This window comes from Lissotriton helveticus, chromosome 7 (assembly GCF_964261635.1).
Source record: "Lissotriton helveticus chromosome 7, aLisHel1.1, whole genome shotgun sequence".
In the NCBI taxonomy this organism is placed as follows: domain Eukaryota; kingdom Metazoa; phylum Chordata; class Amphibia; order Caudata; family Salamandridae; genus Lissotriton; species Lissotriton helveticus.
The window spans coordinates 1813405303-1813477391 of record NC_136068.1 but is presented as its reverse complement, the minus strand read 5'-3'; positions in this window follow the sequence as shown (position 1 = coordinate 1813477391).

Below are 72089 nucleotides of genomic sequence, written 5' to 3'. Positions count from 1 at the left end.
AGACCAACTAAGGACTGGGAGACGCTCCACTTATACTTAACTGAGATATCGATGACGTCACCAGAAGACTCGTCTATCGTTTTGCTCTACCATTCGTCAAGGGTCCAAATCAGGGCGATAGCCAGGGCAGCAGTCCTTCGTAGCCGTCGGGAAGCGGGGAACCTTGCAGCAAAGACTTTCGGACCACGTCGACATGCAGGGGTCGATGAAGTGGCGGCCTTCCTCCAGAATTTTCACACGAAGGTCCTCACGAACCTCTGGCTTGGACCGGTACCGTTGGTATCGCCCCACGTTGGGCGCCAGCTGAGGTACTGGGTTTTTCGGAACCCAGTGGTGTCAGGGTACACCCTAAGACCTTGAGTACTTTCCTGATTCAGACACAGAAACTCAGAGTCTTCTAGGTGAAGTCAAAGAACGAATTTATTGGCTGCAACCAAGTAACAGGCGTCCTAGAAGTACAACGTATGTATATTCTCAGGAGACTGCTCAATCTTACAAAGCCAGTCTTCTCTTTTTATACAAAATATTATGCTTCAGGCAAACATTCTTAGATTTACAGTAGACCATTCACATATTTCCACTACAAAGAAAAAGCAGAGTCATGATGACAAACCCACATTTCAGTTTGTCCAGCCCACAACAAATTACCCGGCAAGGCCCAACATTTTCATCAGATATCGGTGGACCCCCAATAAAAACGGGCACCTCCTCCTCGTAAAGCAAGTCGTAGAGAAAGAAACAGGGACAGGTGTGAGCAAGATTAGGCAGGGTGTGTGTGCGATGAAAAGGTTTATGGCATGTTGTGCCTTGATGCTATCTCGTTCGGCCACTGGGAGAGGAACTGGCCGGGCAGGTTTGGCCTGGGGCAATGGTTCCAGCTTGCCCAGGTCGCAGAGAAGTCAACCAAGGTGTACGTGTCCTTTGGAATCATGTTTGGCTTTAATCATTGGCCTATGTGAGGGCAACTCACAAAATGGCTGCCGTACACAAAATGGAAGCCGAGGGTTCAGGACGCAAATTACGATTTCGAGGTGAAATCGTCACTCAAATATGACGAAAATGCTTGTACATAGTGTACTAGCCATTCTCGGTCTTTTGATACCAAAATCGTCATACTACGACAAAGTTTATTACACAAGTCCAGAATTTTCAGAACCCCAAAGTTCACAGGCCTCCCATTATGAGGGTAACCCTAAGGTAGATGACAAAGGTCTCCCATCGACTGCCACCTCAACTGCCACCTCAGTGTCTTCCAATTGCGCTGGAGAAAACCCAGACCGGTCATCTGAAACAGGTGTCTAGCTCCGGCCCTGATTATCATCCTCCTGGAGTGCTTCTCGAGCTGTTTAGCCTCCCCCGCCGTCCTGAATACTGAAAAAGTCAGCGATAGCTGGCTGTGGTGGGACAAGAGGTGGGATAAGACTGTCTTTGCTGGGCTCTGAAACGACCTCTTCTGAGACCTGCGTCGCCCCCAGTTGTTTGTCCACAGCTTCAGTGCAACCTGGCAGTATCCTTCTCCTCCCTGCACCCATACTCTCCTGCAGGATTTTTCCAGCACACGATTCACTTTGATTACCTGCGCTCTCCTCATTGTGAACAGGGGAGACTCTTGCCGTGATCCTTGCACCTGCTCAACTAGCCGTGAGGACGCCTCCTTATGTAGTTTAGCAACCTTGGGAGCCATAATACAGAGGGTCAAAGAAGTTAATCCCAAGAGAAAGCTTGGCGCTGTCTTCAGGGCTAATCCGGCATTCCTGTGACCCACCCACCCACTCAAGACGCAGTCCAGTGATTGGGTAAGCCTCCCTGCCAGAGCTGTCAGCACTCTGACAGGCCTCCTCCCATCCTCCGTCGCGCTAGACTCAGCCAGCAGGCTGTGGTGAAGCTGTAGTATACAGTGTGGTAAGTAGCTTCTGGCAGCCACTAAGCATGACAACCCTGATTCCTCAGGTATCGTGGAAATAATACGGAATGTTTTGCTCAATCACTCATGCTTACTTTTCTCAAAATACATAGAATGACGATTGGAACAGTTTCAATAATTATTTATTGGTCAAGCGTCAGTCTAGTATGGAACATGTTAGCTGAAACAATCAAAAGACAGAAGCAGACAAATGTAATCGCTAGTACCGATATTGTAAACTGGTAGATACATTTCTACCATAGTGCTAATAAGATGAATAAAAGCATATTACATAAACAAATATCATTGGCGTACGCTTACTAAGCGTTGCCTACCTAACCATGCCAAGCCTAGAGTTGTAGGTAAAGCCTGAATGTGTAAGTGTTAGGATTTGTCCTAATGGAACCTAATAGAGCCTAATGGCGCCAAGAATTCCCTGGGGAAGTGCTAACCATTCGTCTCATGGTTCTGAATGAAGGACCCTGTCTCTGGTTGAGGATGGCACACCACAAAGGATGTCAGATCTCTGCTTGTCAAAGGATCAGCCGGCAGAGTCTTGTTTCAGCTTGGAAGGAATTCTCCTCTATCTAGTAAGGGGGAGTATGAGTATTTTATACTAAAGTGATTATTATTTTTTTTTTCAAGAATCAATATGTTTTGAAAACATTTGCTAATCTCCTGCTAATCCTTTTCCAAACAAACATGATCATGCACAGCTGGCTGCTGGCCATGAATGGAAAAAGTGGTGACCCTTGTACAGAATAAATCTACTGTGCCTGGGGACATGTTTGTGTATGTCAGGTACAGGGATTAAGATATGGTACCAAAAGCCTGATGTTGGACAAATAGAAGTAAGCTACTAGGTAAAAGGCCACCTATGTAAGAATGTTATGTGGTGTGGAGGGTACACAATGTACATGATGGGACTAACCTAAAGGACACCCACTCCTCATAAAAAGGTCAACAAGGTCAGCTAGCTAAATGATAAAAAATGCAAAAATGTCATAAAAAATCTTTTAGATTAAAAGCATACTAAAAAGCACTCCGTTATCAAAAGCAAGATCTATAGTGAAGGCAATCTTCCCGAAAAGTGGTCCTAAAAGGTCCTCTATATTTTGAATATAATGTCAATGTTTTTCTGAGCACCTTGAAAGCCACTATGTTCAGATAGAGCAGAGAAGAAAAACAAATTGTGTCGACTTTCAATTTGTGCATGTTTAAAAATTGCCCAAACGGTGCCCAGCACAGGAAAGGCCAGATTGTTTAAGTATCCTGTGCTGAAGACTCAACATCACTGTACATGGCATCCACAGGAAGCAGTTCCTCCAGTACTTCCAGTATGATATCAAGTGAGCAGAGGTGGTCATCGCGTTTCCCCCGGCATCCTTCAGGGAAGAAGTAGATGCCTTTTTGCTTAAGACTGATGCTTGCATTTGCGTTGCAGAGCTGCTCTCCGGACCAACAGGAGCTGAAGCGTCCTGTGGAGGCTCTAGGAACGCCATCATCAACATGGGAATACGCTCTGAACAACTATGCACATGGGCCCATAACGGGCCCAGTAGCATGTCTATGTCTGGCGTTGCAACCGATGGAAGTGTGAGACAGATGTCCGACACGTGTCCGAATCCACAAAAGAGGCAGTGAAACACTGGCAGAACGCAGTCAAGCCAGGCCCTCTGAAAGACAGGAACCAATGCTCAATCAGCTCTTGGAGCCGAGGTAGCCACGTTAAGAACACCAATTGCTCACAACAACGTCGCTCCCGCAGTGCTCTCTCCATGTCTTGAGTAATGCTGACATCCATTGCGAAACAATAGGGGTAAACTCAGGAAACCACTACCGAAAGCAGGAACAAAGGAAGCCGTTGAAAAACAAGTACGGAGTGTATGAATAATAGAATCACTCCCATAATTGTCTGAAAGGTGGTTAACAGACCTGATCCAATGCTCTTAAATTAGTGTACAATACCACTCGAATCAGACATGTTAAAGATATGATGGACCATTTCCCCGAAATGGAGAGGGAAATTCATACGGACCAATGCCTATATCCCTGCAGAACACCTTGCCACTTGGAGATCAAAAGTCTCTTGAGCTGAAGTTAAGGCCACATTATGCTGAAACAATACGGCTTTTTGTCTGCTCAGAGAAACAAACCCTATGTTGGATACATTCATCTGGGGGAAACGATACTTACTTACAACAAACAATCCTGGAGTTGATGGTCACTAGATAAGCAATGCCTGGTGTCATACCACAGCAGCCTTGGTCATTTAGCATCAAGGAACTCATATTTGAAAGTTACTCAAAGACCAGATGAATTAAAGCAGCTGGGGAACCCTTAAGGTAGCAGACAAGTTTGCTATTGATGCATTACATGCTCTGTGCAGCAGTATTTCTTTACACACTAAAGACCCACTTGAGGCCTTTTCGCAGTTTGAATCACTCGAAAAAACATCATTGTCTTTGTTTCTGAACCTATATGTGTATGGTAACTCCCAGGTTTCTTGTATGTACCATTCGCCCAACACTTCATACCCACCTACTGAGTAATATTTTAGGCAGCATTGGAACTGGAATGTTGTCATTGGCAGTGTGATATAGCCATGTATTAAGTAACCCCATGCGGAGACCTCCTCTCTGCCCACGGAATGTGCAGAGATTTGCCTCCCACGTTTTCCGCGGAGAACGCGGAGTAGGCAAATCCCCACACACTCTGCAGCAGAGCTGAGTTGACTTGCCCCCGCCTCTGCCCGCCTAATAACAATTGATTAAAACTTAAATAAAAAGAGTTTAAAGTAAAGAAAAACCACTTAACTTGGCTGCAGCATCCTCTTCATCGCCGTCTCTTGGAAAACTGTGCATGCGCGCGTGCCCGCGCATGTCTATTTCTCAAGAGTGGGAGGTGGGTGGCGTAGCGGAGCTCCACAGAGTTTGATATCGACTCTGTGGCCCTCGGCTTAGACCTGCTACGCCAACTAAACCCGGGGTTAGGATTAATTATTCCATAGACGGTGACTCTGCTACAGTGAAAGGTAACTTCTTTATTTTTTTAATCAGCAGCATGGTGTACTTCACATCTTTGCGAACCATGGTCAATTGTTTGTTGGTCAGATTGTATACCGAAAACAGATTAGTGTTTTTAATGTGGCCAGAACGCAATGATTGAAGCGTCCATATTAGAAGCATAATAGCGTGTAACTGTGATTGCCCATGTTTCAAAATAGACAAATCTTATTCCATTATATTGATTGCTGAGGACACGATGTTGCCCAGTGAATAAATGTGAGACAAGAGTGCGGTCATGCCATTGTCTACCACAACTAAGGCCTTTTCTATGTTAATTGTATCGATTTCACAAAATCTTTCAGCAGCTTCCTGTTGGGAAATTTTCCACAGTTAATTGTAGATGATGTACAAGACACGTTTTCTACATGGTTTTGTATTTGTGTCTACTGGCCAAACCAACTAACCCTTCCATTTGGGAGATGACAAATTGTATGTACCATGTTTTCTTTCACTTGTTGGTGTATTATTGGAAATACCTAGGTATGAGTGAAGGGATGCCCGGTGTTTTCAGGTCTTTAATTATTGCAAATCCATAACAGGTAGTCTCTTGCACTGTTCTGTTCAGGAAAATCATCTGTAATGGTATTTGGCAAGCTCTAAATAATATCTCAGTTCTCTGAGTCTGCCACTCTTTTGTCCCCCAGATGGATTTTGTACTATGGTGTCTCTCCAGTAGTCAAAACACTGTATAGACAGTTGGGAGATAAAATGTGCTGATTATATCAGCTTTGTGTTTGTCAGCATTATTTTCTTTGGAGTTGCATTAGTCTGTGCAAGTTTATAGTAAAATGATCCTGGGTCTGATGTATTGAACCCTGAAAAGTTTGCAAACTTCTGTGGGAATGTAGCAGAACTACCTTTTGGTGGTGTTTGCAATGCTCCCATTGATGGTACACATTAGCAGTGCATGGTACGTTTGCTTTATGCTAAAACATATGACCATAATGCTGGTATCAAAACATGGTATCATAGTCAGTTGTATCTTCATACAATTCCTTGTATGAAAATGCAGCAGATTGTTCTAAATCAGTAAGAATGGTATTTACAGTCTCAATGTCCCAATCATCAGATAGCGTACTGGGGGTAATGACACCATTTAAAGAGATTTTACACAAACTTGAGATTTTCATATGTTCAGTGGGGCCATATACATCATATGATACTTTATCCCAAAATATAACATCAGGTTTTGGATTTGCTGTAATGTTCACCAGGGACTACTCTCGTTGTTCACGGTGTGATGACATATGTGGTTTCAGGACCGAGTTCACAGATTTCACTCCAGCACGTTTTGGGAGATAATGTCTGTTTAGAAGCAGAAAAAAGACTGTCACTGTGCCTATCCAAATTAACTGATATACTACCCCTATTGCAACCCAAATGGGCAACCAAGGTGACACTAAGTAAGTCTTTTTGAGCAAAAGATAGAATTGCCAAATCTTTCTCTCTTTAAAATGGGTGGCGTTTGATCAGGTTCACTTGGATCTGAAGAGAAATCCTCGAAGTTGATGAAGTAGCCAGATGCAGTTAGATCTATCTTTGGTAGCTCAGCAGGTTTTTTAGAACTGACAGATGTGCCGCTAAGGGCACATTAATGTAGAAATCATTGTTGGGCAGAATTGCAACTTGCATTGTCGTTTCTTCTTGATGTTTTTCTATTTCAACTTGTATGATTAATATTCCATTATTCGTTGCTCCATAACTCTGTGTTGTGGAGGCTTGAAAAGTTATCAGTCTTTCCATCTGAACTTCCTGCATAGTAGCAAGAGGAGATCTGCTGCTACTGAGGACCTATAGCAGCCTACTGTTGAAAATGATGCAGTATATTCAGATCAATGGAGACAAATCTTTTTTCTTTTTTACTGGCAAGAGGCTGAAGAAGTACTGTTCTTGTTCCCACTACCGCTAGGACAGGTCCCGCTTTTCTCTAAGATGGCCCAAATTCTCTTCTGTCAAAGATCTTTTCCCTGACCAGGTCCACAATCTGGGGGACCCAGGCAGGTCTTGCCGGAACTGGTTTCACTTGCCCAGTAGCCATGCGCTTGACTTGCACGTTGCTTTGTAACACTCTGTATTCATAGAGTTCATGTAAAACAGACAAACGGTCAATCAGTTCAAATGGTTTTGCATCTGCCACTGTGCTGGCACAATCAAGATCAGGTACCCACATTCTTGTCCCAAACAGGATTTCATATGGGGTACAGCCTCCCAAGGACTTTCTTGGCATGCTGTTTAGTGCCCACTGGACTCCATATAGAAGATTGACCCATGAACCGCCTGCACCTAATACCCTTGCTGTTAAGGATTGCTTTGGACTAATGGTGTCTGTTGCAGCCTGTGAATTATTGGAAACCTTCATCTACTGGCAAATATCGCACTTCAGGACATAGTCCTTTGTTTGTGTTCTCAAACCCACCATCTGTAACACTGCTCCAATAATGAAATTGTCACAGTGACTCTTGTGTGTGCTGAGCCCAGACCCTCATGTGCAGCTAGTATTAAACCTAATTTGCGATCTTTGTTTGGTATTACTCTATCCCCCTCTCCTGGAATTTGAGCATGTGGTATATTATGCACATTTAACTTGTAGGAGTACTTGAGTGGAAAGCCTTTTGGCAGGAAGGTTCAGCTGTTCTTCGAGGCATTGCTAGCTACTATTATACTGAATGTATGTATACTACCTCAACCACCCAAAGTGTAATACTGTATATTGTGAAGCACTCTGATTCCCTTGTGGATCATTCTTTGTTGACTAGTAGTCACCGATGCTATCCGTATAATATTATCTACCTCTTTTGTACTGAATGATGAATACCGAATGTGCATATACTACCCCAACCATCTAATGTTTAATAACTGTATATTGTAAAGCGTTCTGATACCTTTATGGGTCATGTTCGTGAAATATAACAGTTTATAAATAAAACTCTCTCAATTCTTGTGTGTGAATGAGTGATTGTGGCAATGGCGGCAGTTTGCACTGTCGCCTTGGCGGCTATATCAGCGAGTGAACTGAATTCCCTTCAACTTGTATGCCAACACTCCGATGATGGTGAATAACGTGAGCCTGTAGCAGGCATGCTTTCAGCTTTGCCACTTGTTGACCTGTCCCAGGACACCCCTTACGCCGCACGGCTCCCCTGCTGTAGCGCGTCTCTGCCCCAGCGCCTCTGGCTCGCCCCTGACCTCAGCACCCTCACTGCTGCTCGTTCTCTTGTCTCGCTGTTGCCCTCCTTGTGATTCCTGCCCTTCTTGTGATTCCTGCCCGCCTTGTGTTTTTCCTGCACTTCGCTGCTGCCCTTTCTGCGATTCCTGCCCTCCGTGTGTGTTCCTGCCGTCCTGTGATTTCCCACCGCTCATCGTGACTCCGCTGCCCTCTTTTCTTTGAATTCTCGCTGTACCTCCTGGTCTGATATCAGTCCTTTGCCCGCTGGTATTGTACCCCCTGCTGCGCCCCCCGCTTCCCGCCGCTACTCCCTCGCTGCCCCGCCCCCCTTTTTTCTGTAAATCCACATTGGCCACCACGCTCCCGCCTCCCAGCTGCTCCTCCCTCCCACTTGGCCTCATATGGAGCCCGCGCGGCGCAGGTGAGTGTGACCTGTCCCATGACACCCCCTACGCCGCACGGCTCCCCTGCTGTAGAGCGTCTCTGCCCCAGCGCCTCTGGCTCGCCCCTGACCTCGGCGCCTTCTCTGCTGCTCGTTCTCTTGTCTCGCTGTTGCCCTCCTTGTGATTCCCGCCCTTTATGTGATTCCTGCCCACCTTGTGTTTTTCCTGCACTTCGCTGCTGCCCTTCCTGCGATTCCTGCCCTCCGTATGTATTCCTGCCCTCCTGTGATTTCCCGCCGCTCTTCGTGACTCCGCTGCCCTCTTTTCTTTGAATTCTCGCAGTACCTCCTGGTCTGGTATCAGTCCTTTGCCCGCTGGTATTGTACCCCCTGCTGCACCCCCCGCTTCCCGCCGCCGCTCCCTCGCTGCCCCGCCCCCCCCTTTTCTGTAAATACCCATTGGCCACCCCGCTCCAGCCTCCCAGCTGCTCCTCCCTCCCACTTCGCCTCATATGGAGCCCGGCGTACGTGCAGCGGTCACGCGCAGGGGGGCGCGCCAATTGTTCACTGAAGGAGCGCCAAAGGTAAGCCCGTCTGCGCCCATCCGTGCCTTGACCGCGCCCAGCGCCAGGACCCCTTGCCCTCAACGATGCCAGACCATACGACGGACCTACGAAGCCGCCACCCTCAACGCACTCAACGCCGGCCGAAACCCCGCCTGCTAGTGAGCCACCCCGAAACGCACCCACAGACCCTTCAGCTGCCAAGCCTGCAAGCTCACCTGCCTCCGGACCTGCACCGCACCCAAAAGACCGGGCACCAGCAACAACCACCTCAAGTGCATCCTGCTCAACACCCGCTCCGTCCACAGACACGCCGTTGAACTCTGGAACCTGCTCGACACAACAGCACCAGACGTAGCCTTCCCCACGGAAACCTGGATGAACGCCTCCTCAGCGCCCGACATTGCCATAGCCATCCCGGACAGATACAATATCACCCGAAGGGACCGCGTCAACCAGACCGGAGGAGGTATCGCCATCGTCACAGGAACACCATCCGCATCACGACCAACTCCGACGACACCTTCACCGCCACCGAGCACCTCCACTTCCAGATACACACCGACCCCAAGACCACCTTCAGAGGCACCCTCATCTACAGGGACCACGCACACAATTCAGCGAAGACATTGCAGACTTCATCCGCCGGCGAGCCCTCCCGTCCGCTGACTACATCCTCCTAGGGGACCTCACCTTCCACCTGAAGAACCACAAGGACTGCAACACCACCGCCCTGCTGGATAACCTCGCCAACTTCGGACTCAAGCAACTGGTGGACACAACCACCCACTCTGCGGGCCACACGCTTGACCCCGTCTTCTCCTCCAGCAAGCACATCTCCTTCAGCCACTCCACCGGTCTAAATTGGACAGATCACAGCTGCGTCCACTTCAGCTTCAGAAGAACCACGACCCACCACCACCCGCAACAGGTTCCTCGCAGGAGCTGGAGCAAGATCGCCGCCGACCAGCTCACTACCTCCCTCAGCCAGAACATTCCAGCCAGCGCAATGGACCCCAACGAAGCAGCCCGCACCTTCACACAGTGGCTCACCAACTGCGCTGATGACCTCGCACCACTGAAGAACCCTCCCAGCAGACCCGGCAGCAAGAAAGCCTCCTGGTTCAACGACGAACTCAAAACATCCAAGAAAAACTGCTGCACCCTTGAAAAAGCCTGGCGCCATGACCAAACCACAGAAAACATGACTGCCCTCAAGAACGCCACCCGCAAACACCACCAGCTGATCCGCACCACCAAAAGGACAACATTCAAGGAACGACTGGACAACAACACCCACAACAGCAAGGAACTCTTCTGCATCGTCAAGGAGTTCTCCAAACCCAACGCCGGAAACAACAATATCACACCCTCCCAAGACCTCTGCGACTCACACGCCACCTTCTTCCACCGCAAGATCGCCGTCATACACAACAGCTGTGGCACACAGACCACACACCCAACCACTGAACCAACGCCCCCCACCACCACCCTCTGCAACTGGACCCCGGTCAGCACCGAAGACACCACCCGCACAATGAACACCATCCACTCCGGATCGCCAACCGACTCCTGCCCCCACCACATCTTCAACAAGGCCGACTCCATCATCGCACCCCAAATCCGGGACATCATCAACATCTCCTTCAACACCGCCACCTTCCCGGAGAGCTGGAAGCACGCCGAGCTCAGCGCCCTCCTGAAGAAACCAACAGCGGACTCCACCGACCTCAAGAACTTCCGCCCCATCTCGCTCCTCCCTTTCCCTGCCAATGTCATCGAGAAGACCGTCAACACACAGCTCACCGCCTTCCTCGAGACAAACGGATCCCTCGACCCTTCGCAGTCCGGCTTCCGAGCCAACCACAGCACCGAGACCGCCCTCATCGCAGCCACCAACGACATCAGATCCCTGCTCGACAACGGGGAAACAGCGGCCCTCATCCTCCTGGACCTCTCCGCTGCATACGACACTGTCTGCCACCGCACACTAGTACAATGCCTCAGCAACACCGGAATCCAAGAGAAGGCACTGGAGTGGATCATATCGTTACTCACCGGAAGAACCCAGAGAGTCCGCCTCCCCCCGTTCAGATCCGAGGCCACCGAAGTCATCTGCAGCATACCACAAGGATCCTCACTCGGCCCCACCCTCTTCAACGTCTATATTAGCCCCCTCACAGCCATCGCACGCCAACACAACCTCAACATCATCTACTACGCTGACGACACCCAGCTGATCCTCTCCCTCACCAACGACCCCGCAACCACCAGAGCCAGCCTACACGAAGGGATGAAAGACGTCACCGAGTGGATGAAGTAGAAGCCGCCTAAAACTGAACTCACAAAAAACACAGTTGATGGACAGAATGTAGAACAATGTCATACATGCACCCCAGTACAAGGATCTGGGCCTAAATCCATCATTTTTTTGCACTCCACACCACCCTGGGTTAGAAGCTGGCTATATGCAAATCAGCTCTGACCCTGTGCCTCATGGGAACAGTCCAGTCCGAACTACCAAGCCATGTCTTTCCCAGACAGGAATCAAGCATCCAAGGACCGGTTTCGGGCTATCAGCCTTCATCAGCCTGGATAGCTTGACTCCAGTGGTGTGGAGAGCCTGGGACTCACGTCTGAGCATCCCCAGCACACTCGGGGTGAAAATTGCAAAAAACACAGTTGATGGACAGAATGTAGAACAATGTCATACATTCACCCCAGTACAAGGATCTGGGCCTAAATCCATCGTTTTTTTGCACACCACACCACCCTGGGTTAGACACTGGCTATATGCAAATCAGCTCTGACCTTGTGCCTCATGGGAACAGTCCAGTTCGAACTACCAAGCCATGTCTTCCCCAGACCGGAATCAAGCATCCAAGGACCGGTTTCTGGCTATCATCCTTCATCAGCCTGGATAGCTTGACTCCTGTGGTGTGGAGAGCCTGGGACTCACGTCTGAGCATCCCCAGCACACTCGGGGTGAAAATTGCAAAAAACACAGTTGATGGACAGAATGTAGAACAATGTCATACATTCACCTCAGTATAATGATCTGGGCCTAAATCCATCGTTTTTTTGCACACCACACCACCCTGGGTTAGACACTGGCTATATGCAAATCAGCTCTGACCCTGTGCCTCATGGGAACAGTCCAGTCAGAAACTACCAAGCCATGTCTTTCGCAGACCGTAATCAATCATCCAAGGACCGGTTTCTGGTTATCAGTCTTCATCAGCCTGGATAGCTTGACTGCAGTGGTGTGGAGAGCCTGGGACTCACGTCTGAGCATCCCCAGCACACTCGGGGTGAAAATTGCAAAAAACACAGTTGATGGACAGAATGTAGAACAATGTCATACATTCACCCCAGTACAAGGATCTGGGCCTAAATCCATCGTTTTTTTGCACACCACACCACCCTGGGTTAGACACTGGCTATATGCAAATCAGCTCTGACCTTGTGCCTCATGGGAACAGTCCAGTTCGAACTACCAAGCCATGTCTTCCCCAGACCGGAATCAAGCATCCAAGGACCGGTTTCTGGCTATCATCCTTCATCAGCCTGGATAGCTTGACTCCTGTGGTGTGGAGAGCCTGGGACTCACGTCTGAGCATCCCCAGCACACTCGGGGTGAAAATTGCAAAAAACACAGTTGATGGACAGAATGTAGAACAATGTCATACATTCACCTCAGTATAATGATCTGGGCCTAAATCCATCGTTTTTTTGCACTCCACACCACCCTGGGTTAGACACTGGCTATATGCAAATCAGCTCTGACCCTGTGCCTCATGGGAACAGTCCAGTCAGAAACTACCAAGCCATGTCTTTCGCAGACCGTAATCAATCATCCAAGGACCGGTTTCTGGTTATCAGTCTTCATCAGCCTGGATTGCTTGACTGCAGTGGTGTGGAGAGCCTGGGACTCACGTCTGAGCATCCCCAGCACACTCAGGGTGAAAATTGCAGAAAACACAGCTGATGGACAGAATGTAGAACAATGTCATACATTCACCCCAGTACAAGGATCTGGGCCTAAATCCATCATTTTTTGCACTCCACACCACCCTGGGTTAGACACTGGCTATATGCAAATCAGCTCTGACCCTGTGCCTCATGGGAACAGTCCAGTCCAAACTACCAAGCCATGTCTTTCCCAGACCGGAATCAAGCATCCAAGGACCGGTTTCGGGCTATCAGCCTTCATCAGCCTGGATAGCTTGACTCCAGTGGTGTGGAGAGCCTGGGACTCACGTCTGAGCATCCCCAGCACACTTGGGGTGAAAATTGCAAAAAACACAGTTGATGGACAGAATGTAGAACAATGTCATACATTCACCCCAGTACAAGGATCTGGGCCTAAATCCATCGTTTTTTTGCACACCACACCACCCTGGGTTAGACACTGGCTATATGCAAATCAGCTCTGACCCTGTGCCTCATGGGAACAGTCCAGTTTGAACTACAAAGCCATGTCTTTCCCAGACCGGAATCAAGCATCCAAGGACCGGTTTCGGGCTATCAGCCTTCATCAGCCTGGATAGCTTGACTCCAGTGGTGTGGAGAGCCTGGGACTCACGTCTGAGCATTCCCAGCACACTTGGGGTGAAAATTGCAAAAAACACAGTTGATGAACAGAATGTAGAACAATGTCATACATTCACCCCAGTACAAGGATCTGGGCCTAAATCCATCGTTTTTTTGCACTCCACACCACCCTGGGTTAGACACTGGCTATATGCAAATCAGCTCTGACCCTGTGCCTCATGGGAACAGTCCAGTACGAACTACCAAGCCATGTCTTTCCCAGACAGGAATCAAGCATCCAAGGACCGGTTTCTGGCTATCAGCTTTCATCAACCTGGATAGCTTGACTCCAGTGGTGTGGAGAGCCTTGGACTCACGTCTGAGCATCCCCAGCACACTCGGGGTGAAAATTGCAAAAAACACAGTTGATGGACAGAATGTAGAACAATGTCATACATTCACCCCAGTACAAGGATCTGGGCCTAAATCCATCGTTTGTTTGCACTCCACACCACCCTGGGTTAGACACTGGCTATATGCAAATCAGCTCTGACCCTGTGCCTCATGGGAACAGTCCAGTCCGAACTACCAAGCCATGTCTTTCCCAGACCGGAATCAAGCATCCAAGGACCGGCTTCTGGCTATCAGCCTTCATCAGCCTGGATAGCTTGACTCCAGTGGTGTGGAGAGCCTGGGACTCATGTCTGAGCATCCCCAGCACACTCGGGGTGAAAATTGCAAAAAACACAGTTGATGGACAGAATGTAGAACAATGTCATACATTCACCCCAGTACAAGGATCTGGGCCTAAATCCATCGTATTGTGCACTCCACACCACCCTGGGTTAGACACTGGCTATATGCAAATCAGCTCTGACCGTGTGCCTTATGGGAACAGTCCAGTCCGAACTACCAAGCCATGTCTTACCCAGACCGGAATCAAGCATCCAAGGACCGGTTTCTGGCTATCAGTCTTCATCAGCCTGGATAGCTTGACTGCAGTGGTGTGGAGAGCCTGGGACTCACGTCTGAGCATCCTCAGCACACTCGGGGTGAAAATTGCAAAAAACACAGTTGATGGACAGAATGTAGAACAATGTCATACATTCACCCCAGTACAAGGATCTGGGCCTAAATCCATCGTTTTTTTGCACTCCACACCACCCTGGGTTAGACACTGTCTATATGCAAATCAGCTCTGACCCTGTGCCTATTGGGAACAGTCCAGTCCAAACTACCAAGCCATGTCTTTCCCAGACCGGAATCAAGCTTCCAAGTACCGGTTTCTGTCTATCAGCTTTCATCAGCCTGGATAGCTTGACTCCAGTGGTGTGGAGAGCCTGGGACTCACGTCTGAGCATCCCCAGCACACTCGGGGTGAAAATTGCAAAAAACACAGTTGATGGACAGAATGTAGAACAATGTCATACATTCACCTCAGTACAATGATCTGGGCTGAAATCCATCATTTTTTTGCACTCCACATCACCCTGGGTTAGACACTGGCTATATGCAAATCAGCTCTTACCCTGTGCCTCATGGGAACAGTCCAGTCCGAACTACCAAGCCATGTCTTTCCCAGACCGGAATCAAGCATCCAAGGACCAGTTTCGGGCTATCAGCCTTCATCAGCCTGGATAGCTTGACTCCAGTGGTGTGGAGAGCCTGGGACTCACGTCTGAGCATCCCCAGCACACTTGGGGTGAAAATTGCAAAAAACACCGTTGATGGACAGAATGTAGAACAATGTCATACATTCACCCCAGTACAAGGATCTGGGCCTAAATCCATCGTTTTTTTTGCACTCCACACCACCCTGGGTTAGACACTGGCTATATGCAAATCAGCTCTGACCCTGTGCCTCATGGGAACAGTCCAGTCCGAACTACCAAGCCATGTCTTTCCCAGACCGGAATCAAGCAATTCAATTCAAAAGTGCTTTATTCGAGTATTACTCATAAAAGCAGACATACAAACACATAAATTAAAAAACAATTAAATTTACAAAGGTCATATATGACGTAAGCACGTTTATACAATAAAAAAGAAACAATTATATTTCATCAAGATTCATAAACACAGCTGTAAAGTTCATATAGTAAGGATCAAGTTAAAAATAAATCCAATATCAATATTAAAAATCATTAAAATTTTTCATCCGAAAAGACACGTTACGTGGGGCAATACAGAGAATAGATTATCCAGCAATCTCTGACCAACTAGGCAGAGGGTAGTTACCCTACTAGCAATCTCTGCCTAATTACCCACGCCCACCCCAGGTACTTTGCAGTCGCAATTATGATCCAGGTCAAGGAGGTAGATTTGACAATGCGCAAAGCTACCATACTACTTTTAGTACCCAGGTTTCTGCACATAGGTGCCAACCAAACACGTCTTGGAGCAGAATATACATGGCAGGAGAACAAAAAATAACCAAGCGTTTCCTTTCCTTCCCCACATGCCGGGCAAGTAGTTGGTCCTCCGTCTCTCCACTTTGATGTTAAGTTGCGGAGAGGGAGAGAACCGGCCCTTAATTGGAAAAACAGCTACCTATCCATGGGTTTCGATATATAATCCCAATACAATTCATACATAGGAAACAGTTTAACCTCAAGGAAGGTGGTAGTCATGGACCCGTTATTAATGCTGAGCAAACACCTATTTTCAACCCGTTCCCAGAATAAGTTTTTTAGGGTTGACTTAGAGGGGAAAGATGACCCAGCTGGATCGGACCATAATGCATTTAGTCCTAATTCACATAATGCTAATTTTAGTGATTTGAACCATCTAATTTTGTTAAATCGGTCCGCTTTAATAACATCAGCAAACCCTTCTGCGTAATGGGAGAGCTCAGGCGTAGTCCAAATCCTACGCCAATACAATATCGGTCGTAGTTTACCCATTTCCGAGATTTCTTTCCTGCCAAGCTCATATCTCAGAGGCAGAAGCGGACTGCTCTGTGGGGTGCCTGTGAGTTTCCTTAGGAAATTATTCTCCGATGTTTGTAACTCCTGCAGGTTTTCTTGCCCCCACAACTCAGCCCCGTACAGTGCTGACCCTATTGCCTTAGCCTCGTATATGATCAAGGGTGGTTTGATCGGCTTGGTCAATGATTTCCTATGTTCCCTAACGATGGTGGCAGCCAATTGCTTATGTCTTAGTACTGCAATATTTATGTGTTGGTTCCATCTATTGTCATTAGAGATAAGAATCCCCAGGTAAGTAAAATAATTTACTAGTTCAAGGTAGCGCCCACTCATGGATATTTTGGATTTAAAATTTTTATGAGGATTAAAAGCCATGAGTTTTGTTTTAGAAGCATTCACCTCCAGGCCGTGATCACCACAAAACTTGGCAAAAATTACCAGTGCTTTTTGCAGACCACTAGGGGATTTAGATAAAATTAAGGTGTCATCGGCAAACATTAAAATAGGAACTTTTACACCTGCGAGAAAGGGAGCATCCACAGCCTGAGATTGCATACGGGGAACAATGCCATTAATAAAAAGGGTAAACAATGTTGGTGCCATTGAGCATCCTTTTCGGACCCCACGCTCAACAGGAAATTCGACAGTCTCATTTCCATATCCACCCCATTGGATTTTAGCGTAAGTGCCTTCGTGCAGTCTCATGATCATGGTCAGCAGGATCCCTGGAACCCCCAGAGCCGCCAGCACGTCCCACAATTTTGCCCTTGGTACCAGGTCGAATGCAGCCCGCAGGTCAACAAATGCTGCGTACAGACTACCTCCACCCAGTACCACAGTCCTCCACTGAATTAATTGAAAACGGAAGACCTGGTCCACAGTGCTTGTTGCTCTGCGGAACCCAGCCTGAAAAGGGGATAATATGTTGTGGTCCTCCGCCCAGTCAAGCAAATTGTTAATAATTACTCGCCCCACAACCTTTTGAACAGTGTCAATTAAGCTGATTGGGCGGTAATTACAAGGTTCGGCACGGTCTCCCTTTTTATATACAGGGATAATTACCGCACCCCGCCATGATACCGGGCTTTCAGCACCTTTGGCAATATAATTTACTAGTAAATAAATATATTTGCTCCACCTGTCGATGTCATTTAAAAAAACATCCGCAGGGACCCCATCAATGCCTGGAGCTCGGCCACTGTGTACGGATTTTAGGGCAGACAGTACTTCGCTCTGAGCAAAGATGTTGTCATCTGCAAACAAGTAAATTGGGCTAATACTATTTACAAGCTGATCCCTGGTAGAATATTGTTCACTGAAAAATTTGACCCATGCATCATGGGGGACATTGTTATTAATAGCTTCTGCAGACCTTTCATGACCCCATTTGACAATATGCCAAAATAGTCGTGAATGTTTGCGATCACTTGCACATTTCAACTTCTGCCAGTGGGCTTCGTCCCATTCTCTTTTAGCCTTAGCGATACAATTTTTATAATGCTTCCTAGCTGATCGAGTCTCACCCACGTTGTTGCTCTTGATAGCGACTCCTAGATTGGATCTTGCCACCTTACAATCGTGATTATACCACTTTGCAGCTCTATATGCACATACCCTCTTTTTATTTACCGGTTTTAAAAAGTAACCTTTGATTTCGTTAAAGAGAGTCACATGTGCTTTGGTTATGTCGTCATGGCCCAAAGGGGTCCCTGCGACGCACTCCAGGGCCGCAATAGCCTTGTCTGTTGCTACTCCTATTTTTTCAAGGACCTGCTGGTCTGTCCTGACACCTGACCACCTTAACCTGCGCATATCATTAGTTGGTACAATTAACGGAGGCAAAGGTTGATCACAGGGGGTCGGTACAATGTCTTCAGACGGTATACACCTGTTACAACGCAATTTTTACTCCGCACTACCACTACAACGCGACCATTACTCCGCATACCATTACAACGCATTGCGCTGGGGGGCGCTCTAGGATAGGGAATAAGTTTAATTTTCTATCCAACACCTTCCCTAGTGTCCACGGGGACTGGAGTTGGAATAGAAAATTATACTTACCACTATCCAGCACCTCTAAGCGCTATGCGTTGTAACGGTATTCGTTGTAAATACCGCGTTGTAATGGTATGCGGAGTAAAAGTATGCGTTGTAACGTCATACATCCCTTCAGACAGCCACCATTTGTGAGAAACGCATAAAGGGTCATGATCGCTTTCTGGCCTTACTGTTATCACCATGTTGCTAACAGATGGCCATAAAGATATGCTACAGATGACATAATCAATGCGGCTTTTGTTTCGCCCATTATTAAAAGTCATGGCTGGAACTCGATCTGACTTGGTTCGACCGTTCAAGGCTCTCAGCCCATACTGCAGGCACATTGCATTTAGGCCTAATATATCTGCCGTCCATCGAGTTATCGGAGAAGTATCTAATGTGGGAATACCCCATAGCTTGTCTTCCTCTTCCCCCAGTGAGGCCTCACCAATAATGAGAGGTTCAAATGTGCGATTTAGATCGCCTGCAATTAGTATATTTTTCCTTGCCGAATGTATCTCAAGGGAATTAAACAGGCTAGAGAGAACCTCGGATTTACCTTTGTTTCCACCTCTAGCATAGATGTTATAAATGTCAATGGAGATCGGTAAATCACTAGAGAGTCTGATGAGCTGGATATCTCTTTGTTGAAGCTCCACGCATTTTACTACAATCTTTAAAGACTGCATGACCCATATGGTAAGGCCCCCCATCGGATGCCCTTTGGGGCCCTTGGTAGCAGGAACTTGAAAATGTATGTACCCCAATGCAAAAACAGGGTCACAGGCCCAAGTCTCTTGAAAGATGCAAAGATCGTACTTATTTATAAATCCAAACCAGTCTGCACAATCCAACTTGGAACACAGCCCAGCCACATTCCAAGACAAAAGATTCCCCATATTAGTTTCCGTAACAGAACTGGGGCTTACAACAATCTCATTCATCACTTTGTCAGCAATATCATTACAATTAGCATTTTCATTGATTGAACCAGCTAGAGCCTCAGTGGGCGATCCCTTAGTTCTATCTTTAGTTACATGACTGGTCTCCCCAATAATGCTTACATCGCAGACAAGTTGCAGCATAGAGTTGTAATTAGATGGTTGTCATTCACAACTATCCAGGTTTGAAAAAAGCAGAGAATCTATTTTCCAGCCCCAGACCCCACACTGTAGAATCAGTATCCTTCCTCCCTCTCTTGGTTACAATATTCCATTTTGTTCTTAGGATACTTGAGTTCGGACCACTTCCCGTCCTAGGATAGAAAAAATCCAAAGTCAATGGAACAATTGAAGTTGATCTACGCTGTGGTGGTAAGATGTTGGGCAAGATATTAGGCAAAACCCCAGGGTCTGAAAAGTGAAGGACAACACACTCCCCCTTAAACTTTTTGACCCTGTCCCCAATCCACTGGACCCTTCTCGCATTTACAAGCTCTTCCGAGAGTTGCTGCTTTCCCCAGGGTGAAATTACCATGTTGTTGGTCAGCCATGATAAAGATTTATTTATTAAGGAGGATGTTGATTCATGTTCGCCTTGAGCCAAAGGAGGGACATTGGCAAGGACAAGAACCAATGGGGAGGCTTCAACTACAAGCTCAAAAGTCCCTTTCCCAGCGTTAGAATCAACAGCGACGGGAGCTGGTATGGTAGCATCCAAAACACCACCTGGGAAATTAATCTGAGCTGCCATCGGTGGATTTAATGCAGGGATAGGGATAGATCCACTATTTACTACCGTGACTTGTTTGCTCAAAGTGGGCTCGATCCTTGATAGAACAGCTTCCGGGAGTTTGCCTACTTCCCCCAGAGTTTTTTCTAGTAAACCTTCTAATCGACTAACCTCAGAGGTTAGCTTGTCTATTTTACTGACCAGAGGTTTAACTATACCCTTAATTTTTGTATCCATCATGATCAGTAATTTATTGAATTGAGCATTTGAAAGACTAACGTAGGCCTCGCTAGTCAAATCATCCTCCTCCATCTCTATTAAGTTCATCGGTGGGGTTACGACTTTATTCTTAGCTGACCTTAAACCCTCCCGTTTTGACTTAACCTTTTGGTTAACCCCTGTAATCCTCGGGGCTAGGATGGGTGCTACAGGGGGGATTGGGGACTCTTTACTAGTGGATATATCTATCAGAGCTTCATTAACACTAATATCTTCAATACCAGCGACAATACCACTAGGCTGGATGATGTTAGTATCATGGAGAGAATCGTGTATTTCACCAGATAAACTACTATTTTGCTGATGCGCAAAGGGATCGTCTGGCTCAATATCAACGAAGGGAGATTGGATAGGTGAATCTAGTCCCAATGAGGATCTCCTATCACTGTTAATTCTTTCCACAACATGTACAAGATAGTTATCGAGAGTGTTATTAGGAGTAGTTTGCTTTTTCGCAGGCATGATTCAATGGGCAATTTACTCAAAGCACTCAAAGCAAGATATTTTCCCACCAGGCACTTCAGTTGAAATGTGAACACTGGATAATAATATCCAAAATGAACAATGTACTGCAGCTAAATATATACAAAATCAAACAAAGTCCCAGGCCCAACCCAACCTTGTCCAACCTCAGACGGCCCGCCCTTTGCCCGGGCTTCGTCCGGGCGCTCCCGCGCGCGACTCGTGGGGCGAGAGGCGTTCCTCTCTTTTCAGGCGCCTCCGGGCGCAGAGGTGGCGTCAGGGATGCGACTCAGCCGCCGGGGCACCTGGGAGGTGTAGTCCTGACCCCCGGTGGCTGCAGGCACAGTGACGGTGCAAGCGCGACGGCCGTTCCCCTCACGGCGTCTCACTCGCGCTGGGCAGCAGAGATGAAGGCGAGGGCAGAAGAAGCAACAGCGGCCGTTCCCCTCACGGCAGGTAGGAATAGTTTATGGCGTCCCACAGAGCGCTCGGCGCTCCTCTCTTTTCAGGCGCCTCCGGGCGCAGAGGTGGCGTCAGGGACGCGACTCAGCCGCTGGGGCACCTGGGAGGTGTAGTCCTGACCCCCGGTGGCTGCAGGCACAGTGACGGTGCAAGCGCGTCGGCCGTTCCCCTCACGGCGTCTCACTCGCGCTGGGCAGCAGAGATGAAGGCGAGGGCAGAAGAAGCAACAGCGGCCATTCCCCTCACGGCAGGTAGGAATAGTTTATGGCGTCCCGTAGGAATAGTTTATGGCGTCTACCAAGCCATGTCTTTCCCAGACCGGAATCAAGCATCCAAGGACCGGTTTCTGGCTATCAGCCTTCATCAGCCTGGATAGCTTGACTCCAGTGGTGTGGAGAACCTGGGACTCATGTCTGAGCATCCCCAGCACACTCGGGGTGAAAATTGCAAAAAACACAGTTGATGGACAGAATGTAGAACAATGTCATACATTCACCTCAGTACAAGGATCTGGGCCTAAATCCATTGTTTTATTGCACTCCACACCACCCTGGGTTAGACACTGGCTATATGCAAATCAGCTCTGACCCTGTGCCTCATGGGAACAGTCCAGTCCGAACTACCAAGCCATGTCTTACCCAGACCGGAATCAAGCATCCAAGGACCGGTTTCTGGCTATCAGTCTTCATCAGCCTGGATAGCTTGACTGCAGTGGTGTGGAGAACCTGGGACTCATGTCTGAGCATCCCCAGCACACTCGGGGTGAAAATTGCAAAAAACACAGTTGATGGACAGAATGTAGAACAATGTCATACATTCACCCCAGTACAAGGATCTGGGCCTAAATCTATCGTTTTTTTGCACACCACACCACCCTGGGTTAGACACTGGCTATATGCAAATCAGCTCTGACCCTGTGCCTCATGGGAACAGTCCAGTCCGAACTACCAAGCCATGTCTTTCCCAGACCGGAATCAAGCATCCAAGGACCGGTTTCTGGCTATCAGCCTTCATCAGCCTGGATAGCTTGACTCCAGTGGTGTGGAGAGCCTGGGACTCACGTCTGAGCATCCCCAGCACACTCGGGGTGAAAATTGTAAAAAACACAGTTGATGGACAGAATGTAGAACAATGTCATACATTCACCTCAGTACAAGGATCTGGGCCTCAATCCATCGTTTTTTTGCACTCCACACCACCCTGGGTTAGACACTGGCTATATGCAAATCAGCTCTGACCCTGTGCCTCATGGGAACAGTCCAGTCCGAACTACCAAGCCATGTCTTTCCCAGACCGGAATCAAGCATCCAAGGACCGGTTTCTGGCTATCAGACTTCATCAGCCTGGATAGCTTGACTCCAGTGGTGTGGAGAGCCTGGGACTCACGTCTGAGCATCCGCAGCACACTCGGGGTGAAAATTGCAAAAAACACAGTTGATGGAGAGAATGTAGAACAATGTCATACATTCACCCCAGTACAAGGATCTGGGCCTAAATCCATCGTTTTTTTGCACTCTACACCACCCTGGGTTAGACACTGGCTATATGCAAATCAGCTCTGACCCTGTGCCTCATGGGAACAGTCCAGTCCGAACTACCAAGCCATGTCTTTCCCAGACCGGAATCAAGCATCCAAGGACCGGTTTCTGACTATCAGCCTTCATCAGCCTGGATAGCTTGACTCCAGTGGTGTGGAGAGCCTGGGACTCACGTCTGAGCATCCCCAGCACACTTGGGGTGAAAATTGCAAAAAACACAGTTGATGGACAGAATGTAGAACCATGTCATACATTCACCCCAGTACAAGGATCTGGGCCTAAATCCATTGTTTTTTGCACTCCACACCACCCTGGGTTAGACACTGGCTATATGCAAATCAGCTCTGACCATGTGCCTCATGGGAACAGTCCAGTCCGAACTACTAAGCCATGTCTTTCCCAGACCGGAATCAAGCATCCAAGGACCGGTTTCTGGCTATCAGCTTTCATCAGCCTGGATAACTTGACTCCAGTGGTGTGGAGAGCCTGGGACTCACGTCTGAGCATCCCCAGCACACTCGGGGTGAAAATTGCAAAAAACACAGCTGATGGACAGAATGTAGAACAATGTCATACATTCACCCCAGTACAAGGATCTGGGCCTAAATCCATCGTTTTTTTGCACTACACACCACCCTGGGTTAGACACTGGCTATATGCAAATCAGCTCTGACCCTGTGCCTCATGGGAACAGTCCAGTCCGAACTACTAAGCCATGTCTTTCCCAGACCGGAATCAAGCATCCAAGGACCGGTTTCTGGCTATCAGCTTTCATCAGCCTGGATAACTTGACTCCAGTGGTGTGGAGAGCCTGGGACTCACGTCTGAGCATCCCCAGCACACTCGGGGTGAAAATTGCAAAAAACACAGCTGATGGACAGAATGTAGAACAATGTCATACATTCACCCCAGTACAAGGATCTGGGCCTAAATCCATTGTTTTTTTGCACTACACACCACCCTGGGTTAGACTCTGGCTATATGCAAATCAGCTCTGACCCTGTGCCTCATGGGAACAGTCCAGTCCGAACTACCAAGCCATGTCTTTCCCGGACCGGAATCAAGCATCCAAGTACCGGTTTCTGGCTATCAGCTTTCATCAGCCTGGATAGCTTGACTCCAGTGGTGTTGAGAGCCTGGGACTCACGTCTGCGCATCACCAGCACACTCGGGGTGAAAATTGCAAAAAGCACAGTTGATGGACAGAATTAAGAACAATGTCATACATTCACCCCAGTACAAGGATCTGGGCCTAAATCCATCGTTTTTTTGCACACTACACCACCCTGGGTTAGACACTGGCTATATGCAAATCAGCTCTGACCCTGTGCCTCATGGGAACAGTCCAGTCCGAACTACCAAGCCATGTCTTTCCCAGACCGGAATCAAGCATCCAAGGACTGGTTTCTGGCTATCAGTCTTCATCAGCCTGGATAGCTTGACTGCAGTGGTGTGGAGAGCCTGGGACTCACGTCTGAGCATCCCCAGCACACTCGGGTGAAAATTGCAAAAAACACAGTTGATGGACAGAATGTAGAACAATGTCATACATTCACCCCAGTACAAGGATCTGGGCCTAAATCCATAGTTTTTTGCACTCCACACCACCCTGGGTTAGACACTGGCTATATGCAAATCAGCTCTGACCCTGTACCTCATGGGAACAGTCCAGTCCGAACTACCAAGCCATGTCTTTCCCAGACCGGAATCAAGCATCCAAGGACCGGTTTCTGGCTATCAGCCTTCATCAGCCTGGATAGCTTGACTCCAGTGGTGGGGAGAGCCTGGGACTCACGTCTGAGTATCCGCAGCACACTCGGGGTGAAAATTGCAAAAAACACAGTTGATGGACAGAATGTAGAACAATGTCATACATTCACCCCAGTACAAGGATCTGGGCCTAAATCCATCGTTTTTTTGCACTCCACACCACCCTGGGTTAGACACTGGCTATATGCAAATCAGCTCTGACCCTGTGCCTCATGGGAACAGTCCAGTCCGAACTACCAAGCCATGTCTTTCCCAGACCGGAATCAAGCATCCAAGGACCGGTTTCTGGCTATCAGCTTTCATCAGCCTGGATAACTTGACTCCAGTGGTGTGGAGAGCCTGGGACTCACGTCTGAGCATCCCCAGCACACTCGGGGTGAAAATTGCAAAAAACACAGCTGACGGACAGAATGTAGAACAATGTCATACATTCACCCCAGTACAAGGATCTGGGCCTAAATCCATCGTTTTTTTGCACTACACACCACCCTGGGTTAGACACTGGCTATATGCAAATCAGCTCTGACCCTGTGCCTCATGGGAACAGTCCAGTCCGAACTACTAAGCCATGTCTTTCCCAGACTGGAATCAAGCATCCAAGGACCGGTTTCTGGCTATCAGCTTTCATCAGCCTGGATAACTTGACTCCAGTGGTGTGGAGAGCCTGGGACTCACGTCTGAGCATCCCCAGCACACTCGGGGTGAAAATTGCAAAAAACACAGCTGATGGACAGAATGTAGAACAATGTCATACATTCACCCCAGTACAAGGATCTGGGCCTAAATCCATTGTTTTTTTGCACTACACACCACCCTGGGTTAGACTCTGGCTATATGCAAATCAGCTCTGACCCTGTGCCTCATGGGAACAGTCCAGTCCGAACTACCAAGCCATGTCTTTCCCGGACCGGAATCAAGCATCCAAGTACCGGTTTCTGGCTATCAGCTTTCATCAGCCTGGATAGCTTGACTCCAGTGGTGTTGAGAGCCTGGGACTCACGTCTGCGCATCACCAGCACACTCGGGGTGAAAATTGCAAAAAACACAGTTGATGGACAGAATTAAGAACAATGTCATACATTCACCCCAGTACAAGGATCTGGGCCTAAATCCATCGTTTTTTTGCACACTACACCACCCTGGGTTAGACACTGGCTATATGCAAATCAGCTCTGACCCTGTGCCTCATGGGAACAGTCCAGTCCGAACTACCAAGCCATGTCTTTCCCAGACCGGAATCAAGCATCCAAGGACTGGTTTCTGGCTATCAGTCTTCATCAGCCTGGATAGCTTGACTGCAGTGGTGTGGAGAGCCTGGGACTCACGTCTGAGCATCCCCAGCACACTCGGGTGAAAATTGCAAAAAACACAGTTGATGGACAGAATGTAGAACAATGTCATACATTCACCCCAGTACAAGGATCTGGGCCTAAATCCATCGTTTTTTGCACTCCACACCACCCTGGGTTAGACACTGGCTGTATGCAAATCAGCTCTGACCCTGTACCTCATGGGAACAGTCCAGTCCGAACTACCAAGCCATGTCTTTCCCAGACCGGAATCAAGCATCCAAGGACCGGTTTCTGGCTATCAGCCTTCATCAGCCTGGATAGCTTGACTCCAGTGGTGGGGAGAGCCTGGGACTCACGTCTGAGTATCCGCAGCACACTCGGGGTGAAAATTGCAAAAAACACAGTTGATGGACAGAATGTAGAACAATGTCATACATTCACCCCAGTACAAGGATCTGGGCCTAAATCCATCGTTTTTTTGCACTCCACACCACCCTGGGTTAGACACTGGCTATATGCAAATCAGCGCTGACCCTGTGCCTCATGGGAACAGTCCAGTCCGAACTACCAAGCCATGTCTTTCCCAGACCGGAATCAAGCATCCAAGGACCGGTTTCTGGCTATCAGCTTTCATCAGCCTGGATAGCTTGACTCCAGTGGTGTGGAGAGCCTGGGACTCACGTCTGAGCATCCCCAGCACACTCGGGGGGAAAATTGCAAAAAACACAGTTGATGGACAGAATGTAGAACAATGTCATACATTCACCCCAGTACAAGGATCTGGGCCTAAATCCATCGTTTTTTTGCACTCCACACCACCCTGGGTTAGACACTGGCTATATGCAAATCAGCTTATTTATTTATTTATTTATTTTTGACATTTCTAAAGCGCAACAAATACCCGTGGGCGTCTCTGCGCTAAACTGCACTTATTTGTAACGAGGAGAGCTTGAAACCATGATGGGGGGTCATTGATCAAAGAGCCAAGTTTTTAAAAATTTGCAAAACTTAAAGAGGGAAGAGCTTTGCCTGATATGTTGGGGAAGAGTATTCCACAGTTTCGGGGCAGCCACCAGGAAACGGCGATCACCCCAAGAAACTGTTTTAACCCGTGGAACGATTAGCTGATTGAGGGTGGCTGATCGTAGCAGTCTGCTTGGTTTATAGTGTTGGAGTTGCTCTTTCAAGAAATGTGGACCTTGATCATTCAGAGCCTTATAAACTATACATAGGGATTTAAAATGTATTCTGTTCCGGATTGTGAGCCAATGATATTCCTTTATGATTTTTGATGTGGGCTCATATTTTGTTTTTCCAGAGAGTAGGCGAGCTGCCACATTCTGAATGGATTGTAGTTTCCTTATGACTCTGGATTGTGCATTAAGGAATAAGCCATTGCAGTAGTCCAGAGTAGACAAGACTAAGGAGCTAACCAAGGTTTTAATGGCTGTTTCCGGGAGAAAAGGGCGAATCTTCCTAATCATCTTCAGTTTAAAATGAGCTGTAGATGCTGTTTTTTTTGCATGGTCCATAAAGTTTAGTCCATCGTCGAAGATGATACCCAGGTTCCTGACCTTGGCTGCTGGATTCGGGAGAGTGCCAAAAGTTTCTGGCCACCAGCTTGATGGCCAGCTTGGGAGAAGAGGTCCAAAGATGATCACCTCAGTTTTATCTGAGTTCCACCTTAAACAGTTGGTGGCCATCCATTCTCCTATGTCTAGCAGTCCCTTATTGAATTTCTTTGCTACTTGAGCTCCATCGCCTTTAATGGCTAACACCAACTGAGTATCATCAGCATAGGAGGTTAGGCTCATCCCGTGTGCTTTGATGACATTAGCAAGGTCCGACACATAGATGTTAAAAAGTGTCGGACTAAGGGATGAGCCTTGAGGAACTCCACATGGTGATGACTGAAAAGGTCTTAAGGTGACCGCTTGCGTTCTATTAGCTAAAAAAGAGGCAAGCAGATCTTTAGCAGAGTGACAGAGGCCGATCTTTTCGACACGGTCGACCAAGATGGTGTGGTCGACCGTGTCAAAGGCTGCGGACAGATCCAGCATTACCAGGATCGCTGTTCCCCCTTGATCCCTGATTGCCCTAATGTCATCAGCAGCCTTTATCAAGGCTGTTTTGGTCCCATGGTATTTCCGAAAACCGAATTGCGTGTCATTCAAAAGATGATGTTTTTCGATGTGTTCAGATAACTGGACATTCATGGCCTTTTCAATTACTTTGGCCACGAACGGGAGACTCGCAATGGGCCTATAATTTTTCAGATCGTTTTTATCAAGGGAAGGTTTTTTTAGTAAAGGTTTTAATAAGGTATTTTTTAGCGGGTCTGGATATATGCCTGAAAGCAGAATTGAATTGCAGACTTGGGTGAGTGCTGGAATAATAGAGTCCATTACAGGCGGGAGAATTGAAAAAGGACAAGGATCCAGAGCCGATCCTGTTTTTATTGTTGACACAATTGTTCTTATGTGGTCATTTGTTTCTGTTTGAAAGCCAGAGAACATATTTGCCGAAAGAGGCATGGGGGAATTACCTGTCCTTGGAGGTAATTTAGCAGAAAAAGTTTGATAAATATTATCAACCTTAGTGAAGAAGTAGGTAGCCAGAGAGTCACATAATGCTTGTGATGGGGGAGGAGTAAGATCTGGCGTGTTACCTGACAAGAATTTGGTAATTTGGTACAGTCGTCTGCTTGAATTTTTTGCTTTATAAATTTGATCCGAATAAAAAGCTTTTTTCGCCTTTGTAATTATAGCTTTATAAAGTGCCAGTGACTCTTTATAGCATATTTTACTAGCTGTGTCGTAGGTGTTCCTCCAAAGTCTTTCTTTGTGCCTATTCATTTGTTTTTGTGCCCTCAATTCGTTGGTATACCACGGGGCAGTAGGTTTAGCTCTATTTCTAGATATTAGTTTAGTCGGAGCTAGTTGATTCGTTGCCTGACCCAACCAGGATTGAAATTGTTCTAATGCAGAATTGGGTTCACCGTTTATGATTGGGCAGGTTTGGTCCAGGCTTGTTCTAACCCTGTGCCTCATGGGAACAGTCCAGTCCGAACTACCAAGCCATGTCTTTCCCAGACCGGAATCAAGCATCCAAGGACCGGTTTCTGGCTAGCAGCCTTCATCAGCCTGGATAGCTTGACTCCAGTGATGTGGAGAGCCTGGGACTCACGTCTGAGCATCCCCAGTACACTCGGGGTGCAAATTGCAAAAAACACAGTTGATGGACAGAATTTAGAACAATGTCATACATTCACCTCAGTACAAGGATCTGGGCCTAAATCCATCGTTTTATTGCACTCCACACCACCCTGGGTTAGACACTGGCCATATGCAAATCAGCTCTGACCCTGTGCCTCATGGGAACAGTCCAGTCCGAACTACCAAGCCATGTCTTTCCCAGACCGGAATCAAGCATCCAAGGACCGGTTTCTGGCTAGCAGCCTTCATCAGCCTGGATAGCTTGACTCCAGTGATGTGGAGAGCCTGGGACTCACGTCTGAGCAACCCCCGTACACTCGGGGTGAAAATTGCAAAAAACAGTTGATGGACAGAATTTAGAACAATGTCATACATTCACCTAGGTACAAGGATCTGGGCCTAAATCCATCATTTTTTTGCACTCCACACCACCCTGGGTTAGACACTGGCTATATGCAAATCAGCTCTGACCCTGTGCCTCATGGGAACAGTCCAGTCCGAACTACCAAGCCATGTCTTTCCCAGACCGGAATCAAGCATCCAAGGACCGGTTTCTGGCTATCAGTCTTCATCAGCCTGGATAGCTTGACTGCAGTGGTGTGGAGAGCCTGGGACTCACGTCTGAGCATCCCCAGCACACTCGGGGTGAAAATTGCAAACAACACAGTTGATGGACAGAATGTAGAACAATGTCATACATTCACCCCAGTACAAGGATCTGGGCGTAAATCCATCGTTGTTGCACTCCACACCACCCTGGGTTAGACACTGGCTATATGCAAATCAGCTCTGACCCTGTGCCTCATGGGAACAGTCCAGTCCGAACTACCAAGCCATGTCTTTCCCAGACCGGAATCAAGCATCCAAGGACCGGTTTCTGGCTATCAGCCTTCTTCAGCCTGGATAGCTTGACTCCAGTGGTGTGGAGAGCCTGGGACTCACGTCTGAGCATCTGCAGCACACTCGGGGTGAAAATTGCAAAAAACACAGTTGATGGAGAGAATGGAGAACAATGTCATACATTCACCCCAGTACAAGGATCTGGGCCTGAATCCATCATTTTTTTGCACTCCACACCACCCTGGGTTAGACACTGGCTATATGCAAATCAGCTCTGACCCTGTGCCTCATGGGAACAGTCCAGTCCGAGCTACCAAGCCATGTCTTTCCCAGACCGGAATCAAGCATCCAAGGACCGGTTGCTGGCTATCAGCCTTCATCAGCCTGGATAGCTTGACTCCAGTGGTGTGGAGAGCCTTGGACTCACGTCTGAGCATCTCCAGCAAACTCGGGGTGAAAATTGCAAAAAAAACAGTTGATGGACAGAATGTAGAACAATGTCAAACATTCACCTCAGTACAAGGATCTGGGCCTAAATCCATCGTTTTTTTGCACTCCACTCCACCCTGGGTTAGACACTGGCTATATGCAAATCAGCTCTGACCCTGTGCCTCATGGGAACAGTCCAGTCCGAACTACCAAGCCATGTCTTTCCCAGACCAGAATCAAGCATCCAAGGACCGGTTTCTGGCTATCAGCCTTCATCATCCTGGATAGCTTGACTCTAGTGGTGTGGAGAGCCTGGGACTCACGTCTGAGCATCCGCAGCACACTCGGGGTGAAAATTGCAAAAAACACAGTTGATGGACAGAATGTAGAACAATGTCATACATTCACCCCAGTACAAGGATCTGGGCCTAAATCCATCGTTTTTTTTCACTCCACACCACCCTGGGTTAGACACTGGCTATATGAAAATCAGCTCTGACCCTGTGCCTCATGGGAACAGTCAAGTCCGAACTACCAAGCCATGTCTTTCCCAGACCGGAATCAAGCATCCAAGGACCGGTTTCTGGCTATCAGCCTTCATCAGCCTGGATAGCTTGACTCCAGTGGTGTGGAGAGCCTGGGACTCACGTCTGAGCATCCCCAGCACACTTGGGGTGAAAATTGCAAAAAAACACAGTTGATGGACAGAATGTAGAACAATGTCATACATTCACCCCAGTACAAGGATCTGGGCCTAAATCCATCGTTTTTTGCACTCCACACCACCCTGGGTTAGACACTGGCTATATGCAAATCAGCTCTGACCCTGTGCCTCATGGGAACAGTCCAGTCCGAACTACCAAGCCATGTCTTTCCCAGACTGGAATCAAGCATCCAAGGACCGGTTTCTGGCTATCAGCCTTCATCAGCCTGGATAGCTTGACTCCAGTGGTGTGGAGAGCCTGGGACTCACGTCTGAGCATCCCCAGCACACTCGGGGTGAAAATTGCAAAAAACACAGTTGATGGACAGAATGTAGAACAATGTCATACATTCACCCCAGTACAAGGATCTGGGCCTAAATCCATCGTTTTTTTGCACTCCACACCACCCTGGGTTAGACACTGGCTGTATGCAAATCAGCTCTGACCCTGTGCCTCATGGGAAAAGTCCAGTCCGAACAACCAAGCCATGTCTTTCCCAGACCAGAATCAAGCATCCAAGGACTGGTTTCTGGCTATCAGCCTTCATCAGCCTGGATAGCTTGACTCCAGTGGTGTGGAGAGCCTGGGACTCACGTCTGAGCATCCCCAGCACACTCGGGGTGAAAATTGCAAAAAACACAGTTGATGGACAGAATGTAGAACAATGTCATACATTCACCCCAGTACAAGGATCTGGGCCTAAATCCATCGTTTTTTTGCACTCCACACCACCCTGGGTTAGACACTGGCTATATGCAAATCAGCTCTGACCCTGTGCCTCATTGGAACAGTCCAGTCCGAACTACCAAGCCATGTCTTTCCCAGACCGCAATCAAGCATCCAAGGACCGGTTTCTGACTATTCAGCCTTCATCAGCCTGGATAGCTTGAATCCAGTGGTGTGGAGAGCCTGGGACTCACGTCTGAGCATCCCCAGCATACTCGGGATTAAAATTGCAAAAAACACAGTTGATGGACAGAATGTAGAACGATGTCATACATTCACCCCAGTACAAGCATCTGGGCTTAAATCCATCGGTTTTTTTGCACTCCACACCACCCTGGGTTAGACACTGGCTATATGCAAATCAGCTCTGACCCTGTGCCTCATGGGAACAGTCCAGTCCGAACTACCAAGCCATGTCTTTCCCAGGAATCAAGCATCCAAGGACAGGTTTCTGGCTATCAGTCTTCATCAGCCTGGATAGCTTGACTGCAGTGGTGTGGAGAGCCTGGGACTCACGTCTGAGCATCCACAGCACACTCGGGGTGAAAACTGCAAAAAACACAGTTGATGGACAGAATGTATAACAATGTCATACATTCACCCCAGTGCAAGGATCTGGGCCAAAATCCATAGTTTTTTGCACTCCACACCACCCTGAGTTAGACACTGGCTATATGCAAATCAGCTCTGACCCTGTGCCTCATGGGAACAGTCCAGTCCGAACTACCAAGCCATGTCTTTCCCAGACCGGAATCAAGCATCCAAGGACCAGTTTCTGGCTATCAGCCTTCATCAGCCTGGATAGCTTGACTCCAGTAGTGTGGTGAGCCTGGGACTCACGTCTGAGCATCCGCAGCCCACTCGGGGTGAAAATTGCAAAAAACACAGTTGATGGACAGAATGTAGAACAATGTCATACATTCACCCCAGTACAAGGATCTGGGCCTAAATCCATCGTTTTTTTGCACTCCACACTACCCTGGGTTAGACACTGTCTATGTGCAAATCAGCTCTGACCCTGTGCCTCATGGGAACAGTCCAGTCCAAACTACCAAGCCATGTCTTTCCCAGACCGGAATCAAGCATCCAAGGACCGGTTTCTGGCTATCAGCCTTCATCAGCCTGGATAGCTTGACTCCAGTAGTGTGGAGAGCCTGGGACTCACGTCTGAGCATCCCCAGCACACTCGGGGTGAAAATTGCAAAAAACACAGTTGATGGACAGAATAAAGAACAATGTCACACATTCACCCCAGTACAAGGATCTGGGCCTAAATCCATCGTTTTTTTGCACTCCACACCACCCTGGGTTAGACACTGGCTATATGCAAATCAGCTCTGACCCTGTGCCTCATGGGAACAGTCCAGTCCGAACTACCAAGCCATGTCTTTCCCAGACCGGAATCAAGCATCCAAGGACCGGTTTCTGGCTATCAGCCTTCATCAGCCTGGATAGCTTGACTGCAGTGGTGTGGAGAACCTGGGACTCACGTCTGAGCATCCCCAGCACACTCGGGGTGAAAATTGCAAAAAACACAGTTGATGGACAGAATGTAGAACAATGTCATTCATTCACCCCAGTACAAGGATCTGGGCCTAAAACCATCGTTTTTTGCACTCCATACCACCCTGGGTTAGACACTGGCTATATGCAAATCAGCTCTGACCCTGTGCCTCATGGGAACAGTCCAGTCCGAGCTACCAAGCCATGTCTTTCCCAGACCGGAATCAAGCATCCAAGGACCGGTTGCTGGCTATCAGCCTTCATCAGCCTGGATAGCTTGACTCCAGTGGTGTGGAGAGCCTGGGACTCACGTCTGAGCATCTCCAGCAAACTCGGGGTGAAAATTGCAAAAAAAACAGTTGATGGACAGAATGTAGAACAATGTCAAACATTCACCTCAGTACAAGGATCTGGGCCTAAATCCATCGTTTTTTTGCACTCCACACCACCCTGGGTTAGACACTGGCTATATACAAATCAGCTCTGACCCTGTGCCTCATGGGAACAGTCCAGTCCGAACTACCAAGCCATGTCTTTCCCAGACCAGAATCAAGCATCCAAGGACCGGTTTCTGGCTATCAGCCTTCATCATCCTGGATAGCTTGACTCTAGTGGTGTGGAGAGCCTGGGACTCACGTCTGAGCATCCGCAGCACACTCGGGGTGAAAATTGCAAAAAACACAGTTGATGGACAGAATGTAGAACAATGTCATACATTCACCCCAGTACAAGGATCTGGGCCTAAATCCATCGTTTTTTTTCACTCCACACCACCCTGGGTTAGACACTGGCTATATGAAAATCAGCTCTGACCCTGTGCCTCATGGGAACAGTCCAGTCCGAACTACCAAGCCATGTCTTTCCCAGACCGGAATCAAGCATCCAAGGACCGGTTTCTGGCTATCAGCCTTCATCAGCCTGGATAGCTTGACTCCAGTGGTGTGGAGAGCCTGGAACTCACGTCTGAGCATCCCCAGCACACTTGGGGTGAAAATTGCAAAAAAACACAGTTGATGGACAGAATGTAGAACAATGTCATACATTCACCCCAGTACAAGGATCTGGGCCTAAATCCATCGTTTTTTGCACTCCACACCACCCTGGGTTAGACACTGGCTATATGCAAATCAGCTCTGACCCTGTGCCTCATGGGAACAGTCCAGTCCGAACTACCAAGCCATGTCTTTCCCAGACTGGAATCAAGCATCCAAGGACCGGTTTCTGGCTATCAGCCTTCATCAGCCTGGATAGCTTGACTCCAGTGGTGTGGAGAGCCTGGGACTCACGTCTGAGCATCCCCAGCACACTCGGGGTGAAAATTGCAAAAAACACAGTTGATGGACAGAATGTAGAACAATGTCATACATTCACCCCAGTACAAGGATCTGGGCCTAAATCCATCGTTTTTTTGCACTCCACACCACCCTGGGTTAGACACTGGCTGTATGCAAATCAGCTCTGACCCTGTGCCTCATGGGAAAAGTCCAGTCCGAACAACCAAGCCATGTCTTTCCCAGACCAGAATCAAGCATCCAAGGACTGGTTTCTGGCTATCAGCCTTCATCAGCCTGGATAGCTTGACTCCAGTGGTGTGGAGAGCCTGGGACTCACGTCTGAGCATCCCCAGCACACTCGGGGTGAAAATTGCAAAAAACACAGTTGATGGACAGAATGTAGAACAATGTCATACATTCACCCCAGTACAAGGATCTGGGCCTAAATCCATCGTTTTTTTGCACTCCACACCACCCTGGGTTAGACACTGGCTATATGCAAATCAGCTCTGACCCTGTGCCTCATTGGAACAGTCCAGTCCGAACTACCAAGCCATGTCTTTCCCAGACCGCAATCAAGCATCCAAGGACCGGTTTCTGGCTATTCAGCCTTCATCAGCCTGGATAGCTTGACTCCAGTGGTGTGGAGAGCCTGGGACTCACGTCTGAGCATCCCCAGCATACTCGGGATTAAAATTGCAAAAAACACAGTTGATGGACAGAATGTAGAACGATGTCATACATTCACCCCAGTACAAGCATCTGGGCTTAAATCCATCGGTTTTTTTGCACTCCACACCACCCTGGGTTAGACACTGGCTATATGCAAATCAGCTCTGACCCTGTGCCTCATGGGAACAGTCCAGTCCGAACTACCAAGCCATGTCTTTCCCAGACCGGAATCAAGCATCCAAGGACAGGTTTCTGGCTATCAGTCTTCATCAGCCTGGATAGCTTGACTGCAGTGGTGTGGAGAGCCTGGGACTCACGTCTGAGCATCCACAGCACACTCGGGGTGAAAACTGCAAAAAACACAGTTGATGGACAGAATGTATAACAATGTCATACATTCACCCCAGTGCAAGGATCTGGGCCAAAATCCATCGTTTTTTGCACTCCACACCACCCTGAGTTAGACACTGGCTATATGCAAATCAGCTCTGACCCTGTGCCTAATGGGAACAGTCCAGTCCGAACTACCAAGCCATGTCTTTCCCAGACCGGAATCAAGCATCCAAGGACCAGTTTCTGGCTATCAGCCTTCATCAGCCTGGATAGCTTGACTCCAGTAGTGTGGTGAGCCTGGGACTCACGTCTGAGCATCCGCAGCCCACTCGGGGTGAAAATTGCAAAAAACACAGTTGATGGACAGAATGTAGAACAATGTCATACATTCACCCCAGTACAAGGATCTAGGCCTAAATCCATCATTTTTTTGCACTCCACACCACCCTGGGTTAGACACGGGCTATATGCAAATCAGCTCTGACCCTGTGCCTCATGGGACCAGTCCAGTCCGAACTACCAAGCCATGTCTTTCCCAGACCGGAATCAAGCATCCAAGGACCGGTTTCTGGCTATCAGCCTTCATCAGCCGGGATAGCTTGACTCCAGTGGTGTGGAGAGCCTGGGACTCACGTCTGAGCATTTCCCAGCACACTCGGGGTGAAAATTGCAAACAACACAGTTGATGGACAGAATGTAGAACAATGTCATACATTCACCCCAGTACAAGGATCTGGGCCTAAATCCATCGTTTTTTTGCACTCCACACCACCCTGGGTTAGACACTGTCTATGTGCAAATCAGCTCTGACCCTGTGCCTCATGGGAACAGTCCAGTCCAAACTACCAAGCCATGTCTTTCCCAGACCGGAATCAAGCATCCAAGGACCGGTTTCTGGCTATCAGCCTTCATCAGCCTGGATAGCTTGACTCCAGTGGTGTGGAGAGCCTGGGACTCACGTCTGAGCATCCCCAGCACACTCGGGGTGAAAATTGCAAAAAACACAGTTGATGGACAGAATAAAGAACAATGTCACACATTCACCCCAGTACAAGGATCTGGGCCTAAATCCATCGTTTTTTTGCACTCCACACCACCCTGGGTTAGACACTGGCTATATGCAAATCAGCTCTGACCCTGTGCCTCATGGGAACAGTCCAGTCCGAACTACCAAGCCATGTCTTTCCCAGACCGGAATCAAGCATCCAAGGACCGGTTTCTGGCTATCAGCCTTCATCAGCCTGGATAGCTTGACTGCAGTGGTGTGGAGAACCTGGGACTCACGTCTGAGCATCCCCAGCACACTCGGGGTGAAAATTGCAAAAAACACAGTTGATGGACAGAATGTAGAACAATGTCATTCATTCACCCCAGTACAAGGATCTGGGCCTAAAACCATTGTTTTTTGCACTCCATACCACCCTGGGTTAGACACTGGCTATATGCAAATCAGCTCTGACCCTGTGCCTCATGGGAACAGTCCAGTCCGAGCTACCAAGCCATGTCTTTCCCAGACCGGAATCAAGCATCCAAGGACCGGTTGCTGGCTATCAGCCTTCATCAGCCTGGATAGCTTGACTCCAGTGGTGTGGAGAGCCTGGGACTCACGTCTGAGCATCTCCAGCAAACTCGGGGTGAAAATTGCAAAAAAAACAGTTGATGGACAGAATGTAGAACAATGTCAAACATTCACCTCAGTACAAGGATCTGGGCCTAAATCCATCGTTTTTTTGCACTCCACACCACCCTGGGTTAGACACTGGCTATATACAAATCAGCTCTGACCCTGTGCCTCATGGGAACAGTCCAGTCCGAACTACCAAGCCATGTCTTTCCCAGACCAGAATCAAGCATCCAAGGACCGGTTTCTGGCTATCAGCCTTCATCATCCTGGATAGCTTGACTCTAGTGGTGTGGAGAGCCTGGGACTCACGTCTGAGCATCCGCAGCACACTCGGGGTGAAAATTGCAAAAAACACAGTTGATGGACAGAATGTAGAACAATGTCATACATTCACCCCAGTACAAGGATCTGGGCCTAAATCCATCGTTTTTTTTCACTCCACACCACCCTGGGTTAGACACTGGCTATATGAAAATCAGCTCTGACCCTGTGCCTCATGGGAACAGTCCAGTCCGAACTACCAAGCCATGTCTTTCCCAGACCGGAATCAAGCATCCAAGGACCGGTTTCTGGCTATCAGCCTTCATCAGCCTGGATAGCTTGACTCCAGTGGTGTGGAGAGCCTGGAACTCACGTCTGAGCATCCCAAGCACACTTGGGGTGAAAATTGCAAAAAAACACAGTTGATGGACAGAATGTAGAACAATGTCATACATTCACCCCAGTACAAGGATCTGGGCCTAAATCCATCGTTTTTTGCACTCCACACCACCCTGGGTTAGACACTGGCTATATGCAAATCAGCTCTGACCCTGTGCCTCATGGGAACAGTCCAGTCCGAACTACCAAGCCATGTCTTTCCCAGACTGGAATCAAGCATCCAAGGACCGGTTTCTGGCTATCAGCCTTCATCAGCCTGGATAGCTTGACTCCAGTGGTGTGGAGAGCCTGGGACTCACGTCTGAGCATCCCCAGCACACTCGGGGTGAAAATTGCAAAAAACACACTTGATGGACAGAATGTAGAACAATGTCATACATTCACCCCAGTACAAGGATCTGGGCCTAAATCCATCGTTTTTTTTGCACTCCACACCACCCTGGGTTAGACACTGGCTGTATGCAAATCAGCTCTGACCCTGTGCCTCATGGGAAAAGTCCAGTCCGAACAACCAAGCCATGTCTTTCCCAGACCAGAATCAAGCATCCAAGGACTGGTTTCTGGCTATCAGCCTTCATCAGCCTGGATAGCTTGACTCCAGTGGTGTGGAGAGCCTGGGACTCACGTCTGAGCATCCCCAGCACACTCGGGGTGAAAATTGCAAAAAACACAGTTGATGGACAGAATGTAGAACAATGTCATACATTCACCCCAGTACAAGGATCTGGGCCTAAATCCATCGTTTTTTTGCACTCCACACCACCCTGGGTTAGACACTGGCTATATGCAAATCAGCTCTGACCCTGTGCCTCATTGGAACAGTCCAGTCCGAACTACCAAGCCATGTTTTTCCCAGACCGGAATCAAGCATCCAAGGACCGGTTTCTGGCTATTCAGCCTTCATCAGCCTGGATAGCTTGACTCCAGTGGTGTGGAGAGCCTGGGACTCACGTCTGAGCATCCCCAGCATACTCGGGATTAAAATTGCAAAAAACACAGTTGATGGACAGAATGTAGAACGATGTCATACATTCACCCCAGTACAAGCATCTGGGCTTAAATCCATCATTTTTTTTGCACTCCACACCACCCTGGGTTAGACACTGGCTATATGCAAATCAGCTCTGACCCTGTGCCTCATGGGAACAGTCCAGTCCGAACTACCAAGCCATGTCTTTCCCAGACCGGAATCAAGCATCCAAGGACAGGCTTCTGGCTATCAGTCTTCATCAGCCTGGATAGCTTGACTGCAGTGGTGTGGAGAGCCTGGGACTCACGTCTGAGCATCCACAGCACACTCGGGGTGAAAACTGCAAAAAACACAGTTGATGGACAGAATGTATAACAATGTCATACATTCACCCCAGTGCAAGGATCTGGGCCAAAATCCATCGTTTTTTGCACTCCACACCACCCTGAGTTAGACACTGGCTATATGCAAATCAGCTCTGACCCTGTGCCTCATGGGAACAGTCCAGTCCGAACTACCAAGCCATGTCTTTCCCAGACCGGAATCAAGCATCCAAGGACCAGTTTCTGGCTATAAGCCTTCATCAGCCTGGATAGCTTGACTCCAGTAGTGTGGTGAGCCTGGGACTCACGTCTGAGCATCCGCAGCCCACTCGGGGTGAAAATTGCAAAAAACACAGTTGATGGACAGAATGTAGAACAATGTCATACATTCACCCCAGTACAAGGATCTAGGCCTAAATCCATCATTTTTTTGCACTCCACACCACCCTGGGTTAGACACCGGCTATATGCAAATCAGCTCTGACCCTGTGCCTCATGGGACCAGTCCAGTCCGAACTACCAAGCCATGTCTTTCCCAGACCGGAATCAAGCATCCAAGGACGGTTTCTGGCTATCAGCCTTCATCAGCCGGGATAGCTTGACTCCAGTGGTGTGGAGAGCCTGGGACTCACGTCTGAGCATCCCCAGCACACTCGGGGTGAAAATTGCAAACAACACAGTTGATGGACAGAATGTAGAACAATGTCATACATTCACCCCAGTACAAGGATCTGGGCCTAAATCCATCGTTTTTTTGCACTCCACACCACCCTGGGTTAGACACTGGCTATATGCAAATCAGCTCTGACCCTGTGCCTCATGGGAACAGTCCAGTCCGAACTACCAAGCCATGTCTTTCCCAGACTGGAATCAAGCATCCAAGGACCGGTTTCTGGCTATCAGCCTTCATCAGCCTGGATAGCTTGACTCCAGTGGTGTGGAGAGCCTGGGACTCACGTCTGAGCATCCCCAGCACACTCGGGGTGAAAATTGCAAAAAACACAGTTGATGGACAGAATGTAGAACAATGTCATACATTCACCCCAGTACAAGGATCTGGGCCTAAATCCATCGTTTTTTTGCACTCCACACCACCCTGGGTTAGACACTGGCTGTATGCAAATCAGCTCTGACCCTGTGCCTCATGGGAAAAGTCCAGTCCGAACAACCAAGCCATGTCTTTCCCAGACCAGAATCAAGCATCCAAGGACTGGTTTCTGGCTATCAGCCTTCATCAGCCTGGATAGCTTGACTCCAGTGGTGTGGAGAGCCTGGGACTCACGTCTGAGCATCCCCAGCACACTCGGGGTGAAAATTGCAAAAAACACAGTTGATGGACAGAATGTAGAACAATGTCATACATTCACCCCAGTACAAGGATCTGGGCCTAAATCCATCGTTTTTTTGCACTCCACACCACCCTGGGTTAGACACTGGCTATATGCAAATCAGCTCTGACCCTGTGCCTCATTGGAACAGTCCAGTCCGAACTACCAAGCCATGTCTTTCCCAGACCGCAATCAAGCATCCAAGGACCGGTTTCTGGCTATTCAGCCTTCATCAGCCTGGATAGCTTGACTCCAGTGGTGTGGAGAGCCTGGGACTCACGTCTGAGCATCCCCAGCATACTCGGGATTAAAATTGCAAAAAACACAGTTGATGGACAGAATGTAGAACGATGTCATACATTCACCCCAGTACAAGCATCTGGGCTTAAATCCATCGGTTTTTTTGCACTCCACACCACCCTGGGTTAGACACTGGCTATATGCAAATCAGCTCTGACCCTGTGCCTCATGGGAACAGTCCAGTCCGAACTACCAAGCCATGTCTTTCCCAGACCGGAATCAAGCATCCAAGGACAGGTTTCTGGCTATCAGTCTTCATCAGCCTGGATAGCTTGACTGCAGTGGTGTGGAGAGCCTGGGACTCACGTCTGAGCATCCACAGCACACTCGGGGTGAAAACTGCAAAAAACACAGTTGATGGACAGAATGTATAACAATGTCATACATTCACCCCAGTGCAAGGATCTGGGCCAAAATCCATCGTTTTTTGCACTCCACACCACCCTGAGTTAGACACTGGCTATATGCAAATCAGCTCTGACCCTGTGCCTCATGGGAACAGTCCAGTCCGAACTACCAAGCCATGTCTTTCCCAGACCGGAATCAAGCATCCAAGGACCAGTTTCTGGCTATCAGCCTTCATCAGCCTGGATAGCTTGACTCCAGTAGTGTGGTGAGCCTGGGACTCACGTCTGAGCATCCGCAGCCCACTCGGGGTGAAAATTGCAAAAAACACAGTTGATGGACAGAATGTAGAACAATGTCATACATTCACCCCAGTACAAGGATCTAGGCCTAAATCCATCATTTTTTTGCACTCCACACCACCCTGGGTTAGACACGGGCTATATGCAAATCAGCTCTGACCCTGTGCCTCATGGGACCAGTCCAGTCCGAACTACCAAGCCATGTCTTTCCCAGACCGGAATCAAGCATCCAAGGACCGGTTTCTGGCTATCAGCCTTCATCAGCCGGGATAGCTTGACTCCAGTGGTGTGGAGAGCCTGGGACTCACGTCTGAGCATTTCCCAGCACACTCGGGGTGAAAATTGCAAACAACACAGTTGATGGACAGAATGTAGAACAATGTCATACATTCACCCCAGTACAAGGATCTGGGCCTAAATCCATCGTTTTTTTGCACTCCACACCACCCTGGGTTAGACACTGTCTATGTGCAAATCAGCTCTGACCCTGTGCCTCATGGGAACAGTCCAGTCCAAACTACCAAGCCATGTCTTTCCCAGACCGGAATCAAGCATCCAAGGACCGGTTTCTGGCTATCAGCCTTCATCAGCCTGGATAGCTTGACTCCAGTGGTGTGGAGAGCCTGGGACTCACGTCTGAGCATCCCCAGCACACTCGGGGTGAAAATTGCAAAAAACACAGTTGATGGACAGAATAAAGAACAATGTCACACATTCACCCCAGTACAAGGATCTGGGCCTAAATCCATCGTTTTTTTGCACTCCACACCACCCTGGGTTAGACACTGGCTATATGCAAATCAGCTCTGACCCTGTGCCTCATGGGAACAGTCCAGTCCGAACTACCAAGCCATGTCTTTCCCAGACCGGAATCAAGCATCCAAGGACCGGTTTCTGGCTATCAGCCTTCATCAGCCTGGATAGCTTGACTGCAGTGGTGTGGAGAACCTGGGACTCACGTCTGAGCATCCCCAGCACACTCGGGGTGAAAATTGCAAAAAACACAGTTGATGGACAGAATGTAGAACAATGTCATTCATTCACCCCAGTACAAGGATCTGGGCCTAAAACCATCGTTTTTTGCACTCCATACCACCCTGGGTTAGACACTGGCTATATGCAAATCAGCTCTGACCCTGTGCCTCATGGGAACAGTCCAGTCCGAGCTACCAAGCCATGTCTTTCCCAGACCGGAATCAAGCATCCAAGGACCGGTTGCTGGCTATCAGCCTTCATCAGCCTGGATAGCTTGACTCCAGTGGTGTGGAGAGCCTGGGACTCACGTCTGAGCATCTCCAGCAAACTCGGGGTGAAAATTGCAAAAAAAACAGTTGATGGACAGAATGTAGAACAATGTCAAACATTCACCTCAGTACAAGGATCTGGGCCTAAATCCATCGTTTTTTTGCACTCCACACCACCCTGGGTTAGACACTGGCTATATACAAATCAGCTCTGACCCTGTGCCTCATGGGAACAGTCCAGTCCGAACTACCAAGCCATGTCTTTCCCAGACCAGAATCAAGCATCCAAGGACCGGTTTCTGGCTATCAGCCTTCATCATCCTGGATAGCTTGACTCTAGTGGTGTGGAGAGCCTGGGACTCACGTCTGAGCATCCGCAGCACACTCGGGGTGAAAATTGCAAAAAACACAGTTGATGGACAGAATGTAGAACAATGTCATACATTCACCCCAGTACAAGGATCTGGGCCTAAATCCATCGTTTTTTTTCACTCCACACCACCCTGGGTTAGACACTGGCTATATGAAAATCAGCTCTGACCCTGTGCCTCATGGGAACAGTCCAGTTCGAACTACCAAGCCATGTCTTTCCCAGACCGGAATCAAGCATCCAAGGACCGGTTTCTGGCTATCAGCCTTCATCAGCCTGGATAGCTTGACTCCAGTGGTGTGGAGAGCCTGGAACTCACGTCTGAGCATCCCCAGCACACTTGGGGTGAAAATTGCAAAAAAACACAGTTGATGGACAGAATGTAGAACAATGTCATACATTCACCCCAGTACAAGGATCTGGGCCTAAATCCATCGTTTTTTGCACTCCACACCACCCTGGGTTAGACACTGGCTATATGCAAATCAGCTCTGACCCTGTGCCTCATGGGAACAGTCCAGTCCGAACTACCAAGCCATGTCTTTCCCAGACTGGAATCAAGCATCCAAGGACCGGTTTCTGGCTATCAGCCTTCATCAGCCTGGATAGCTTGACTCCAGTGGTGTGGAGAGCCTGGGACTCACGTCTGAGCATCCCCAGCACACTCGGGGTGAAAATTGCAAAAAACACAGTTGATGGACAGAATGTAGAACAATGTCATACATTCACCCCAGTACAAGGATCTGGGCCTAAATCCATCGTTTTTTTGCACTCCACACCACCCTGGGTTAGACACTGGCTGTATGCAAATCAGCTCTGACCCTGTGCCTCATGGGAAAAGTCCAGTCCGAACAACCAAGCCATGTCTTTCCCAGACCAGAATCAAGCATCCAAGGACTGGTTTCTGGCTATCAGCCTTCATCAGCCTGGATAGCTTGACTCCAGTGGTGTGGAGAGCCTGGGACTCACGTCTGAGCTTCCCCAGCACACTCGGGGTGAAAATTGCAAAAAACACAGTTGATGGACAGAATGTAGAACAATGTCATACATTCACCCCAGTACAAGGATCTGGGCCTAAATCCATCGTTTTTTTGCACTCCACACCACCCTGGGTTAGACACTGGCTATATGCAAATCAGCTCTGACCCTGTGCCTCATTGGAACAGTCCAGTCCGAACTACCAAGCCATGTCTTTCCCAGACCGGAATCAAGCATCCAAGGACCGGTTTCTGGCTATTCAGCCTTCATCACCCTGGATAGCTTGACTCCAGTGGTGTGGAGAGCCTGGGACTCACGTCTGAGCATCCCCAGCATACTCGGGATTAAAATTGCAAAAAACACAGTTGATGGACAGAATGTAGAACGATGTCATACATTCACCCCAGTACAAGCATCTGGGCTTAAATCCATCATTTTTTTTGCACTCCACACCACCCTGGGTTAGACACTGGCTATATGCAAATCAGCTCTGACCCTGTGCCTCATGGGAACAGTCCAGTCCGAACTACCAAGCCATGTCTTTCCCAGACCGGAATCAAGCATCCAAGGACAGGCTTCTGGCTATCAGTCTTCATCAGCCTGGATAGCTTGACTGCAGTGGTGTGGAGAGCCTGGGACTCACGTCTGAGCATCCACAGCACACTCGGGGTGAAAACTGCAAAAAACACAGTTGATGGACAGAATGTATAACAATGTCATACATTCACCCCAGTGCAAGGATCTGGGCCAAAATCCATCGTTTTTTGCACTCCACACCACCCTGAGTTAGACACTGGCTATATGCAAATCAGCTCTGACCCTGTGCCTCATGGGAACAGTCCAGTCCGAACGACCAAGCCATGTCTTTCCCAGACCGGAATCAAGCATCCAAGGACCAGTTTCTGGCTATCAGCCTTCATCAGCCTGGATAGCTTGACTCCAGTAGTGTGGTGAGCCTGGGACTCACGTCTGAGCATCCGCAGCCCACTCGGGGTGAAAATTGCAAAAAACACAGTTGATGGACAGAATGTAGAACAATGTCATACATTCACCCCAGTACAAGGATCTAGGCCTAAATCCATCATTTTTTTGCACTCCACACCACCCTGGGTTAGACACCGGCTATATGCAAATCAGCTCTGACCCTGTGCCTCATGGGACCAGTCCAGTCCGAACTACCAAGCCATGTCTTTCCCAGACCGGAATCAAGCATCCAAGGACGGTTTCTGGCTATCAGCCTTCATCAGCCGGGATAGCTTGACTCCAGTGGTGTGGAGAGCCTGGGACTCACGTCTGAGCATCCCCAGCACACTCGGGGTGAAAATTGCAAACAACACAGTTGATGGACAGAATGTAGAACAATGTCATACATTCACCCCAGTACAAGGATCTGGGCCTAAATCCATCGTTTTTTTGCACTCCACACCACCCTGGGTTAGACACTGTCTATATGCAAATCAGCTCTGACCCTGTGCCTCATGGGAACAGTCCAGTCCAAACTACCAAGCCATGTCTTTCCCAGACCGGAATCAAGCATCCAAGGACCGGTTTCTGGCTATCAGCCTTCATCAGCCTGGATAGCTTGACTGCAGTGGTGTGGAGAACCTGGGACTCACGTCTGAGCATCCCCAGCACACTCGGGGTGAAAATTGCAAAAAACACAGTTGATGGACAGAATGTAGAACAATGTCATTCATTCACCCCAGTACAAGGATCTGGGCCTAAAACCATCGTTTTTTGCACTCCATACCACCCTGGGTTAGACACTGGCTGTATGCAAATCAGCTCTGACCCTGTGCCTCATGGGAACAGTCCAGTCCGAACTACCAAGCCATGTCTTTCCCAGACCGGAAGCAAGCATCCAAGGACCGGTTTCTGGCTATCAGCCTTCATCAGCCTGGATAGCTTGACTGCAGTGGTGTGGAGAGCCTGGGACTCACGTCTGAGCATCCGCAGCACACTCGGGGTGAAAATTGCAAAAAACACAGTTGATGGACAGAATGTAATACAATGTCATACATTCACCCCAGTACAAGGATCTGGGCCTAAATCCATCGTTTTTTTTCACTCCACACCACCCTGGGTTAGACACTGGCTATATGCAAATCAGCTCTGACCCTGTGCCTCATGGGAACAGTCCAGTCCGAACTACCAAGCCATGTCTTTCCCAGACCGGAATCAAGCATCCAAGGACGGTTTCTGGCTATCAGCCTTCATCAGCCGGGATAGCTTGACTCCAGTGGTGTGGAGAGCCTGGGACTCACGTCTGAGCATCCCCAGCACACTCGGGGTGAAAATTGCAAACAACACAGTTGATGGACAGAATGTAGAACAATGTCATACATTCACCCCAGTACAAGGATCTGGGCCTAAATCCATCGTTTTTTTGCACTCCACACCACCCTGGGTTAGACACTGGCTATATGCAAATCAGCTCTGACCCTGTGCCTCATGGGAACAGTCCAGTCCGAACTACCAAGCCATGTCTTTCCCAGACTGGAATCAAGCATCCAAGGACCGGTTTCTGGCTATAAGCCTTCATCAGCCTGGATAGCTTGACTCCAGTGGTGTGGAGAGCCTGGGACTCACGTCTGAGCATCCCCAGCACACTCGGGGTGAAAATTGCAAAAAACACAGTTGATGGACAGAATGTAGAACAATGTCATACATTCACCCCAGTACAAGGATCTGGGCCTAAATCCATCGTTTTTTTGCACTCCACACCACCCTGGGTTAGACACTGGCTGTATGCAAATCAGCTCTGACCCTGTGCCTCATGGGAAAAGTCCAGTCCGAACAACCAAGCCATGTCTTTCCCAGACCAGAATCAAGCATCCAAGGACTGGTTTCTGGCTATCAGCCTTCATCAGCCTGGATAGCTTGACTCCAGTGGTGTGGAGAGCCTGGGACTCACGTCTGAGCATCCCCAGCACACTCGGGGTGAAAATTGCAAAAAACACAGTTGATGGACAGAATGTAGAACAATGTCATACATTCACCCCAGTACAAGGATCTGGGCCTAAATCCATCGTTTTTTTGCACTCCACACCACCCTGGGTTAGACACTGGCTATATGCAAATCAGCTCTGACCCTGTGCCTCATTGGAACAGTCCAGTCCGAACTACCAAGCCATGTCTTTCCCAGACCGCAATCAAGCATCCAAGGACCGGTTTCTGGCTATTCAGCCTTCATCAGCCTGGATAGCTTGACTCCAGTGGTGTGGAGAGCCTGGGACTCACGTCTGAGCATCCCCAGCATACTCGGGATTAAAATTGCAAAAAACACAGTTGATGGACAGAATGTAGAACGATGTCATACATTCACCCCAGTACAAGCATCTGGGCTTAAATCCATCGGTTTTTTTGCACTCCACACCACCCTGGGTTAGACACTGGCTATATGCAAATCAGCTCTGACCCTGTGCCTCATGGGAACAGTCCAGTCCGAACTACCAAGCCATGTCTTTCCCAGACCGGAATCAAGCATCCAAGGACAGGTTTCTGGCTATCAGTCTTCATCAGCCTGGATAGCTTGACTGCAGTGGTGTGGAGAGCCTGGGACTCACGTCTGAGCATCCACAGCACACTCGGGGTGAAAACTGCAAAAAACACAGTTGATGGACAGAATGTATAACAATGTCATACATTCACCCCAGTGCAAGGATCTGGGCCAAAATCCATCGTTTTTTGCACTCCACACCACCCTGAGTTAGACACTGGCTATATGCAAATCAGCTCTGACCCTGTGCCTCATGGGAACAGTCCAGTCCGAACTACCAAGCCATGTCTTTCCCAGACCGGAATCAAGCATCCAAGGACCAGTTTCTGGCTATCAGCCTTCATCAGCCTGGATAGCTTGACTCCAGTAGTGTGGTGAGCCTGGGACTCACGTCTGAGCATCCGCAGCCCACTCGGGGTGAAAATTGCAAAAAACACAGTTGATGGACAGAATGTAGAACAATGTCATACATTCACCCCAGTACAAGGATCTAGGCCTAAATCCATCATTTTTTTGCACTCCACACCACCCTGGGTTAGACACGGGCTATATGCAAATCAGCTCTGACCCTGTGCCTCATGGGACCAGTCCAGTCCGAACTACCAAGCCATGTCTTTCCCAGACCGGAATCAAGCATCCAAGGACCGGTTTCTGGCTATCAGCCTTCATCAGCCGGGATAGCTTGACTCCAGTGGTGTGGAGAGCCTGGGACTCACGTCTGAGCATTTCCCAGCACACTCAGGGTGAAAATTGCAAACAACACAGTTGATGGACAGAATGTAGAACAATGTCATACATTCACCCCAGTACAAGGATCTGGGCCTAAATCCATCGTTTTTTTGCACTCCACACCACCCTGGGTTAGACACTGTCTATGTGCAAATCAGCTCTGACCCTGTGCCTCATGGGAACAGTCCAGTCCAAACTACCAAGCCATGTCTTTCCCAGACCGGAATCAAGCATCCAAGGACCGGTTTCTGGCTATCAGCCTTCATCAGCCTGGATAGCTTGACTCCAGTGGTGTGGAGAGCCTGGGACTCACGTCTGAGCATCCCCAGCACACTCGGGGTGAAAATTGCAAAAAACACAGTTGATGGACAGAATAAAGAACAATGTCACACATTCACCCCAGTACAAGGATCTGGGCCTAAATCCATCGTTTTTTTGCACTCCACACCACCCTGGGTTAGACACTGGCTATATGCAAATCAGCTCTGACCCTGTGCCTCATGGGAACAGTCCAGTCCGAACTACCAAGCCATGTCTTTCCCAGACCGGAATCAAGCATCCAAGGACCGGTTTCTGGCTATCAGCCTTCATCAGCCTGGATAGCTTGACTGCAGTGGTGTGGAGAACCTGGGACTCACGTCTGAGCATCCCCAGCACACTCGGGGTGAAAATTGCAAAAAACACAGTTGATGGACAGAATGTAGAACAATGTCATTCATTCACCCCAGTACAAGGATCTGGGCCTAAAACCATCGTTTTTTGCACTCCATACCACCCTGGGTTAGACACTGGCTATATGCAAATCAGCTCTGACCCTGTGCCTCATGGGAACAGTCCAGTCCGAGCTACCAAGCCATGTCTTTCCCAGACCGGAATCAAGCATCCAAGGACCGGTTGCTGGCTATCAGCCTTCATCAGCCTGGATAGCTTGACTCCAGTGGTGTGGAGAGCCTGGGACTCACGTCTGAGCATCTCCAGCAAACTCGGGGTGAAAATTGCAAAAAAAACAGTTGATGGACAGAATGTAGAACAATGTCAAACATTCACCTCAGTACAAGGATCTGGGCCTAAATCCATCGTTTTTTTGCACTCCACACCACCCTGGGTTAGACACTGGCTATATACAAATCAGCTCTGACCCTGTGCCTCATGGGAACAGTCCAGTCCGAACTACCAAGCCATGTCTTTCCCAGACCAGAATCAAGCATCCAAGGACCGGTTTCTGGCTATCAGCCTTCATCATCCTGGATAGCTTGACTCTAGTGGTGTGGAGAGCCTGGGACTCACGTCTGAGCATCCGCAGCACACTCGGGGTGAAAATTGCAAAAAACACAGTTGATGGACAGAATGTAGAACAATGTCATACATTCACCCCAGTACAAGGATCTGGGCCTAAATCCATCGTTTTTTTTCACTCCACACCACCCTGGGTTAGACACTGGCTATATGAAAATCAGCTCTGACCCTGTGCCTCATGGGAACAGTCCAGTCCGAACTACCAAGCCATGTCTTTCCCAGACCGGAATCAAGCATCCAAGGACCGGTTTCTGGCTATCAGCCTTCATCAGCCTGGATAGCTTGACTCCAGTGGTGTGGAGAGCCTGGAACTCACGTCTGAGCATCCCCAGCACACTTGGGGTGAAAATTGCAAAAAAACACAGTTGATGGACAGAATGTAGAACAATGTCATACATTCACCCCAGTACAAGGATCTGGGCCTAAATCCATCGTTTTTTGCACTCCACACCACCCTGGGTTAGACACTGGCTATATGCAAATCAGCTCTGACCCTGTGCCTCATGGGAACAGTCCAGTCCGAACTACCAAGCCATGTCTTTCCCAGACTGGAATCAAGCATCCAAGGACCGGTTTCTGGCTATCAGCCTTCATCAGCCTGGATAGCTTGACTCCAGTGGTGTGGAGAGCCTGGGACTCACGTCTGAGCATCCCCAGCACACTCGGGGTGAAAATTGCAAAAAACACAGTTGATGGACAGAATGTAGAACAATGTCATACATTCACCCCAGTACAAGGATCTGGGCCTAAATCCATCGTTTTTTTGCACTCCACACCACCCTGGGTTAGACACTGGCTGTATGCAAATCAGCTCTGACCCTGTGCCTCATGGGAAAAGTCCAGTCCGAACAACCAAGCCATGTCTTTCCCAGACCAGAATCAAGCATCCAAGGACTGGTTTCTGGCTATCAGCCTTCATCAGCCTGGATAGCTTGACTCCAGTGGTGTGGAGAGCCTGGGACTCACGTCTGAGCTTCCCCAGCACACTCGGGGTGAAAATTGCAAAAAACACAGTTGATGGACAGAATGTAGAACAATGTCATACATTCACCCCAGTACAAGGATCTGGGCCTAAATCCATCGTTTTTTTGCACTCCACACCACCCTGGGTTAGACACTGGCTATATGCAAATCAGCTCTGACCCTGTGCCTCATTGGAACAGTCCAGTCCGAACTACCAAGCCATGTCTTTCCCAGACCGGAATCAAGCATCCAAGGACCGGTTTCTGGCTATTCAGCCTTCATCACCCTGGATAGCTTGACTCCAGTGGTGTGGAGAGCCTGGGACTCACGTCTGAGCATCCCCAGCATACTCGGGATTAAAATTGCAAAAAACACAGTTGATGGACAGAATGTAGAACGATGTCATACATTCACCCCAGTACAAGCATCTGGGCTTAAATCCATCATTTTTTTTGCACTCCACACCACCCTGGGTTAGACACTGGCTATATGCAAATCAGCTCTGACCCTGTGCCTCATGGGAACAGTCCAGTCCGAACTACCAAGCCATGTCTTTCCCAGACCGGAATCAAGCATCCAAGGACAGGCTTCTGGCTATCAGTCTTCATCAGCCTGGATAGCTTGACTGCAGTGGTGTGGAGAGCCTGGGACTCACGTCTGAGCATCCACAGCACACTCGGGGTGAAAACTGCAAAAAACACAGTTGATGGACAGAATGTATAACAATGTCATACATTCACCCCAGTGCAAGGATCTGGGCCAAAATCCATCGTTTTTTGCACTCCACACCACCCTGAGTTAGACACTGGCTATATGCAAATCAGCTCTGACCCTGTGCCTCATGGGAACAGTCCAGTCCGAACTACCAAGCCATGTCTTTCCCAGACCGGAATCAAGCATCCAAGGACCAGTTTCTGGCTATCAGCCTTCATCAGCCTGGATAGCTTGACTCCAGTAGTGTGGTGAGCCTGGGACTCACGTCTGAGCATCCGCAGCCCACTCGGGGTGAAAATTGCAAAAAACACAGTTGATGGACAGAATGTAGAACAATGTCATACATTCACCCCAGTACAAGGATCTAGGCCTAAATCCATCATTTTTTTGCACTCCACACCACCCTGGGTTAGACACCGGCTATATGCAAATCAGCTCTGACCCTGTGCCTCATGGGACCAGTCCAGTCCGAACTACCAAGCCATGTCTTTCCCAGACCGGAATCAAGCATCCAAGGACGGTTTCTGGCTATCAGCCTTCATCAGCCGGGATAGCTTGACTCCAGTGGTGTGGAGAGCCTGGGACTCACGTCTGAGCATCCCCAGCACACTCGGGGTGAAAATTGCAAACAACACAGTTGATGGACAGAATGTAGAACAATGTCATACATTCACCCCAGTACAAGGATCTGGGCCTAAATCCATCGTTTTTTTGCACTCCACACCACCCTGGGTTAGACACTGTCTATATGCAAATCAGCTCTGACCCTGTGCCTCATGGGAACAGTCCAGTCCAAACTACCAAGCCATGTCTTTCCCAGACCGGAATCAAGCATCCAAGGACCGGTTTCTGGCTATCAGCCTTCATCAGCCTGGATAGCTTGACTGCAGTGGTGTGGAGAACCTGGGACTCACGTCTGAGCATCCCCAGCACACTCGGGGTGAAAATTGCAAAAAACACAGTTGATGGACAGAATGTAGAACAATGTCATTCATTCACCCCAGTACAAGGATCTGGGCCTAAAACCATCGTTTTTTGCACTCCATACCACCCTGGGTTAGACACTGGCTGTATGCAAATCAGCTCTGACCCTGTGCCTCATGGGAACAGTCCAGTCCGAACTACCAAGCCATGTCTTTCCCAGACCGGAAGCAAGCATCCAAGGACCGGTTTCTGGCTATCAGCCTTCATCAGCCTGGATAGCTTGACTGCAGTGGTGTGGAGAGCCTGGGACTCACGTCTGAGCATCCGCAGCACACTCGGGGTGAAAATTGCAAAAAACACAGTTGATGGACAGAATGTAATACAATGTCATACATTCACCCCAGTACAAGGATCTGGGCCTAAATCCATCGTTTTTTTTCACTCCACACCACCCTGGGTTAGACACTGGCTATATGCAAATCAGCTCTGACCCTGTGCCTCATGGGAACAGTCCAGTCCGAACTACCAAGCCATGTCTTTCCCAGACCGGAATCAAGCATCCAAGGACCGGTTTCTGGCTATCAGCCTTCATCAGCCTGGATAGCTTGACTCCAGTGGTGTGGAGAGCCTGGGACTCACGTCTGAGCATCCCCAGCACACTTGGGGTGAAAATTGCAAAAAAACACAGTTGATGGACAGAATGTAGAACAATGTCATACATTCACCCCAGTACAAGGATCTGGGCCTAAATCCATCGTTTTTTGCACTCCACACCACCCTGGGTTAGACACTGGCTATATGCAAATCAGCTCTGACCCTGTGCCTCATGGGAACAGTCCAGTCCGAACTACCAAGCCATGTCTTTCCCAGACTGGAATCAAGCATCCAAGGACCGGTTTCTGGCTATCAGCCTTCATCAGCCTGGATAGCTTGACTCCAGTGGTGTGGAGAGCCTGGGACTCACGTCTGAGCATCCCCAGCACACTCGGGGTGAAAATTGCAAAAAACACAGTTGATGGACAGAATGTAGAACAATGTCATACATTCACCCCAGTACAAGGATCTGGGCCTAAATCCATCATTTTTTTGCACTCCACACCACCCTGGGTTAGACACTGGCTGTATGCAAATCAGCTCTGACCCTGTGCCTCATGGGAAAAGTCCAGTCCGAACAACCAAGCCATGTCTTTCCCAGACCAGAATCAAGCATCCAAGGACTGGTTTCTGGCTATCAGCCTTCATCTGCCTGGATAGCTTGACTCCAGTGGTGTGGAGAGCCTGGGACTCACGTCTGAGCATCCCCAGCACACTCGGGGTGAAAATTGCAAACAACACAGTTGATGGACAGAATGTAGAACAATGTCATACATTCACCCCAGTACAAGGATCTGGGCCTAAATCCATCGTTTTTTTGCACTCCACACCACCCTGGGTTAGACACTGTCTATATGCAAATCAGCTCTGACCCTGTGCCTCATGGGAACAGTCCAGTCCAAACTACCAAGCCATGTCTTTCCCAGACCGGAATCAAGCATCCAAGGACCGGTTTCTGGCTATCAGCCTTCATCAGCCTGGATAGCTTGACTCCAGTGGTGTGGAGAGCCTGGGACTCACGTCTGAGCATCCCCAGCACACTCGGGGTGAAAATTGCAAAAAACACAGTTGATGGACAGAATAAAGAACAATGTCACACATTCACCCCAGTACAAGGATCTGGGCTTAAATCCATCGTTTTTTTTGCACTCCACACCACCCTGGGTTAGACACTGGCTATATGCAAATCAGCTCTGACCCTGTGCCTCATGGGAACAGTCCAGTCCGAACGACCAAGCCATGTCTTTCCCAGACCGGAATCAAGCATCCAAGGACAGGTTTCTGGCTATCAGTCTTCATCAGCCTGGATAGCTTGACTGCAGTGGTGTGGAGAGCCTGGGACTCACGTCTGAGCATCCACAGCACACTCGGGGTGAAAACTGCAAAAAACACAGTTGATGGACAGAATGTATAACAATGTCATACATTCACCCCAGTGCAAGGATCTGGGCCAAAATCCATCGTTTTTTGCACTCCACACCACCCTGGGTTAGACACTGGCTATATGCAAATCAGCTCTGACCCTGTGCCTCATGGGAACAGTCCAGTCCGAACTACCAAGCCATGTCTTTCCCAGACCTGAATCAAGCATCCAAGGACCAGTTTCTGGCTATCAGCCTTCATCAGCCTGGATAGCTTGACTCCAGTAGTGTGGTGAGCCTGGGACTCACGTCTGAGCATCCGCAGCCCACTCGGGGTGAAAATTGCAAAAAACACAGTTGATGGACAGAATGTAGAACAATGTCATACATTCACCCCAGTACAAGGATCTAGGCCTAAATCCATCATTTTTTTGCACTCCACACCACCCTGGGTTAGACACCGGCTATATGCAAATCAGCTCTGACCCTGTGCCTCATGGGAACAGTCCAGTCCGAACTACCAAGCCATGTCTTTCCCAGACCGGAATCAAGCATCCAAGGACCGGTTTCTGGCTATCAGCCTTCATCAGCCGGGATAGCTTGACTCCAGTGGTGTGGAGAGCCTGGGACTCACGTCTGAGCATCCCCAGCACACTCGGGGTGAAATTTGCAAACAACACAGTTGATGGACAGAATGTAGAACAATGTCATACATTCACCCCAGTACAAGGATCTGGGCCTAAATCCATCGTTTTTTTGCACTCCACACCACCCTTGGTTAGACACTGGCTATATGCAAATCAGCTCTGACCCTGTGCCTCATGGGAACAGTCCAGTCCAAACTACCAAGCCATGTCTTTCCCAGACCGGAATCAAGCATCCAAGGACCGGTTTCTGGCTATCAGCCTTCATCAGCCTGGATAGCTTGACTCCAGTGGTGTGGAGAGCCTGGGACTCACGTCTGAGCATCCCCAGCACACTCAGGGTGAAAATTGCAAAAAACACAGTTGATGGACAGAATAAAGAACAATGTCACACATTCACCCCAGTACAAGGATCTGGGCCTAAATCCATCGTTTATTTGCACTCCACACCACCCTGGGTTAGACACTGGCTATATGCAAATCAGCTCTGACCCTGTGCCTCATGGGAACAGTCCAGTCCGAACTACCAAGCCATGTCTTTCCCAGACCGGAATCAAGCATCCAAGGACCGGTTTCTGGCTATCAGCCTTCATCAGCCTGGATAGCTTGACTGCCGTGGTGTGGAGAACCTGGGACTCACGTCTGAGCATCCCCAGCACACTCGGGGTGAAAATTGCAAAAAACACAGTTGATGGACAGAATGTAGAACAATGTCATTCATTCACCCCAGTACAAGGATCTGGGCCTAAAACCATCGTTTTTTGCACTCCATACCACCCTGGGTTAGACACTGGCTGTATGCAAATCAGCTCTGACCCTGTGCCTCATGGGAACAGTCCAGTCCGAACTACCAAGCCATGTCTTTCCCAGACTGGAATCAAGCATCCAAGGACCGGTTTCTGGCTATCAGCCTTCATCAGCCTGGATAGCTTGACTCCAGTGGTGTGGAGAGCCTGGGACTCACGTCTGAGCATCCCCAGCACACTCGGGGTGAAAATTGCAAAAAACACAGTTGATGGACAGAATGTAGAACAATGTCATACATTCACCCCAGTACAAGGATCTGGGCCTAAATCCATCATTTTTTTGCACTCCACACCACCCTGGGTTAGACACTGGCTGTATGCAAATCAGCTCTGACCCTGTGCCTCATGGGAAAAGTCCAGTCCGAACAACCAAGCCATGTCTTTCCCAGACCAGAATCAAGCATCCAAGGACTGGTTTCTGGCTATCAGCCTTCATCAGCCTGGATAGCTTGACTCCAGTGGTGTGGAGAGCCTGGGACTCACGTCTGAGCATCCCCAGCACACTCGGGGTGAAAATTGCAAAAAACACAGTTGATGGACAGAATGTAGAACAATGTCATTCATTCACCCCAGTACAAGGATCTGGGCCTAAAACCATCGTTTTTTGCACTCCATACCACCCTGGGTTAGACACTGGCTGTATGCAAATCAGCTCTGACCCTGTGCCTCATGGGAACAGTCCAGTCCGAACTACCAAGCCATTTCTTTCCCAGACTGGAATCAAGCATCCAAGGACCGGTTTCTGGCTATCAGCCTTCATCAGCCTGGATAGCTTGACTCCAGTGGTGTGGAGAGCCTGGGACTCACGTCTGAGCATCCCCAGCACACTCGGGGTGAAAATTGCAAAAAACACAGTTGATGGACAGAATGTAGAACAATGTCATACATTCACCCCAGTACAAGGATCTGGGCCTAAATCCATCATTTTTTTGCACTCCACACCACCCTGGGTTAGACACTGGCTGTATGCAAATCAGCTCTGACCCTGTGCCTCATGGGAAAAGTCCAGTCCGAACAACCAAGCCATGTCTTTCCCAGACCAGAATCAAGCATCCAAGGACTGGTTTCTGGCTATCAGCCTTCATCAGCCTGGATAGCTTGACTCCAGTGGTGTGGAGAGCCTGGGACTCACGTCTGAGCATCCCCAGCACACTCGGGGTGAAAATTGCAAAAAACACAGTTGATGGACAGAATGTAGAACAATGTCATACATTCACCCCAGTACAAGGATCTGGGCCTAAATCCATCGTTTTTTTGCACTCCACACCACCCTGGGTTAGACACTGGCTATATGCAAATCAGCTCTGACCCTGTGCCTCATGGGAACAGTCCAGTCCGAACTACCAAGCCATGTCTTTCCCAGACCGGAATCAAGCATCCAAGGACCGGTTTCTGGCTATTCAGCCTTCATCAGCCTGGATAGCTTGACTCCAGTGGTGTGGAGAGCCTGGGACTCACGTCTGAGCATCCCCAGCATACTCGGGATTAAAATTGCAAAAAACACAGTTGATGGACAGAATGTAGAACGATGTCATACATTCACCCCAGTACAAGGATCTGGGCTTAAATCCATCGTTTTTTTTGCACTCCACACCACCCTGGGTTAGACACTGGCTATATGCAAATCAGCTCTGACCCTGTGCCTCATGGGAACAGTCCAGTCCGAACTACCAAGCCATGTCTTTCCCAGACCGGAATCAAGCATCCAAGGACAGGTTTCTGGCTATCAGTCTACATCAGCCTGGATAGCTTGACTGCAGTGGTGTGGAGAGCCTGGGACTCACGTCTGAGCATCCACAGCACACTCGGGGTGAAAACTGCAAAAAACACAGTTGATGGACAGAATGTATAACAATGTCATACATTCACCCCAGTGCAAGGATCTGGGCCAAAATCCATCGTTTTTTGCACTCCACACCACCCTGGGTTAGACACTGGCTATATGCAAATCAGCTCTGACCCTGTGCCTCATGGGAACAGTCCAGTCCGAACTACCAAGCCATGTCTTTCCCAGACCGGAATCAAGCATCCAAGGACCAGTTTCTGGCTATCAGCCTTCATCAGCCTGGATAGCTTGACTCCAGTATTGTGGTGAGCCTGGGACTCACGTCTGAGCATCCGCAGCCCACTCGGGGTGAAAATTGCAAAAAACACAGTTGATGGACAGAATGTAGAACAATGTCATACATTCACCCCAGTGCAAGGATCTAGGCCTAAATCCATCATTTTTTTGCACTCCACACCACCCTGGGTTAGACACCGGCTATATGCAAATCAGCTCTGACCCTGTGCCTCATGGGAACAGTCCAGTCCGAACTACCAAGCCATGTCTTTCCCTGACCAGAATCAAGCATCCAAGGACCGGTTTCTGGCTATCAGCCTTCATCAGCCGGGATAGCTTGACTCCAGTGGTGTGGAGAGCCTGGGACTCACGTCTGAGCATCCCCAGCACACTCGGGGTGAAAATTGCAAACAACACAGTTGATGGACAGAATGTAGAACAATGTCATACATTCACCCCAGTACAAGGATCTGGGCCTAAATCCATCGTTTTTTTGCACTCCACACCACCCTGGGTTAGACACTGGCTATATGCAAATCAGCTCTGACCCTGTGCCTCATGGGAACAGTCCAGTCCAAACTACCAAGCCATGTCTTTCCCAGACCGGAATCAAGCATCCAAGGACCGGTTTCTGGCTATCAGCCTTCATCAGCCTGGATAGCTTGACTCCAGTGGTGTGGAGAGCCTGGGACTCACGTCTGAGCATCCCCAGCACACTCGGGGTGAAAATTGCAAAAAACACAGTTGATGGACAGAATAAAGAACAATGTCACACATTCACCCCAGTACAAGGATCTGGGCCTAAATCCATCGTTTTTTTGCACTCCACACCACCCTGGGTTAGACACTGGCTATATGCAAATCAGCTCTGACCCTGTGCCTCATGGGAACAGTCCAGTCCGAACTACCAAGCCATGTCTTTCCCAGACCGAAATCAAGCATCCAAGGACCGGTTTCTGGCTATCAGCCTTCATCAGCCTGGATAGCTTGACTGCAGTGGTGTGGAGAACCTGGGACTCACGTCTGAGCATCCCCAGCACACTCGGGGTGAAAATTGCAAAAAACACAGTTGATGGACAGAATGTAGAACAATGTCATTCATTCACCCCAGTACAAGGATCTGGGCCTAAAACCATCGTTTTTTGCACTCCATACCACCCTGGGTTAGACACTGGCTGTATGCAAATTAGCTCTGACCCTGTGCCTCATGGGAACAGTCCAGTCCGAACTACCAAGCCATGTCTTTCCCAGACCGGAATCAAGCATCCAAGGACCAGTTTCTGGCTATCAGCCTTCATCAGCCTGGATAGCTTGACTCCAGTAGTGTGGTGAGCCTGGGACTCACGTCTGAGCATCCGCAGCCCACTCGGGGTGAAAATTGCAAAAAACACAGTTGATGGACAGAATGTAGAACAATGTCATACATTCACCCCAGTACAAGGATCTAGGCCTAAATCCATCATTTTTTTGCACTCCACACCACCCTGGGTTAGACACCGGCTATATGCAAATCAGCTCTGACCCTGTGCCTCATGGGACCAGTCCAGTCCGAACTACCAAGCCATGTCTTTCCCAGACCGGAATCAAGCATCCAAGGACGGTTTCTGGCTATCAGCCTTCATCAGCCGGGATAGCTTGACTCCAGTGGTGTGGAGAGCCTGGGACTCACGTCTGAGCATCCCCAGCACACTCGGGGTGAAAATTGCAAACAACACAGTTGATGGACAGAATGTAGAACAATGTCATACATTCACCCCAGTACAAGGATCTGGGCCTAAATCCATCGTTTTTTTGCACTCCACACCACCCTGGGTTAGACACTGTCTATATGCAAATCAGCTCTGACCCTGTGCCTCATGGGAACAGTCCAGTCCAAACTACCAAGCCATGTCTTTCCCAGACCGGAATCAAGCATCCAAGGACCGGTTTCTGGCTATCAGCCTTCATCAGCCTGGATAGCTTGACTGCAGTGGTGTGGAGAACCTGGGACTCACGTCTGAGCATCCCCAGCACACTCGGGGTGAAAATTGCAAAAAACACAGTTGATGGACAGAATGTAGAACAATGTCATTCATTCACCCCAGTACAAGGATCTGGGCCTAAAACCATCGTTTTTTGCACTCCATACCACCCTGGGTTAGACACTGGCTGTATGCAAATCAGCTCTGACCCTGTGCCTCATGGGAACAGTCCAGTCCGAACTACCAAGCCATGTCTTTCCCAGACCGGAAGCAAGCATCCAAGGACCGGTTTCTGGCTATCAGCCTTCATCAGCCTGGATAGCTTGACTGCAGTGGTGTGGAGAGCCTGGGACTCACGTCTGAGCATCCGCAGCACACTCGGGGTGAAAATTGCAAAAAACACAGTTGATGGACAGAATGTAATACAATGTCATACATTCACCCCAGTACAAGGATCTGGGCCTAAATCCATCGTTTTTTTTCACTCCACACCACCCTGGGTTAGACACTGGCTATATGCAAATCAGCTCTGACCCTGTGCCTCATGGGAACAGTCCAGTCCGAACTACCAAGCCATGTCTTTCCCAGACCGGAATCAAGCATCCAAGGACCGGTTTCTGGCTATCAGCCTTCATCAGCCTGGATAGCTTGACTCCAGTGGTGTGGAGAGCCTGGGACTCACGTCTGAGCATCCCCAGCACACTTGGGGTGAAAATTGCAAAAAAACACAGTTGATGGACAGAATGTAGAACAATGTCATACATTCACCCCAGTACAAGGATCTGGGCCTAAATCCATCGTTTTTTGCACTCCACACCACCCTGGGTTAGACACTGGCTATATGCAAATCAGCTCTGACCCTGTGCCTCATGGGAACAGTCCAGTCCGAACTACCAAGCCATGTCTTTCCCAGACTGGAATCAAGCATCCAAGGACCGGTTTCTGGCTATCAGCCTTCATCAGCCTGGATAGCTTGACTCCAGTGGTGTGGAGAGCCTGGGACTCACGTCTGAGCATCCCCAGCACACTCGGGGTGAAAATTGCAAAAAACACAGTTGATGGACAGAATGTAGAACAATGTCATACATTCACCCCAGTACAAGGATCTGGGCCTAAATCCATCATTTTTTTGCACTCCACACCACCCTGGGTTAGACACTGGCTGTATGCAAATCAGCTCTGACCCTGTGCCTCATGGGAAAAGTCCAGTCCGAACAACCAAGCCATGTCTTTCCCAGACCAGAATCAAGCATCCAAGGACTGGTTTCTGGCTATCAGCCTTCATCTGCCTGGATAGCTTGACTCCAGTGGTGTGGAGAGCCTGGGACTCACGTCTGAGCATCCCCAGCACACTCGGGGTGAAAATTGCAAACAACACAGTTGATGGACAGAATGTAGAACAATGTCATACATTCACCCCAGTACAAGGATCTGGGCCTAAATCCATCGTTTTTTTGCACTCCACACCACCCTGGGTTAGACACTGTCTATATGCAAATCAGCTCTGACCCTGTGCCTCATGGGAACAGTCCAGTCCAAACTACCAAGCCATGTCTTTCCCAGACCGGAATCAAGCATCCAAGGACCGGTTTCTGGCTATCAGCCTTCATCAGCCTGGATAGCTTGACTCCAGTGGTGTGGAGAGCCTGGGACTCACGTCTGAGCATCCCCAGCACACTCGGGGTGAAAATTTCAAAAAACACAGTTGATGGACAGAATAAAGAACAATGTCACACATTCACCCCAGTACAAGGATCTGGGCTTAAATCCATCGTTTTTTTTGCACTCCACACCACCCTGGGTTAGACACTGGCTATATGCAAATCAGCTCTGACCCTGTGCCTCATGGGAACAGTCCAGTCCGAACGACCAAGCCATGTCTTTCCCAGACCGGAATCAAGCATCCAAGGACAGGTTTCTGGCTATCAGTCTTCATCAGCCTGGATAGCTTGACTGCAGTGGTGTGGAGAGCCTGGGACTCACGTCTGAGCATCCGCAGCCCACTCGGGGTGAAAATTGCAAAAAACACAGTTGATGGACAGAATGTAGAACAATGTCATACATTCACCCCAGTACAAGGATCTAGGCCTAAATCCATCATTTTTTTGCACTCCACACCACCCTGGGTTAGACACCGGCTATATGCAAATCAGCTCTGACCCTGTGCCTCATGGGAACAGTCCAGTCCGAACTACCAAGCCATGTCTTTCCCAGACCGGAATCAAGCATCCAAGGACCGGTTTCTGGCTATCAGCCTTCATCAGCCGGGATAGCTTGACTCCAGTGGTGTGGAGAGCCTGGGACTCACGTCTGAGCATCCCCAGCACACTCGGGGTGAAATTTGCAAACAACACAGTTGATGGACAGAATGTAGAACAATGTCATACATTCACCCCAGTACAAGGATCTGGGCCTAAATCCATCGTTTTTTTGCACTCCACACCACCCTTGGTTAGACACTGGCTATATGCAAATCAGCTCTGACCCTGTGCCTCATGGGAACAGTCCAGTCCAAACTACCAAGCCATGTCTTTCCCAGACCGGAATCAAGCATCCAAGGACCGGTTTCTGGCTATCAGCCTTCATCAGCCTGGATAGCTTGACTCCAGTGGTGTGGAGAGCCTGGGACTCACGTCTGAGCATCCCCAGCACACTCGGGGTGAAAATTGCAAAAAACACAGTTGATGGACAGAATAAAGAACAATGTCACACATTCACCCCAGTACAAGGATCTGGGCCTAAATCCATCGTTTATTTGCACTCCACACCACCCTGGGTTAGACACTGGCTATATGCAAATCAGCTCTGACCCTGTGCCTCATGGGAACAGTCCAGTCCGAACTACCAAGCCATGTCTTTCCCAGACCGGAATCAAGCATCCAAGGACCGGTTTCTGGCTATCAGCCTTCATCAGCCTGGATAGCTTGACTGCCGTGGTGTGGAGAACCTGGGACTCACGTCTGAGCATCCCCAGCACACTCGGGGTGAAAATTGCAAAAAACACAGTTGATGGACAGAATGTAGAACAATGTCATTCATTCACCCCAGTACAAGGATCTGGGCCTAAAACCATCGTTTTTTGCACTCCATACCACCCTGGGTTAGACACTGGCTGTATGCAAATCAGCTCTGACCCTGTGCCTCATGGGAACAGTCCAGTCCGAACTACCAAGCCATGTCTTTCCCAGACTGGAATCAAGCATCCAAGGACCGGTTTCTGGCTATCAGCCTTCATCAGCCTGGATAGCTTGACTCCAGTGGTGTGGAGAGCCTGGGACTCACGTCTGAGCATCCCCAGCACACTCGGGGTGAAAATTGCAAAAAACACAGTTGATGGACAGAATGTAGAACAATGTCATACATTCACCCCAGTACAAGGATCTGGGCCTAAATCCATCATTTTTTTGCACTCCACACCACCCTGGGTTAGACACTGGCTGTATGCAAATCAGCTCTGACCCTGTGCCTCATGGGAAAAGTCCAGTCCGAACAACCAAGCCATGTCTTTCCCAGACCAGAATCAAGCATCCAAGGACTGGTTTCTGGCTATCAGCCTTCATCAGCCTGGATAGCTTGACTCCAGTGGTGTGGAGAGCCTGGGACTCACGTCTGAGCATCCCCAGCACACTCGGGGTGAAAATTGCAAAAAACACAGTTGATGGACAGAATGTAGAACAATGTCATTCATTCACCCCAGTACAAGGATCTGGGCCTAAAACCATCGTTTTTTGCACTCCATACCACCCTGGGTTAGACACTGGCTGTATGCAAATCAGCTCTGACCCTGTGCCTCATGGGAACAGTCCAGTCCGAACTACCAAGCCATGTCTTTCCCAGACTGGAATCAAGCATCCAAGGACCGGTTTCTGGCTATCAGCCTTCATCAGCCTGGATAGCTTGACTCCAGTGGTGTGGAGAGCCTGGGACTCACGTCTGAGCATCCCCAGCACACTCGGGGTGAAAATTGCAAAAAACACAGTTGATGGACAGAATGTAGAACAATGTCATACATTCACCCCAGTACAAGGATCTGGGCCTAAATCCATAATTTTTTTGCACTCCACACCACCCTGGGTTAGACACTGGCTGTATGCAAATCAGCTCTGACCCTGTGCCTCATGGGAAAAGTCCAGTCCGAACAACCAAGCCATGTCTTTCCCAGACCAGAATCAAGCATCCAAGGACTGGTTTCTGGCTATCAGCCTTCATCAGCCTGGATAGCTTGACTCCAGTGGTGTGGAGAGCCTGGGACTCACGTCTGAGCATCCCCAGCACACTCGGGGTGAAAATTGCAAAAAACACAGTTGATGGACAGAATGTAGAACAATGTCATACATTCACCCCAGTACAAGGATCTGGGCCTAAATCCATCGTTTTTTTGCACTCCACACCACCCTGGGTTAGACACTGGCTATATGCAAATCAGCTCTGACCCTGTGCCTCATGGGAACAGTCCAGTCCGAACTACCAAGCCATGTCTTTCCCAGACCGGAATCAAGCATCCAAGGACCGGTTTCTGGCTATTCAGCCTTCATCAGCCTGGATAGCTTGACTCCAGTGGTGTGGAGAGCCTGGGACTCACGTCTGAGCATCCCCAGCATACTCGGGATTAAAATTGCAAAAAACACAGTTGATGGACAGAATGTAGAACGATGTCATACATTCACCCCAGTACAAGGATCTGGGCTTAAATCCATCGTTTTTTTTGCACTCCACACCACCCTGGGTTAGACACTGGCTATATGCAAATCAGCTCTGACCCTGTGCCTCATGGGAACAGTCCAGTCCGAACTACCAAGCCATGTCTTTCCCAGACCGGAATCAAGCATCCAAGGACAGGTTTCTGGCTATCAGTCTACATCAGCCTGGATAGCTTGACTGCAGTGGTGTGGAGAGCCTGGGACTCACGTCTGAGCATCCACAGCACACTCGGGGTGAAAACTGCAAAAAACACAGTTGATGGACAGAATGTATAACAATGTCATACATTCACCCCAGTGCAAGGATCTGGGCCAAAATCCATCGTTTTTTGCACTCCACACCACCCTGGGTTAGACACTGGCTATATGCAAATCAGCTCTGACCCTGTGCCTCATGGGAACAGTCCAGTCCGAACTACCAAGCCATGTCTTTCCCAGACCGGAATCAAGCATCCAAGGACCAGTTTCTGGCTATCAGCCTTCATCAGCCTGGATAGCTTGACTCCAGTGGTGTGGAGAGCCTGGGACTCACGTCTGAGCATCCCCAGCACACTCGGGGTGAAAATTGCAAAAAACACAGTTGATGGACAGAATAAAGAACAATGTCACACATTCACCCCAGTACAAGGATCTGGGCTTAAATCCATCGTTTTTTTTGCACTCCACACCACCCTGGGTTAGACACTGGCTATATGCAAATCAGCTCTGACCCTGTGCCTCATGGGAACAGTCCAGTCCGAACGACCAAGCCATGTCTTTCCCAGACCGGAATCAAGCATCCAAGGACAGGTTTCTGGCTATCAGTCTTCATCAGCCTGGATAGCTTGACTGCAGTGGTGTGGAGAGCCTGGGACTCACGTCTGAGCATCCACAGCACACTCGGGGTGAAAACTGCAAAAAACACAGTTGATGGACAGAATGTATAACAATGTCATACATTCACCCCAGTGCAAGGATCTGGGCCAAAATCCATCGTTTTTTGCACTCCACACCACCCTGGGTTAGACACTGGCTATATGCAAATCAGCTCTGACCCTGTGCCTCATGGGAACAGTCCAGTCCGAACTACCAAGCCATGTCTTTCCCAGACCTGAATCAAGCATCCAAGGACCAGTTTCTGGCTATCAGCCTTCATCAGCCTGGATAGCTTGACTCCAGTAGTGTGGTGAGCCTGGGACTCACGTCTGAGCATCCGCAGCCCACTCGGGGTGAAAATTGCAAAAAACACAGTTGATGGACAGAATGTAGAACAATGTCATACATTCACCCCAGTACAAGGATCTAGGCCTAAATCCATCATTTTTTTGCACTCCACACCACCCTGGGTTAGACACCGGCTATATGCAAATCAGCTCTGACCCTGTGCCTCATGGGAACAGTCCAGTCCGAACTACCAAGCCATGTCTTTCCCAGACCGGAATCAAGCATCCAAGGACCGGTTTCTGGCTATCAGCCTTCATCAGCCGGGATAGCTTGACTCCAGTGGTGTGGAGAGCCTGGGACTCACGTCTGAGCATCCCCAGCACACTCGGGGTGAAATTTGCAAACAACACAGTTGATGGACAGAATGTAGAACAATGTCATACATTCACCCCAGTACAAGGATCTGGGCCTAAATCCATCGTTTTTTTGCACTCCACACCACCCTTGGTTAGACACTGGCTATATGCAAATCAGCTCTGACCCTGTGCCTCATGGGAACAGTCCAGTCCAAACTACCAAGCCATGTCTTTCCCAGACCGGAATCAAGCATCCAAGGACCGGTTTCTGGCTATCAGCCTTCATCAGCCTGGATAGCTTGACTCCAGTGGTGTGGAGAGCCTGGGACTCACGTCTGAGCATCCCCAGCACACTCGGGGTGAAAATTGCAAAAAACACAGTTGATGGACAGAATAAAGAACAATGTCACACATTCACCCCAGTACAAGGATCTGGGCCTAAATCCATCGTTTATTTGCACTCCACACCACCCTGGGTTAGACACTGGCTATATGCAAATCAGCTCTGACCCTGTGCCTCATGGGAACAGTCCAGTCCGAACTACCAAGCCATGTCTTTCCCAGACCGGAATCAAGCATCCAAGGACCGGTTTCTGGCTATCAGCCTTCATCAGCCTGCATAGCTTGACTGCCGTGGTGTGGAGAACCTGGGACTCACGTCTGAGCATCCCCAGCACACTCGGGGTGAAAATTGCAAAAAACACAGTTGATGGACAGAATGTAGAACAATGTCATTCATTCACCCCAGTACAAGGATCTGGGCCTAAAACCATCGTTTTTTGCACTCCATACCACCCTGGGTTAGACACTGGCTGTATGCAAATCAGCTCTGACCCTGTGCCTCATGGGAACAGTCCAGTCCGAACTACCAAGCCATGTCTTTCCCAGACTGGAATCAAGCATCCAAGGACCGGTTTCTGGCTATCAGCCTTCATCAGCCTGGATAGCTTGACTCCAGTGGTGTGGAGAGCCTGGGACTCACGTCTGAGCATCCCCAGCACACTCGGGGTGAAAATTGCAAAAAACACAGTTGATGGACAGAATGTAGAACAATGTCATACATTCACCCCAGTACAAGGATCTGGGCCTAAATCCATCATTTTTTTGCACTCCACACCACCCTGGGTTAGACACTGGCTGTATGCAAATCAGCTCTGACCCTGTGCCTCATGGGAAAAGTCCAGTCCGAACAACCAAGCCATGTCTTTCCCAGACCAGAATCAAGCATCCAAGGACTGGTTTCTGGCTATCAGCCTTCATCAGCCTGGATAGCTTGACTCCAGTGGTGTGGAGAGCCTGGGACTCACGTCTGAGCATCCCCAGCACACTCGGGGTGAAAATTGCAAAAAACACAGTTGATGGACAGAATGTAGAACAATGTCATTCATTCACCCCAGTACAAGGATCTGGGCCTAAAACCATCGTTTTTTGCACTCCATACCACCCTGGGTTAGACACTGGCTGTATGCAAATCAGCTCTGACCCTGTGCCTCATGGGAACAGTCCAGTCCGAACTACCAAGCCATGTCTTTCCCAGACTGGAATCAAGCATCCAAGGACCGGTTTCTGGCTATCAGCCTTCATCAGCCTGGATAGCTTGACTCCAGTGGTGTGGAGAGCCTGGGACTCACGTCTGAGCATCCCCAGCACACTCGGGGTGAAAATTGCAAAAAACACAGTTGATGGACAGAATGTAGAACAATGTCATACATTCACCCCAGTACAAGGATCTGGGCCTAAATCCATCATTTTTTTGCACTCCACACCACCCTGGGTTAGACACTGGCTGTATGCAAATCAGCTCTGACCCTGTGCCTCATGGGAAAAGTCCAGTCCGAACAACCAAGCCATGTCTTTCCCAGACCAGAATCAAGCATCCAAGGACTGGTTTCTGGCTATCAGCCTTCATCAGCCTGGATAGCTTGACTCCAGTGGTGTGGAGAGCCTGGGACTCACGTCTGAGCATCCCCAGCACACTCGGGGTGAAAATTGCAAAAAACACAGTTGATGGACAGAATGTAGAACAATGTCATACATTCACCCCAGTACAAGGATCTGGGCCTAAATCCATCGTTTTTTTGCACTCCACACCACCCTGGGTTAGACACCGGCTATATGCAAATCAGCTCTGACCCTGTGCCTCATGGGAACAGTCCAGTCCGAACTACCAAGCCATGTCTTTCCCAGACCGGAATCAAGCATCCAAGGACCGGTTTCTGGCTATCAGCCTTCATCAGCCGGGATAGCTTGACTCCAGTGGTGTGGAGAGCCTGGGACTCACGTCTGAGCATCCCCAGCACACTCGGGGTGAAATTTGCAAACAACACAGTTGATGGACAGAATGTAGAACAATGTCATACATTCACCCCAGTACAAGGATCTGGGCCTAAATCCATCGTTTTTTTGCACTCCACACCACCCTTGGTTAGACACTGGCTATATGCAAATCAGCTCTGACCCTGTGCCTCATGGGAACAGTCCAGTCCAAACTACCAAGCCATGTCTTTCCCAGACCGGAATCAAGCATCCAAGGACCGGTTTCTGGCTATCAGCCTTCATCAGCCTGGATAGCTTGACTCCAGTGGTGTGGAGAGCCTGGGACTCACGTCTGAGCATCCCCAGCACACTCGGGGTGAAAATTGCAAAAAACACAGTTGATGGACAGAATAAAGAACAATGTCACACATTCACCCCAGTACAAGGATCTGGGCCTAAATCCATCGTTTATTTGCACTCCACACCACCCTGGGTTAGACACTGGCTATATGCAAATCAGCTCTGACCCTGTGCCTCATGGGAACAGTCCAGTCCGAACTACCAAGCCATGTCTTTCCCAGACCGGAATCAAGCATCCAAGGACCGGTTTCTGGCTATCAGCCTTCATCAGCCTGGATAGCTTGACTGCCGTGGTGTGGAGAACCTGGGACTCACGTCTGAGCATCCCCAGCACACTCGGGGTGAAAATTGCAAAAAACACAGTTGATGGACAGAATGTAGAACAATGTCATTCATTCACCCCAGTACAAGGATCTGGGCCTAAAACCATCGTTTTTTGCACTCCATACCACCCTGGGTTAGACACTGGCTGTATGCAAATCAGCTCTGACCCTGTGCCTCATGGGAACAGTCCAGTCCGAACTACCAAGCCATGTCTTTCCCAGACTGGAATCAAGCATCCAAGGACCGGTTTCTGGCTATCAGCCTTCATCAGCCTGGATAGCTTGACTCCAGTGGTGTGGAGAGCCTGGGACTCACGTCTGAGCATCCCCAGCACACTCGGGGTGAAAATTGCAAAAAACACAGTTGATGGACAGAATGTAGAACAATGTCATACATTCACCCCAGTACAAGGATCTGGGCCTAAATCCATCATTTTTTTGCACTCCACACCACCCTGGGTTAGACACTGGCTGTATGCAAATCAGCTCTGACCCTGTGCCTCATGGGAAAAGTCCAGTCCGAACAACCAAGCCATGTCTTTCCCAGACCAGAATCAAGCATCCAAGGACTGGTTTCTGGCTATCAGCCTTCATCAGCCTGGATAGCTTGACTCCAGTGGTGTGGAGAGCCTGGGACTCACGTCTGAGCATCCCCAGCACACTCGGGGTGAAAATTGCAAAAAACACAGTTGATGGACAGAATGTAGAACAATGTCATTCATTCACCCCAGTACAAGGATCTGGGCCTAAAACCATCGTTTTTTGCACTCCATACCACCCTGGGTTAGACACTGGCTGTATGCAAATCAGCTCTGACCCTGTGCCTCATGGGAACAGTCCAGTCCGAACTACCAAGCCATGTCTTTCCCAGACTGGAATCAAGCATCCAAGGACCGGTTTCTGGCTATCAGCCTTCATCAGCCTGGATAGCTTGACTCCAGTGGTGTGGAGAGCCTGGGACTCACGTCTGAGCATCCCCAGCACACTCGGGGTGAAAATTGCAAAAAACACAGTTGATGGACAGAATGTAGAACAATGTCATACATTCACCCCAGTACAAGGATCTGGGCCTAAATCCATAATTTTTTTGCACTCCACACCACCCTGGGTTAGACACTGGCTGTATGCAAATCAGCTCTGACCCTGTGCCTCATGGGAAAAGTCCAGTCCGAACAACCAAGCCATGTCTTTCCCAGACCAGAATCAAGCATCCAAGGACTGGTTTCTGGCTATCAGCCTTCATCAGCCTGGATAGCTTGACTCCAGTGGTGTGGAGAGCCTGGGACTCACGTCTGAGCATCCCCAGCACACTCGGGGTGAAAATTGCAAAAAACACAGTTGATGGACAGAATGTAGAACAATGTCATACATTCACCCCAGTACAAGGATCTGGGCCTAAATCCATCGTTTTTTTGCACTCCACACCACCCTGGGTTAGACACTGGCTATATGCAAATCAGCTCTGACCCTGTGCCTCATGGGAACAGTCCAGTCCGAACTACCAAGCCATGTCTTTCCCAGACCGGAATCAAGCATCCAAGGACCGGTTTCTGGCTATTCAGCCTTCATCAGCCTGGATAGCTTGACTCCAGTGGTGTGGAGAGCCTGGGACTCACGTCTGAGCATCCCCAGCATACTCGGGATTAAAATTGCAAAAAACACAGTTGATGGACAGAATGTAGAACGATGTCATACATTCACCCCAGTACAAGGATCTGGGCTTAAATCCATCGTTTTTTTTGCACTCCACACCACCCTGGGTTAGACACTGGCTATATGCAAATCAGCTCTGACCCTGTGCCTCATGGGAACAGTCCAGTCCGAACTACCAAGCCATGTCTTTCCCAGACCGGAATCAAGCATCCAAGGACAGGTTTCTGGCTATCAGTCTACATCAGCCTGGATAGCTTGACTGCAGTGGTGTGGAGAGCCTGGGACTCACGTCTGAGCATCCACAGCACACTCGGGGTGAAAACTGCAAAAAACACAGTTGATGGACAGAATGTATAACAATGTCATACATTCACCCCAGTGCAAGGATCTGGGCCAAAATCCATCGTTTTTTGCACTCCACACCACCCTGGGTTAGACACTGGCTATATGCAAATCAGCTCTGACCCTGTGCCTCATGGGAACAGTCCAGTCCGAACTACCAAGCCATGTCTTTCCCAGACCGGAATCAAGCATCCAAGGACCAGTTTCTGGCTATCAGCCTTCATCAGCCTGGATAGCTTGACTCCAGTGGTGTGGAGAGCCTGGGACTCACGTCTGAGCATCCCCAGCACACTCGGGGTGAAAATTGCAAAAAACACAGTTGATGGACAGAATAAAGAACAATGTCACACATTCACCCCAGTACAAGGATCTGGGCTTAAATCCATCGTTTTTTTTGCACTCCACACCACCCTGGGTTAGACACTGGCTATATGCAAATCAGCTCTGACCCTGTGCCTCATGGGAACAGTCCAGTCCGAACGACCAAGCCATGTCTTTCCCAGACCGGAATCAAGCATCCAAGGACAGGTTTCTGGCTATCAGTCTTCATCAGCCTGGATAGCTTGACTGCAGTGGTGTGGAGAGCCTGGGACTCACGTCTGAGCATCCACAGCACACTCGGGGTGAAAACTGCAAAAAACACAGTTGATGGACAGAATGTATAACAATGTCATACATTCACCCCAGTGCAAGGATCTGGGCCAAAATCCATCGTTTTTTGCACTCCACACCACCCTGGGTTAGACACTGGCTATATGCAAATCAGCTCTGACCCTGTGCCTCATGGGAACAGTCCAGTCCGAACTACCAAGCCATGTCTTTCCCAGACCTGAATCAAGCATCCAAGGACCAGTTTCTGGCTATCAGCCTTCATCAGCCTGGATAGCTTGACTCCAGTAGTGTGGTGAGCCTGGGACTCACGTCTGAGCATCCGCAGCCCACTCGGGGTGAAAATTGCAAAAAACACAGTTGATGGACAGAATGTAGAACAATGTCATACATTCACCCCAGTACAAGGATCTAGGCCTAAATCCATCATTTTTTTGCACTCCACACCACCCTGGGTTAGACACCGGCTATATGCAAATCAGCTCTGACCCTGTGCCTCATGGGAACAGTCCAGTCCGAACTACCAAGCCATGTCTTTCCCAGACCGGAATCAAGCATCCAAGGACCGGTTTCTGGCTATCAGCCTTCATCAGCC